General features: G+C 43.3%; 1 protein-coding gene across 1 annotated transcript; it reads left to right on the top strand.

Moving 5' to 3' along the window:
* The first annotated feature begins 27,564 nt into the window (after positions 1-27,564).
* On the top strand, positions 27,565-66,312 carry LOC145399292 (sodium-coupled monocarboxylate transporter 1-like). Its single transcript, XM_080271962.1, has 12 exons — positions 27,565-27,793; positions 28,327-28,460; positions 36,930-37,118; positions 38,451-38,602; positions 39,068-39,208; positions 40,270-40,488; positions 45,813-45,931; positions 46,177-46,331; positions 49,723-49,970; positions 58,088-58,269; positions 65,575-65,648; positions 66,166-66,312. Exons 1-12 carry the CDS (start codon positions 27,565-27,567, stop codon positions 66,310-66,312), a joined length of 1,989 nt encoding a protein of 662 aa, XP_080128088.1.
* Positions 66,313-72,089: the final 5,777 nt, after the last annotated feature.

Below are 72,089 nucleotides of genomic sequence, written 5' to 3'. Positions count from 1 at the left end.
ACCATTAAGATCAAATTTGGAGGTCAAAGGGTTAAATGAGGTAAAATTTTGTGTATTCCCTCTTTTGTCGTGTACTTCCAAATAATGTAAGGTTTGGCAAGAAACACTAAGGAATTAATGAGATACAATGGTTTTAAGTTGCAAAATGATAGGTAATTGTAAAGGAAATTAGGATTTAAAATGCTCATTACTCCATTATGGATTGGATTACACACAAAGTAAAGATCCATTCCTTTAACGTCACTTCTTCCTGAAAATAAATCAGTTTCTTCATCAAGAAGGCACTACGATGGTTGAATATAATTTTCCTGTGTCCCATTACCTTTGGCAATTAATGTAGCTGTTGAAATCCTCAAGATTAACCCAGACCATGTCCACTGTCTGTGATGTTAAGGCATCCGTCTGCATCACAACCTCATGCAGGTATACATGGTTGACCCATCCGATGACAAACGCAAGCTTATGTGCTGTACTTGGTGTTGCATCCAAAAGTAACGAACTCCAAACAGCTGCTTGGAACAGATGGCTTCCATAACCACACCACTTCTAACCGTTTGTCCATTACTTGCCAACCTCCTGTCTCCTGAGGGCTTGGGATAATGACGTCAGGTTTGTTTACCTGCAGCCACACTTTGGCCTGGTGGTTGGCACGTGAAAGATGTAACTCCAGTGTGTCACTCATTGGTGGCAACATTTCAATCACCTTTCTTCCTTTCTGGAACAAGTCATGTCTGGCCTTATCAACACCCGAAGTAGTGCACGGTGCCTTATACAACATACATACGAACTCTTCAACTTTGCCTAACGGACCATCTCTACCAACACCTTGCAACAGCTCTGGATGTTGCAAATACACACTATAACACGATTTCTTCCCATGTCCAGCAAAGGACGAGACAGTATCGCAGCCAGTTATGGCATGAAAGCCAAGCACATTTTCCACTACTACTCGAGGGAGATTTTTGTTGATGACATGCACTGGAAAGCATTCCTGCTCCTTGTAAGTGCTGTTCATCATCCACACTTGGCACGGTTTGTCCCTGGTAAAGTGAATGACAAGAGGTGGACGTATGTCACAACACTTGACGATTATGCTTTCAAATCTAGCATCAATGGTTTCAAGGGCATGGAGGACAATCCATGTGTCCGCCTCCTCGTGGTTTGCCTGTAGTGTTGGGATGACTCCCCGTGTTGTTGAATATCCGTCTGGTTTGCTGCCACCAGCAACTGTCTCCTTGTCTCTGCATTTGTGCGTGGCAAGTCTGCCACTCAGGCGCATGCCAAGGTCTTCCTTGTTTTCATCTAAAGTGATGAAGTTTTTCCATGCTTGGGGACGTGGAAGATCCTCCTGGTTGATCACCTTTCGGGTTGGTATCTTCATTTGCCCAGCTCTTTTGGTCCTCTTAGCTGACTTGATAGATAAAGGCATGTGCTGGTCAAACACAACGTCAGTCTTGGAAACCATGCCATTGAACTGCTTCACCACAGACTTCTCGAAGTTTTTGGCATAGTCACCGAAGGTCTTGCACATTGGTGGCTTCTCTGGGGACTGAATCAGTGCATGGCCATCGATTATGATGCATGTTTTTCCTGTTGTATCCGGTGTTCCTTTGAGTTTCTTTACACCAAGATCAGTGGTTGGCAAGTGAAGCATTGCAGACTTCTGGATACTGTTCATTGTTTTATCTGTGTTTACCAAACTAGGTGGTACAACTGACAGTTCATGCTCCAATACTTCCTGAAAAACCAATGCATTAATGAGAATTTGACATTTATATTCAAAGATTTCCTCACATTTACCTATTATGGAATCTAAAACCCTTGTATCTCATTATTTCCTCAATATTTCATGCCAGATCTAACATTATTCTAAAGTACAAGATGAAAGACGGAAACACAAAATTTGACCTTATTTGAACTTTTGACCTCCAAATTTGACCTTAAAGGTCAAATGCCATTATGGCAACCAGATGATTCTAAAGGCCTGAACCACAGTGATACTTTCTAGCACGGTTGCCAGCTTTGAACAAAAAATGACATCAAAATATTTTTTTAGGCATATTTCCTGGGGTTGGCCTGCCAACTAAAGCATTTGTGAGAGTATTCTGGTGCGGTTAGGAAGGTTACTAACACCTCTTCCTTACCGGTTTATTTTTGATTCTGCTCCGTTAATATATTTTTGTGTGTCGATAGGAAGCTTACTAACATCTCTTCTTTACCGGTTTATTTCTGATTCTGCTCCGTTACTATACTCCTGCTTGTCGCTGGGAAGGTACCTAGCACCTCTTCCTTACCTGTTTTTTCTTATTATGCTCCGTTACTATATTCCTGTGTGTTATTCATGTGATCTATGTGTAAACTGTGGTTAACACACATATCGTGACTAATTCGTCTCTGACAATGGTTAAGAAGGTGTGAATGATGTCTGACCTGCTGTGTTGCCTAGTTACCGCACACCTCTTCCTCAGCGATTTATTTTTATGATATGTCTGGTTACTATCCATTTGTACGTTATTTGTACACAGTATGGCAGTCTTTGAAGGATTTATATAACAGAGCAGAACAGTAAGGTGTAATGAGCAAAATAAATCACGTAGGTGAAGGTGTTAGGGATCTACCTTAACCAATGAGAAATCGGACCGTGGACACCTCTATTTTGTCAGGACGAGAACGATGGTGTAGTTGATGATGATGATGATATTGTAGTTGATGATGATGATGATGATGTAGTTGATGATGATGATGATGATGTTGTAGCTGATGATGATGATGTTGTAGCTGATGATGATGATGATGATGATGATGATGATGATGATGATGATGTTGTAGCTGATAATGATGATGATGATGATGATGATGATGTAGTTGCTGCTGATGATGATGATAATGATTTTTAAAAATAACAGAACAGAGGAACAAAAAACAAATGAATAAAACAAAATAATCCATACACCAGATTACTGGCGTCCCCCATTCATAAAATATCTGTAACAGTCGGACTTGAACAGCTGTGGGTTGAAGTTTGGGGGAAAACAACTTCGGGGAAGCGAGTTCCAGAGTGATGCAGGTCGGGGAATACAAGAATTCTGATAGGTAAAAGTTCTGCAATATGGCTGAGTGACATTCCAGTCATGAGCGCTACTAGATGCCCGTGTAGCACGAGGGAAGGCAGGGAAAGGTGGCATCATGGACGCAACTTCGTCTGAGCATTTGCCATAAAAATATCTGTAAAATAATGCAAAGGAGGCAACATTCCTTCTTACTTACAGGCGAGGTAGTTTATTTGTAATGGCAGGGTTGTTAATAATTCCAACAGCTTTGTTCTGAATTTTGTCTAGTTGTTTTAATGCAACCTCTCCACATCCATTCCACAAGGGTGAGCAATATTCAAGCGGAGAGCGCACATGACTTATAAATTATAGCTAACTGCTCGTCAGTGAAGATAATGATGGTGGTGATATTGATGGTGATGGTGATGATGATGGTGATGACGATGATGATGATGATGGTGATGATGATGACTATGATGATGATGGTGATGATGATGATGGTAATGAAGATGATGATGATGATGTTGATGACAATGATGGTGATGATGATGTTGATGACAATGATGGTGATGATGATAATGATGATGATGATCGCGATGATGATGATGGTGATGATGATGATGGTGATGATGTTGATGATGATGATGATGATGATGAAGAAGGTGATGATGTAGTTTATGATGATGATGATGATGATGACGATGATGATGATGATGATGATGATGATGTTAATGGTCAGGTTCCTAGTTACTGGTAAATCAAACTCAGGCTCGTATTCTCATCTGGTAAGGAGGCTCCCTAACACCTCTTTCTTAGCGATTTATTGAGACGTCTGATTAATGTACTTTCGTAAATTAATGATGAAGTGCATGGTGATAGAGTGATTTAAGTATCGCAGAAGAGCATGGCAAGGTATAATAAGCAAAATAAATCACTTAGGAAGGGATGCTAGGTAGATTCCTTAACAGACGTCATTGTTTTATTTGTTTTTAAAATTTTATATATATCGGCAGAGGAATGAAGTGGCACATTTCCATCTTGATCTGTCTACCTGTCTATTTATCTGTCTGTCTGTCTATCTGTTTGTCTATCTATTTGTCTATCTATCAAGTCATCTGTCCAGCTATCTATCCATTCGTCTGTCTATCTATCTGTCTATCTGTCCATCTGTCTATCAAATAATCCATCCACCTATCCATCCATCCATATATATATCTGTCTGTCTATCTATCTATCTATCTATCTTTCTATTAACCATTATCAAATTATCCATCTACACATCCGTCCATCCATCCACCCATCCATCTATTTATCTGTCTATCTGCCTGTCTGTCCGTCTATCCATCTTAACATCCATCTGTCTATCTATGTGTCTTTCTATCTGTCTATCTATCTATCTATCTATTTATCTATCTATCTACCTGCCTATCATATCATCTATCCATCTATCCATCCACCCAACTATCTATCTGTCTGTCTATCTATCTATCTGTCTACCATATTATCTATCCACATGTCCATCCACCCATCTGTCTGTCTATCTATTTGTCTATCAAATAACCTATCCATCTATCCATCTATCTGTCTATCTATTTGTCTATCTATCTGTTTATCAATCATCCATCCACCTATCCATCCATCCATCCATTAATCTATCTGTCTTTCCATATATCTATCTGTCTATCAAATCCTCCATCCACCTATCCATCCATCCATCCATCTATCTGTCTGTCTATCTGCCTATCTATCTATTTGTATGTCTATCTGCCTATCTATCTGTCTGTCTGTCTATCTCTGTCTATCTCTATCTATCGGTATGTCTGTTTATCTGTGCGTCTATCAGTTTGTTTATCTGCCCAGCTGTCTAACTCTGTCTAATTATCCATCTATTTATAGTTTACTGAGTGTGTGTGTGTGTGTGTGTGTGTGTGTGTGTGTGTGTGTGTGTGTGTGTGTGAAGAAGATTATATAATATACTATAGCAGTAGCCGTGTGTGTGTGTGTGTGTGTGTGTGTGTGTGTGTGAAGAAGATTATATAATATACTATAGCAGTAGCCGTGTGTGTGTGTGTGTGTGTGTGTGTGTGTGTGTGTGTGTGTGTGTGTGTGAAGAAGATTATATAATATACTATAGCAGTAGCCGTGTGTGTGTGTGTGTGTGTGTGTGTGTGTGTGTGTGTGTGTGTGTGAAGAAGATTATATAATATACTATAGCAGTAGCCGTGTGTGTGTGTGTGTGTGTGTGTGTGTGTGTGTGTGTTTTGGGCAGCCGAAACTACACATACAAATCGCACCAAAATTGGCACAAAAATCGCTAAAAATTCGCTGATGTGAAAAAACTTGGTCCCATCACGATTGACAAATTTTAACTATATTTAATGAGCGATCACATTTTGACCCAAAAACGCTGCTCCCGGAGCCCGGCATAGGATCTCCGTAGAATTTTTTGCCCAGAGGTAGAACTAAAATAAACTGTAGCAGTAGCCGTGTGTCTGTGTGTGTACTTCGGACTTGCGTTTGGACAACTTGGGTTCCATTCCCGAAGCTGCAAATAACACGATCAATTGGTTAGCTACAAAAAATCCAAGTGACAACGTTACACTAGAACAGCACATAAACGCGAGAGCCCTCCGCAGGAGCAAGTGCGAGGGACCCGAAGGACCCACGAGCACTTGTTGCCACTATAGATAAAGGTGTGGCGTTTCTCATATTATTATCATTTACCACAAGAAGGAATATGATGATGTCTGAGAACTATATACGCTTTTTATGTTTGTAAGGGTATAGATAGATAGATAGATGAATAGATAGATAGATGCATAGATAGATAGATGCATACATAAATAGATAGATAGATGAATAGATAGATAGATACATACATAAATAGATAGATAGATGAATAGATAGATAGATGAATAGGGGATAGATAGATTGATAGATACGTGGATAGATAGATACAAAATAGATAGATAGATGAAAAGGTGGATAGATAGGTAAATAGATAGATAGATAGATAGGTGGTTAGATAGATGGATAGATAGGCGGATAGATAGATAGGTGGATAGATATATAGATAGATGAATAGGGGCATAGATAAATGGATAGATAGATAGATTGTGGATGGATAGATAGATAGATTGATAGATAGATGAATAAGTAGACAGAGAAATAGATAGATAGATAAAGATAGAGGAATAGCTGGATAGGTAGACAGATAGATAGACAGAAAGACAGATATATAGGTAGATAGATAGTTAGATAGATACATGAATAGGTGAAGAGATAGAGATAGACTGATAGATGAATACGTTGACAGATAGATAAATAGATAGGTAGATAGATAGGTGGATGGGCAGAGATAGAGATAGATAGATAGATGGACATTTATTGATTAGTAAATAAAGACAGACATAGTATAGATATACAGAGACAGAGGCAGACAGAGATAGATAGATAGAGATATAGATAGATAGATTGATAGGTGGATACGTGGATAGATAAATAGATAGATAGACTGATCTATCGATACATACATAAAGACATGGTATACAGTAGATATATAGAGACAGACAGACAGACAGACAGACAGATAGATAGATAAATGGATTGATAGGTAGGTAGGTAGGTAGGTAGGTAGGTAGGTAGGTAGAGAGAGAGAGAGAGAGAGAGAGAGAGACAGAGACAGACAGAGACAGTGACAGACAGACAGACAGACAGACAGATAGATAGATAAATGGATTGATAGGTAGAGAGAGAGAGAGAGAGAGAGAGAGAGAGAGAGAGAGAGAGAGAGAAACAGACAGACAGACAGAGACAGACAGACAGACAGACAGACAGACAAACAAATGGATAGATATATAAATAGATAGTTAAATAGACTGATACATAAAGGGACATAGTAGAGAGAGAGAGAGAGAGAGACAGAGACAGACAGACAGACAGACAGACAGATAGATAGTTGGATGGATAGATAGAAAGATAGATAGATAGCTAGATAGATAGATAAATAGGTAAACAGACTGATACATAAAGGGACATAGTAGAGAGAGAGAGAGAGAGAGAGAGAGAGAGAGAGAGAGAGAGAGAAACAGACAGACAGACAGACAGAGACAGCGTTGGATAGAGATACAGAGACTGATTCGTACATAAAAACATAGATAGATAGATAGATAGATAGAGACAGAGACAGACAAACAGAAAGACAGATAGATAGAGAGAGATATATAGATAGAGACAGATAGATAGATAGATAGATTCATACGTCCATAAAGACAGACATACCAAAGTATATATATAGAGACAGAGAGAGGAAGAAAGACGGATAGACAGCTAGAGAGGTAGAGATAGATATAGAGAAAGATAGATTGATACGTACATAAAGTCAGACATAGTAGATATGTACAGAGACAGACAAACAGACAGATATATATATATATATATATATATATATATATATATATATATATATATATATATATATATAAATATATATATATATATATATAGAGAGAGAGAGAGAGAGAGAGAGAGAGAGAGAGAGAGAGAGAGAGAGAGAGAGAGAGAGAGAGAGAGAGAGAGAGAGAGAGCTCAATGGGTAGACAGATAAATAGGTAGACTGTAGACTGCAGACTGTAGCACCAGTCGAGCAGGGCAGTACTCCAAAGGTGGATGGAAAACTGATGACAGGGAGAGCTGGAACTCCCGTTTCATCAGCCCTCGGGACTAGTTCCTGACCATCCCCCCTTGCTGACCTTTTTCAGTGTCCCAGTAACACAGAGAGTAGGCCAGCATGCTCTCCAGTACAAGTTACTCTGTCAACACCAAACTACATGCACGGTACACACTACACTTCCTTTTCAAAATTAAAAAAAGTAAAATGGCGACAACTACCCATGCCTTGGAGTTCCCAGGGAATGGGGGGACCATAAATGCCCCCATCCGCCCTTCTCCCGGTGACGACTCAACCAGATGCCTGGAACCACTGTCTGACTCATTTCTTCATTTCTGCAACATTCACGGCCTTCCCTCTAACTTTCTCTCTGTTGAACACCACCTCTCCTCCTCTAAACCTCACTTTCTCTTCTTAACCGGGACTCAGCTGTGTGAGGCAACTGACAGCAAACTCTTTTCTGTATCCTCCTACTGTACTTTCTCTATATTCATTTAAAAGCCAAAGGTGGCTGTTGTGTATACGTACACAACGACTTATCTTGCTCTCGTATTCCTGAACTGTATTCTTCTGAATTCTCTACTCTCTGGCTTTGGCTCTCCTGTCATTCTCTGACAAAACATATCTGGACGGTTTACTTATCCCCTAATTCTACTGACTATGAAAAATTCTTCAACTATCTTACTTCTGCGATGGAACACATTCTATCCGTTTCTCCTTTCTCTGAAATCTTCATTCTAGGAGATTTAAAATGTTCATCACCACCTTTGGCTCTCCTCTCCTTTCACTGAGCCACCTGGTGAACATGCCTACATCTTTTCTATTCTAATGACCTAGAGCAGCTTGTACAGCACCCTACCCGTATCCCTGACCACCTTGGGGAGAGCTCCAACATACTTGACCTCTTCCTTACAACTAATCCTTCTGCTTACGCTGTTGATCTTTCCTCTCCGTTGGGCTCCTCCAATCACAACCTTATTACCTTAACCTGTCCTATCGCTCCTGTATGGCCTGTGGACCCTCCAAGGAAACGTCATCCATGGCACTTTGGAGCTGCGGATTGGGAGGCCCTCAGGCAGTACTTCTATTTTCCCTGGAATGATTACTGCTTTCATGGCCGGGAGCCATCTCAGTGTGTCTTGTGCATTACAGAGGTTATTCTCTCGGGCATGGAAGCATACTTTCCTTTCCCATATCCTTTGACTAATGCAGGAAAGCCTTGGTTTAATCATGCTTGTTCTAATGCTGTCCTCAACAAGGATAGGGCCTATAAAATGTACCGGAGCCGACCCACCCCTGAATCACATCTTGTTTATGTTTCTGCCCGGAATCGTGCTAAGTATGTTCTTAGTTCTGCTAAAAATAATTTCATCCGTACTAAATGCTCTCAACTTTCCAACTCGAATTCTTCCCACTCCTTCTGGCACCTTGCCAAAAACCTTTCTAGCAACTTTACCTCATCATCCATCCCTCCTCTTTTCTACTCTGATGGCTCTGTAGCTATTTCTTCTACTGATAAAGCAGATCTCTTTGATCAGACTTTCTCCTCCAATTCCATCTTAGACGATTCTGGTGCTGTTGCTCCATCACTTACCCCCCTCTGACTTCCTCATGGCTGACATTAAAATTTCTTCAGCTGATATATTTTCAGCTATCACTGGCCTCAATACCAACAAGGCAAATGGGCCTCATGGAGTCCCTCCTGTGGTCGTCATGAACTGTGCTTCTGTGCTTACATCCTGCCTAGGTAAACACTTTTGCCTTTGTCTTTCAACTTGTAACTGTCCTTCTTGCTGGAAGTTTGCTCTCATTCAGCCAGTCCCAAAGAAGGGTGTCCATTCCCAACCCTCTAACTATCGTCCCATTGCTTTAACATCCTGTGTCTCAAAAGTTTTAGAGTTAATTCTTAACAGAAAAATTTTAAAGCATCTTTCCTATCACAACCTTCTTTCTGATCGTCAGTATGGGTTCCGTCAGGGACGCTCCACTGGCGATCTTCTCATCTACTTTTCAGACTCCTAGTCATCCTCCTTTCGGGACTTTGGCGATAGCTTTGCCATTGCACTTAACATCTCAAAGACTTTCGATCGAGTCTGGCATAAATCTTTAATTTCCAAACTGCCCTCTTACGGTTTCTATTCTTCCATCTGTGCCTTCATCAATAGCTTCCTTTCTGGTCGTTCTATACCTGCCGTTGTAGACGGCCATCGTTCTTCCCCTAGATCTATCAAAAGTGGTGTTCCTCAGGGCTTTGTCCTCTCACCAACTCTCTTCCATTTATTCATTAATGATCTTCTAAGCTGTATAGTCAGCCAAAAAGTCGTGTCTTTGTTCCGAACCCCGTAAATATTCGAACAGAGAAGTGGAAGCAGCAGGGATAGTTTCACAAGTCTGGTAACTGTGTCAGATCAGACGGTGGTGGGGGTGAGTGGATTGGGGGTGGAGGTAGGGAAGTGGTGTGTGTGTGTGTGTGTGTGTGTGTGTGTGTATGTGTGCTGTAATTATTGTTGGCAGTGTAATCTGTAATTTTTGTTGGCAGTGTAGTCTAGCAATACACCGCATAGTAAAGGCTCTAAATGTGATATTACACCTGATTTAATACCTGTTAATAGTGAAATGTATCGTTAACCTGAAATAATGCCTATAACATGTAGCCAAACAAGCGTTAGCAGAAATGACGAGGTTCTACCCCTCTCCCCACCTTCCTGCCACACCCTCTCCGCTGGGCATCAGCTAGCCACATAACATGTGAATAAAGGACAGACAGCTGTGTTTTTACTGTATGTTTACCTTCTGAACATGACAGGATATATTACATACCATTACCATGTGTGGTGTGGCACAGGGGCATGCAGTGCCTTCACAGTAATAACGAGAAAAGCATTTGTTTCCACAAGTGGTTAATGTTTTGGTAAAGGGGTAAGGGAAACCTGACCACAAGTGTTACGCACGGTAATGACACCCAGATATACACCCACCAGCATATAGTCATAGCTTCACAGTCATTCAGTTATCTATATTGGGCGACAGGAAAATTAGAGGGGAGATTCATGTTGTTGTTTTATATTTTCACAACCATGACATTCCATTAAATTCCAATCACTCGTCATGAAACGTATTCCACAATCATTCCGTCCTCTGAAGTATTCCAAATAACAAAGATGAATTAGACATGACAGCCCATGTATATGAAACTGCAGTATATTTTGATTATATGTAAACTCATGATGATGCATATGTAGACATTTAGCGATATATGAGTGATAAATATTGACTATAACTCTGTTACCCAGTATGTTATTCCCAACAGCTTCCACCCTTCGGTAATGCACGGTATATAAAACATGAGAGCACACACACCCTCCATTACCCCACCTCCACCACCAATCCACTCACCCCCACCACCGTCTGATCTGACACAGTTACCAGACTTGTGAAGCTATCCCTGCTGCTGCCACTTATCTGTTCGAATATTTACGGGGTTCGGAAAGAAGACACGACTTTTTTGGCTGACTATACATTTAACCCTATCTACTCGTATGCTGATGATTCCACCCTTCACCTTTCCATTCGGTTCCCGCAACATCCATCTGTACAGTTACTTCAGCAAAGGATGAGGCTATGGCACACCTGCTGTCTGACTTGGCTCGTATCTCTGACTGGGGTAAAAATACTTTGGTTGTTTTTAGTGCATCAAAGACTCGGTTTTTACACCTATCAACCCGACAAAATCTTCCACGGAAGTACCCACTGATGTTTAATAATACCCAACTCAATCCTGTGTCATCCTTGAATATGCCTGGGGTTTCATTCGCTCGGGATCTATCTTGGAAAGATCATATTGCATCTCTTGTAGAATGTGCTTCCGAGAGATTAGGTGTGCTAAGCCAACTCCGTACCTTCTTTACCCCTGCACGGTTGTTGACTTTATACACGGGTTTATTCGCCCTTGTGTAGAGTACAACTTTCATGTGTGGGGAGGCTTCCCACATACAGCTCTCCTCAATAGCGTGCAGTCAAAGGCTTTTCATTTCATTAACTCTCCTCTTATTGGCTCCGTTCAAACTCTGTCTTTTTGCCTCACTGTTGTCTTTTTATCTCTTTTCTATCGCTGCTTCAATGGTCACTGCTCCTCTGAACTGTCTGCTTGCATCCCTCCACCTTTACGAGCACCCGTCTAGCAATAAACTCTCATCCCTTTTTTGTCCAACTATCTAATACAAAAGTTGACCGTTACTCCTAGTCCTTCATTTATGCAACAGGTCAACTCTGGAACTGTTTCCCTCTGTCTGTATTTCCTACTTCCTATGATCTCCAGTCTTTCAAACGCAGTGTGTCCAGGCATCTCGAAATGAACGGATCTTGAATTTGGCTCTTTTTTGTATTGTTTTTGTTTTTTTCTTGGAAGGAAGTATCTTGTGGGATCCTAGCCTTTGGCTCCTTCCTCACATAAAATAACAAAAAACAAAAAAGCAGGCATGGAGAGAGAGAGAGAGAGAGAGAGAGAGAGAGAGAGAGAGAGAGAGAGAGAGAGAGAGAGAGAGAGAGAGAGAGGCAAATACATAGTTAGACAGATAGGTAGATGGACCGACCGACCGACCGACGGACAGACAGACAGAGAGACATGTAGACAGACCGACAAATGAATAGATAATTGATATATACTCGTACTTGCACAACACCTACACAGCAATATTTGTGGAGGAAATAATAATGAATAAATAAATGCACGAAGAGGTATCAGGCTGTGGGGAGACATTCATAAGACAAGGGACACGTTGATTAGCCACACCCACCCCTGTAGTATTCTTCCAGGAGAAAGAATTAACATGTTACTGGTTAAACACTTAAATGACTTTCTGCAGCACTGTCCCTCCCGATACAACTCAATGACCAGTGGTGTGTGTGTGTGTGTGTGTGTGTGTGTGTGTGTGTGTGTGTGTGTGTGTGTGTGTGTGTGTTTAATGCGAGGAAGAAGGAACCAAAGGCCACGGGCCCGCAATACCTGTTCCTTCCAAGAGAAAAACAATATACAAGAGAGTGCCAAATTCAAGATCCGATCATTTCGAGATGCCTGGACACACTGCGTTTGAAAGACTGGAGATCATAGGAAGCAGGAAATACAGACAGAGAGAGACAGTTCCAGAGTTGACCTGTTGCATAAATGAAGGACTGGAAGTAACGGTTAACTCTTGCATTAGCAAGTTGGACAGAAAAGGGATGTATGTGTGTGAGTGTGACAGACAGACAGACAGACAGAGAAAGAGAGAGAGTACCGGAAGTATATATAGGACTTACTTCTGGTTCCGTTCAAGAATTATGTGTGAGTGTGTGTGTGTGTGTGTGTGTGTGTGTGTGTGTGTGTGTGTGTGTGTGTGTGTGTGTGCGTGCGTGTGTGTGTGCGTGTGTGTGTCTGTGTCTGTGTGTGTATGTGTGTGTGTGTGTGTGTGTGTGTGTGTGTGTGTGTGTGTGTGTGTGTGTGTTTGTGTGTGTTTGTGTGGAAGGGGAGCGTATGTAGAGCTGACTTTAATTTCCTCAATGACTGTGCTGTGTGTGTGTGTGTTTGTGTGTGTGAAGGGGGGAGTGGAAGTACGAATGAAGTGCCAATAAATAGTCGGTTGTCACAAAGGAATTGAGTCAAGTAGTAAGTGTTACTTTATTCTGGCTAACTTCGCCGATTCTCTAAAGACGAGAATTTCATAAACCTTCTCAACAGTACACAGTGAAGACTAATCGCTCACGAATGCTGAACTGTCGATGCTGCTGGCCTCTGAGAAAGTGTCCTAACCCCTGACAATCAATAATAATAATAATAATAATAATCAAGACAGATTTGCTGGTGGTAACCCCTGGCTGGCACAGCGGATTTATTACAATAAAGTACCAAAGATCTGGCATAACTACCAGTCGTGATTAATGTTTGTGCAAACTAGGAGCGGCAGACTAAAGTAAGCACAATGTGGAGAAATCAAACTCACTTCTTACATTTAATTGAGCTCAAAGAAAAGATCTGTAGATTTATTAATTACAAGAAAATAAATTTGCGTTACAAGAATCTCAAAGTAAATTCAAAATATCAAAGCAAAGGAAATACAATCACTTACGCACTCAAACAATTAACTAAATAATCTTAACAAGGTACAATTTAACGGGAGGATTATGGTGATGAGAGAGAGAGAGAGAGAGAGAGAGAGAGAGAGAGAGAGAGAGAGAGAGAGAGAGAGAGAGAGAGAGGCACACTGGAAGCCTTGCGGGCATAGGGGTAAGCACCCCACTCTCAACATCCCCAAGCTCATTAAGGGTACTGTGTATAGGCCTTAGACATGCTCTCTCTCTCTCTCTCTCTCTCTCTCTCTCTCTCTCTCTCTCTCTATGGCAGAAGGTAGATTAAAGTATAAGGCATATGTTAGATAAGTCTGTCCGTCTGTCTGTCTGTGTGTCTGTCTGTCTACTCATGTCTGTGTATTTATATCTATATGTCTGTCTGTCTATGTTTCCCTGCTTTTATCTGTCGCTGTATCTATCTAGCTATCTATCTACCGACCCACATAGTAATCCATATTTTATTTGTCTGTCTTTCCATCTATCTATCAGTCTATCTACCTATCTATATATCTCTCTATCACCTTATCGACCTGTTATAAATCTATCGTTTCTATCTATCTGCCTATAAGTATATGTTGAAATCTATCTTCCTATCTCAATCTATTTATCTATCTATCTGTATCTATTTTTGTCAATGCCTTATCACTAAAGCGTCCCCTACACGATCAATGTTATCGACACAATATATTGACTCAGTATTATCGTGCAATATGCGTCCCCCATACATGGCTCCATATTATTGCTCAGTATCGTCAGTCTAGTGAGCGATCTCAGGGTGACATGACTAACACTGACATTGCTTTAATCAGAAATGCACTAGCCAGCTGCACAAAAAAGAAGGAAAGTCACAGAAGAATCAGAGAGTGGTACAAGAAAAGACATGAGTACAGCAATGAGAATTTGTTGAAGGATATAAGGGTCTGTGAACCAGAGGATTACAGGAAATACATGCGAATGGACAGTGCAGCATTTGACGACTTACCGAAGATGGTAGCTCCAATTATTTCCAAAAAGAACACTGTGATGAGGGAATATATCTCTGCAAGTACGCAGCTATCAGTAACACTACGCTATCTTGCCACCGGCAACACATTTGAAGATGTGAAATCTGGTAGAGCAGTGTCCCCTCAGTCGATCAGCTGTAGCGTGATGGAGTCATGCTAAGCTATTATTCACTGCCTCAAAGGATATATAAAGGTAAGAAAAACAGGCATTACAGTTTCAGTATTTATATATGAAAAATAAATGACTAGCCTAACACAACAAAACATGTAAACTGCACTTAAAGAATGGAACACGTTATTGTGACAATTAGGTTACACTTATGTTAAAAAAAAACAAAAACATATCCTCATGTTATTTGACAATTAAAATATATTTTCATTAACATAATTAACCGTAATAGTATACCACAGGATATAGCCTACTTACTGTAGAAAATGCCTTCCCATCAGTGACATGAATAATTTTGTAATAATAAGAGAAATCCTTTCCGTGTGTAGCTGTAGTATTTACTATAATTCCTTATAGCTCACGTAGACTCCAATTTCAAAGTGAAGGAAGAAACACACTGGCAAAGTGATGTTCCTGTTACAGAATTATCTGTCGCCACATTCGCCAAACCTACAGGTATGTCAATGATACTATACCGGCTACTTGTATGCATTCCAGTAGGGATGGTCATCAGATCATCTTTCGTGCCAGCCATGTCGACCGTATGAAGGCAGGACACACACTGACAGAAGACTGTGCAATGTTACCTTCACACTACTCAATATACTCGTATTGTGCAGTAAAATATCAAACCCTTTTTGATGTTTTCAGTATACTGCGTTAGTCTTCAGTACTATCCCTACACTGTTGTTATTATTGTGCAATACGGAATATTACGCAATAATATTGATCGTGTAGGGGGCGCTTAATTGTAAAGTTAAATTCCTTCATGCTTTGATCTCACTCTTGATGTACGTAATAAATAAAGGCAATTTTACACACACACACACACACACACACACACACACACACACACACACACACACACACACACACACACACACACACACACACACACACACAACCGGCATCGGGAAAGATTGAGAGAGAGAGAGAGAGAGAGAGAGAGAGAGAGAGAGGTGCCATAGCCTGTTGGTGTGGGTTACGCTGTTACGGAGCAGCTATGCAGTGGGAGCTTATCTAGGGGGGTAGGGACTGTCCGTCTGTCTCTCAATAATGATTTTCGGATACAAGGTGCTTCAATTTAGACTTTATCAAAGACTTTAGCGATCCCATAGCATACCGTACTACACCACAGCACATCACACTACAAACCACACCACACCACACCACACCTCACCACACCTCACCACACCTCACCACACCACACCACACCACACCACACCACACCACACATCACATCACAGCACACACCACACCACACATGCCATACCACCGTCTCACATCAAACCGACCAAGATCACCCTCTCACTCCAAGCCACAACACCACACCACACCACACCACCACACCCTCCTACCTCACACCACACCACAAATATTACCACCCTCTCACACCACACCGTCCAAAATCCCCCTCCCACACCCTACCACACCAACAGCATTAACTGGAGGGCCCTGAAGTTTCTGCATTTATCATTTTCGTTCCTGTTATATTGCTACTGACGATTTTATTTAGTGAAAGGTATCAAGGTGTAATGAACTAAGGGAGGAGGATAGTCTTGTCTCCTTCTTCTTCTCCTCTTCCTCTTCTTCCCGCCCTTCTTTTTCTTTTCCTCCTCTTCCTCCTCCTCCTCCTCCTCCTCCTTTTCTTCTTCATCTTATCATCTTTTTCTTCTTTTCTTCTTCTCGTTCTTCTTTTTTTTTCCTCCTCTACTTCCTCCTTCTCTTCTTTTTTTCTTCTTCTTCTTTTTCTTTTCTTCTTCTTCTCCTCCTCCTCCTCCGTCTTTTTCCTCCCTGTTTCTGTGTCTGTCTTTCTCCTCTCTCTGCCTGTGCCTTTCTCCTCTCTGTGTCTGGGTCTGTCTCTCTCCTCTCTGTGTCTGTCTTTCTCTTCTCTGTGTCAGTCTCTCTCCTCTCTGTGTCAGTCTCTCTCCTCTCTGTGTCAGTCTCTCTCCTCTCTGTGTCTGTCTCTCTCCTCTCTGTGTCTGTCTCTCTCTTCTCTGTGCCTGTCTTTCTCCTCTCTTTGTCTGTGTCTCTCCTCTCTGTGTCTGTCTGTCTACATCCTTTCTGTGTCTGTCTGTCTATCTCCTCTCTGTGTCTGTCTGTCTATCTCCTCTCTGTGTCTGTCTGTCTATCTCCTCTCTGTGTCTGTCTGTCTATCTCCTCTCTGTGTCTGTCTATCTCCTCTCTGTGTCTGTCTGTCTATCTCCTCTCTGTGTCTATGTCTGTCTATCTCCTCTCTGTGTCTGTCTGTCTATCTCCTCTCTGTGTCTGTCTGTCTATCTCCTCTCTGTGTCTGTCTGTCTATCTCCTCTCTGTGTCTGTCTGTCTATCTCCTCTCTGTGTCTGTCTGTCTATCTCCTCTCTGTGTCTGTCTGTCTATCTCCTCTCTGTGTCTATGTCTGTCTCTGTAACAGTCTCGGTCTCCATCTCTGTCAAGTCTCGCATATTCTCGCCCACATGAACAAAAGGTTAGGCAGGCACACACACACACACACACACACACACACACACACACACACACACACACACACACACACACACACACACACATAAACACACACACACACACACAGCAAGAGAGAGAGAGAGAGAGAGAGAGAGAGAGAGAGAGAGAGAGAGAGAGAGAGAGAAATGCATACATACATACATACATAAGTAGACATAGATTGACAGATAGATAGATAGAGAGAGAGAGAGAGAGAGAGAGAGAGAGAGAGAGAGAGAGAGAGAGAGAGAGAGAGAGAGAGAGAGAGAGAGAGAGAGAGAGAGAGAGAGAGAGAGAGAGAGAGAGAGAGAGAGAGAGAGAGAGAGAGAGAGAGAGAGAGAGAGAGAGAGAGAGAGAGAGAGAGAGAGAGAGAGAGAGAGAGAGAAACCAAACTTTGTGGAAGGCTTCAGGATAAGACATGGATAAAGGTCAAAGTCAGAGGAGAAGGTCAAAGGTCATTTTAGGTTAAGGCCAATTTAGGGCAAGCTCAATTTTGGTGAAGGTCAATTTAGATCAAGGACAATTTAGGTCAAGGTTAATTTTGGTCATGGTCAATTTAGGACAGGGTCAGTTAAGGTCAAGGTCAATTTGTCATGGTCAATTTTGGTCAAGATCAATTTAGGTCAAGGTCAATTTAGGTCAAGGTCAATTTAGGTCAAGATCAATTTAGGTCAAGGTCAATTTAGGTCAAGGTTAATTATGGTCATGGTCAATTTAGGACAAGGTCAATTAAGGTCAAGGTAAATTTAGGTCAAGGTTAATATTGGTCATGGTCAATTTAGGGCAAGGTCAATTTAGATCAAGGTCAATTTAGGTCAAAGTCAATGTAGGTGTCAATTTAGGCCAAGGTCAATTTAGGTCAAGGTCAATCTAGGTCAAGGTCAATTTAGGGCAATGTTAATTTAGGTCAAAGTTAACTTAGGTCAAGGTCAATTTTGGTCAAGGTCAGTTTAGGTCAAGGGCACTTTAGGGAAATGTCAATTTAGGTCAAGGTCAATTTAGGACAAGGTCAATTTAGGTCAAGGTCAATCTAGGTCAAGGTCAATCTAGGTCAAGGTCAATCTAGGTCAAGGTCAATTTAGGGCAAGGTCAATTAGGACAAGGTTCATTTAAGTCAAGGTCAATTTAGGTCAAAGTCAAATTAGGGAAATATTCATTTAGGTCAAGGTCAATTTAGATCCTGGTCAACTTAGGCAGAGGTCAATTAAGTTCAAAGTCAATTAAGGGCAAGCTCAATACCAGTCAAGGCCATTTTGGGCCAAGGTTAATTAGGTCAAGGCCAATTTAGGGCAAGATCAAAGGGCAAGGTCATTTAGGTTAAGGTCAGTTGAGGTCATGGTCATTTCAGGGCAAGGTCAATTTAAGTCAGGGTCAATGGGCAAGTTCAATTTAGGGTAAGGTCAATTTAGGGGAAGATCAATTTAAGACAAGGTCAGTTTTGTTGAACCCCCACCATGTGACGCAGACTCTCCAATATCTTCCTATTCCGGCACTCTACAAGGCCATTCGAGGCTGGGTGATGTGCCACTATATTGCATTTCCTAATTCCGTATCAAAGACAAATTTCTTCAGCACTGAATTGTTGAACTCTGACCCGTTGTCAGTTAGAATGACTTCTGGGGTTGTGAAAGGGCAAATGACTGAAATAACGAAAGCATGGGCAACTGCATTGGCAGATTTGTCACGCAATGGAGCCAATATCATGAATCTGGGGAAATGCTTGACTATTACTAATAGATAGACAAAGCCAGATTCTGTACTTGGTAGCATCAGAAAATCAAGGGAGACAGTTTGCCAAGGCCTTGATGGTACTGGGTATTGCAATATAGGAGCAGGTTGACCGGTTGTTCCTTTATGACGAACACACGATAAACATGCATCACAGTGTGCTTCTATATTCTTTCACATAGTGGGCCAATGATATGAAAGACGTGCTTGTCGTAAGCTTCTGTCTTTGTCAGGATGTGACGCATGAGGGGTGTCGTGGATTAAGTGAAGAGCAGCTGAACTTAAGTCTGTTTGAATGACTACTTGCTTAACCTCGCGACGAGGCACATTGTTACCTGTGAGTACCGAGTTTTTGTAAAGTAATTCATTGTTGATACACAAAGAAGAAATAGCAGATATGGTTCAGACAAGCATGGTGCACTTGAAGCTTGGGGGCTGGAACAAAGGAACAGGCAGACTGTACTGAGAAATTACGAACTAAGGCAGATTCGCAAGGAGCAACGCTGCTAAGTAAGATTGTCAGGAGGTATGCAGCACAAACTTGAGAGTTAGGTGTAAGAAAAGCACACCTGTTGAGGTCATTGGAGGATGTGAAAGCAATAGAGATATGATCATGTGTGAGAAGGAAGTACTCTGAAGAAACAGAGGCCTGTACTAGGGAAGTACTGTACCAGAAAGGAAAAGGAATTATGTGAAAGGGATCGAATATGATAGAAGAACGAAGAGTGATATGAACAACTATTTCTTTAGTAAGGAAAGTGGCTTCAAGTATTGGGTAGTAGTATTCTAAAAAGCAAAATGAAATCACTGGAGGTAAGTCAAAAGTGGAGTGAGCCCATTCCAATGCAGAGCGGAGGTCAGAGATAGGTACTAAATCTACAGTGACACGACCATGGACAGTGCTTACCAGAATACAAATTAAGATAGAAACTAGGGAGACAAGAGAGTCCAGAGAAACCTGTAGGTTGTCTAGTTGGAGTTTTACATACAAAAGTTCTGATACAATATTAACTTTTGAGATTTCTTTGTTAGAATTCTGGTGAAGTTGTTTAATGTCTGTGTGTGACATCAACTAAATGGATTGTGATATTTTGTAGCATAGCATGTTGAATATTAATTACTCTGTTTTGAGATTCTAGGGCACTGGCTAATTCAGCAAGGTCAGATTTAAATCCAGAAAGGTCACAGGTGGTAGCTACACCAAATAATTCACTTAGAATTTCTCCTCCAAGATCAAAAAGTCCACGTTTCACTCGTGAACGACCTACAGGTGTTTGGTTAGGGAGTCTTGGAGATGAGACAATTGAAGCCTTACATAATCCATCTTCCAGCATATGGCTAGGTAGAGTGGGTACCAAAACGCATCCTTTGGATGTTGTTCCTTGATGGCAGACAGAAGAGCCTGTAATTCCACTAGCTGGTGTGTGAAATCAGGCAGGGCGATGTCCACGGCAGCCGGCAACTCTAGGTCGTAGCACAAGGAGACTACATATTTCACCACCATTACCTCGCCTCCCGCGCCAACCAAGGCCCCAGGCCGTATGACACCATGGTCCTCACCCAATCCAGACCCGACTAGGGTCAGCACTGCCAGCATGTAGACCCACAACGTCTAATATACTATAGCAGTAGGCGTGTGTGTGTGTGTGTGTGTGTGTGTGTGTGTGTGTGTGTGTGTTTTGGGCAGCCGAAACTACACATTCAAATCGCACCAAAACTGGCACAAAAATCGTAAAAAATTCGCTGATGTGAAAAAACTTGGAACTATCACGATTGTAAAACTTTTACTATATTTAATGAGCGATCACATTTTGACCAAAAAACGCTGCTCAAGGCACCCGGCATAGGATCTTTGTAGAATATTTTGCCCACAGTTATAACTAAAATATATTATAGCAGCATGAAAGCCCTCTGCAGGAGCAAGTGCAAGGGGCCCGAAGGGCCCACGAGCACTTGTCTTTCCTATAAAATAAGTTGAAGTTAGAGGTGATACTTATGAAGAGGATTATGACGAGAGTGTGGGATGATAATGTTATGTAAGAGACTTGGCAAGAAGTTGATAGGAGCTGAAGACTGTGACGTAGCCCTCCGTGAGTGGCCATGCTCCCTCTTTCATGACGTCAGGGATGCTTGGTGTTGGGTGGTGATGATGCACCACGCTTGGCAGTGGTTGGGGGCTACTCACTGTATTGGGGGTTGGGGGGGTCGGTTTGGGCTATGATGGCTAAATCTCTAAGCTCGTGCAGGGTGGTAATGTACTAATGGGTTTTACAGAACTGGCAGTTCAGGCAGGTATTGAGGCTAGTGGTGGAGGACTTACTGGGGTTGTGGCGAAGTGGTGGCAGGTGGGGGTTGGTGTGGGTTAGGTATTACCGTAACAGAAGCACAGTTAGGTATTCCACAGCAGAACTACAGTTAGGTATTCCATAGCAGAACCACACCAAAACTGCAAAGAGGCTGGAGGCTGGGGGCAGGAACAGACTATCGTCATGGAAGGTGCAGTACCATGGGCAAGGGGGCAATAACACAGAGATTACCCACAGAAGACGTGAAATGACGTTTATCCCACTCGCTATCCACCAACTGTCGAGGAAGAAATCAGATACAGGGACTGGTAACTTGGGCAAGGAAGAATCATCACCAGACTCAAGAAAGTATATGACCTGAAACCATAGAGGATCAATGCGCTGGAACCCATGGTGTGTGTCATTACTTAATGCTAAATTTACGTCAAAATCAGTGGAAACTGTGCCTATATGCTGCAAGAGGGCATCAGCTACAACATTTGATTTCCTTGGAATGTATTCAAAGGTTGGATTACAGTCATTTAGATCGACTGCCCAACGTGCAAGTCGACCGGTAAGATTACGTCCCCGAAACAGGTCACACAGAGGAAGATGGTCTGTTTGGATGTGAACAGGGTAACCATAGATGATGTTGTGGAAATGTTTCAGGGGGCTTCCCAATGAGTTACACACGGCTGGCCTAGGCAATGGCACGTTTCTTTCCTTCAGAGTCATCTTGCATGAGAACGGCACTGAGTACCACTCTGGAAGCATCAATACATAAAAGAAATGGTTATGAATCATCAGGGAATGCCAAAACCGGAGCTTGTGCAGAAGCAGTTTTCAAGGTGGTAAACGCAGTAGCTTGTTCATCTGACCACATAAAAGGCTCGTCCTTCTTTAACAGTTTCGTTAATTGCACAGCAAGTTGGGCATACCCTTTGATGAAACGACGATAGTAGCCACTAAGGCCGAGAAAACTACGTACTGAATCTGTGTTGGTGGGAGAAGGGAAGTTTGTTACTCCACTGACCTGGTCATCTAATGTATGAATTCCATGAGCATCAACATGTCCTAGGGACTGTAGCTTCTTACGTAAAAAATGGCACTTTGACAGTTTGATTTTCAGTCCAGCTTGTTTGAGCCTAGTGAACACCCTGGCCAATTTTTCTAAGTGTTCTTCTACAGAGTGACTAGCGATTATGACGTCGTCTAGATAAGCAAAGACTGAGTGACCTATCATGCCGGCGAGAACTGTATGAATTAGCTGCATGAACGCTGATGGTGCATTGCTTAAGCCAAATGGGAGTCTATGGAACTGATAATGATCAGATGGGGTGCTAAAAACAGTGATTGGACGAGATGATTCCTCCATTTCTACTTGCCAGTAGCCACTCAGAAGATCTAGGGAGGAGAAAACACAATTGTTTTCTCCTAAGGATTCCAACAAATTAGTGAGTACAGGAATTGGAAACCTGTTTGGAACAGTCAGCGCATTTACGTGTCTGTAATCTATGACTGGTTGCAGCTCACCACCCTTCTTTGGAGAGAGAAATAGTGGACTGTTCCATGGACTATCAGAGTGTTCGATAACGTTGGATTCCAAATTTCCTGAATAAGGCGATCAGCCTGTTGGCGTTGGCTGTGCGGTGAACGGTAGGCAGGCATATAGGCCTACACTGGTTAAGCTTCAGGCTGTAATGCAATATTGTGCTGGAGTAAGCTAGTTTTGCTCATGTTCTCACCGGGTAGGGCTACTACTTCATGATAGCCTCGCAAGAGATCAAGCAACTGACTTCTGTCCTCTGGATAATCACTCTGTTTCACATGAGATTTAAGATTAGATGGGCTGGTAATGTCAGTGGACTGAACAACTGAGCATACATCTGCAACAGAGAGTGGGAAGTCCTGGCAAATTCGCACGGCCACTGGCTGTACCAAGAAATCACCAATCTGTGTCCCCGTACGCAGCTTAAATGGGGCATTAGTAGTGTTGGCTAAGTACAAGTAGCATAAACTATACTCCGGCACAGTACACAATGCCGATTCATAAGCTAAGCCATTCACACAACACATCTCAGGTAGGGTTAGTAGATCCACTCCTATTTTCACACCCAGAACACGAACAGAGACTCTGGTAAACTCATGCGGTAACAATTTAGGTCTAGGTCAGTTTAGGGTAATGTCAATTTAGGTCAGTTTTTCTGATAATAGTAATAATAATGGTAATAATAATAATAATAATAATAATAATAATAATAATTATAATAATAATAATAATAATAATAGTAGTAGTAGTAGTAGTAGTAGTGTCACGAATTTGCATGAGCGTATTTATAAATTCATCACATTCTTCATCAGTGGGAAAACCAAGAATACTAGTGGAATTCCCACTGTTTATCACTCAGTTTAACCGTCCTCGTATTCACCCGATTGGGACAGTTTTTAGAACATTTTTCACTGTTTCATAAGTGATCGTCCTTGCGTGCGACATTGGCGCTTTCACTGAGTGATTTGTTGTGGGCATGTATCACTCACATTCTTTCCACTGATCATTGAACCAAGCACGGCCATCTCTCGCCCCCTTCCATAATTTGCAGTCAGTCAGGATTAGAGTGTCGTGAGAGCAAGTTCGTTGGCACAGCATGGAGCAGCACTGCCGTTGTACACCGAGTTCCTGAATCTCCACCTAGTGTGAATCGACGAGAGGTTTAGCGTGTGCAGAGTCCATCCTACGCACCGACGCCCAGTTTCAGCTTAGCCCCCTCTACTGACCAGTATTTCTTTTCGTTTTTCCTAGGTTTAAGTGTTAGCGTTTGAATGAGCGAGTGAGTGTATTCTCCTTGTTATTTTGAATTCATTTTGAGACTCATGGAACGTAAATTTATTTCATTGTAATTAATAAATTTACAGTTCCTTTTTTTTGAGCTTGATGTAATGTAAACTCGTGTTTTATTTCTCCACATTAAGCTTATTTTACTTGCTGCTCCTAGTTCGCATAAACGCTTTGTATTATTCATAACTGGTACTTAGGTCAGTCCTCTTGTACTAAGCTTAAATCCATTGTGCCAGCCTGGAGTTAATGCACCGGCAAGAACCTGTTTATCATTAATAGCATTAGTTATTGATTGTCAGGCTAACAGTACAAACAAACAGCATGTGTGAACAATTAGTCTCTGCTGTGTACTGTTGAGAAAGTTTATAAATTCTCGTCCTTAGAGAATCGGCGAAGTAAGCCGGCATAAAGTAAACTTACTGCTTGATTTTCACAACTCAATTCTTCTCTATTGACAAATTAACATTTAAAGTATTCTCTAATATTTAAATCTCAAAAACCCCGTGAAAAGTGGTAGTAGTAGTAGTAGTAGTAGTAGTAGTAACAGCAGCAGCAGCAGCAGCAGCAGCAGCAGCAGCAGTAGTAGTAGTAGTAGTAGTAGTGCTAGTAGTAGTAGTAGTAGTAGTAGTAGTAGTAGTAGTAGTAGTAGGAGGAGGAGGAGGAGGAGGAGGAGGAGGAGGAGTAGAAGTAGTAATAATAATAATAATAATAATAATAATAATAATAATAATAATAATAATAATAATAATAATAATAATAATAATAATAATAATAATAATAATAAATAACAATAACAATCGCAGTTTTCAGAACCAAATCAACATATCCTCAAAAATAGTAGCATTCCCAAAGAAATGAGTTTGGATATGAGCAAAAAAAGAAGAGTCGAAAATCCCAGATCTCTCTCAGTTATTAAAAAAAAAAAATCCACTAATTTTAATTACCTCCAAAAATAAGGTGATAAAATAAGCATAGCAATAAAATCAATAAAGAAAAATGAGGAAAAAAAGTGAAAGAAAATATATCATAAAGCGCATCTCATACGGCAATAATTTTTGGTCGGTCGTTTACAAATTCCAAGAGGAGAATGAGTCTGGGTTTAATATCCTATGTGAGAGAGAGAGAGAGAGAGAGAGAGAATATCAGAGCAAACCATGCATCACTCTTCCTGCATACACACCTCCTTCGTATTTAGCCAGTATTTGTAAGGGTTATACCTGGCAGTCACTCTCCCACAGCAAAGAAGTGGACCTAACATGGGTTGATACGGATGGAGTTACAAAATCCATTCGTCTATCTATCTATCTCTGTCTGCCTGTCTCTGTCTGTGTCTGCCTGTCTGTCTGTCTACCTACTTATCTATCTACCTATCTCTCATGCTGCCTCAGTCTATCTATCTTTCTATCTATCTATCTATCTATCATTTTACTTCAGTCTATCTATATATCTATCATTTTGCCTCAGTCTGTCTATCTTATTCTGCTTCAGTCTATCTATCTATCTGCCTCAGTCTATCTATCTATCTGCCTCAGTCTATATATCTATCTGCCTCATTGTATTTACCAATCAGTCAGTCTATCTATCTACTCCAGTCTACCTCAGTCTATCTATCTATCTGCCTCAGTCTATCTATCTATCTGCCTCAGTCTATATATCTATCTGCCTCATTGTATTTACCAATCAGTCAGTCTATCTATCTACTCCAGTCTACCTCAGTCTATCTATCTATCTGCCTCAGTCTATCTATCTATCTGCCTCAGTCTATCTATCTATCTGCCTCAGTCTATATATCTATCTGCCTCATTGTATTTACCAATCAGTCAGTCTATCTATCTACTCCAGTCTACCTCAGTCTGTCTATCGATCTGCCCCAGTCTACCTCAGTCTATCTATCTACCCCAGTCTGCCTCAGTCTACCTCAGTCTATCTATCTATCTGCCTCAGCCTACCTCAGTCTATCTATCTATCTGCCCCAATCTGCCTCAGTTTTTTTATCTGTCCCAGCCTACCTCAGTCTACCTATCTATCTGCCTCAGTCTACCTCAGTCTACCTATCTATCTGCCTCAGTCTACCTCAGTCGATCTATCTATCTGCCTCAGTCTACCTCAGTCTACCTGTCTATCTGCCTCAGCCTACCTCAGTCTATCTATCTATCTGCCTCAGTCTACCTCAGTCTATCTATCTATCTGCCTCAGTCTACCTCAGTCTATCTATCTATCTGTCCCAGCCTACCTCAGTCTATCTACCTATCTGCCCCAATCTATCTATCTATCTGTCCCAGCCTACCTCAGTCAATCTATCTATCTGTCCCAGTCTACCTCAGTCAATATATCTATCTGTCCCTGTCTACCTCAGTCTATCTATCTATCTGCCTCAGTCTACCTCAGTCTATCTATCTATCTGCCCCAGTCTACCTCAGTCTATCTATCTATCTGCCCCAGTCTACCTCAGTCTATCTATCTATCTGCCCCAGTCTGTGAGTCTACCCATCTATCTGCCCCAGTCTATCTATCGATCTCTCTATCTACACGGACAGGTTAACTTAGTGGCGCCTTGGGACACCCTCTCAGCTAACTTAAGAACACTAAGTTACCCACCGACACACTGCACCTCTCTCTCTCTCTCTCTCTCTCTCTCTCTCGTACTTTTGTCTTGTGTAGACTGACAACAAATAAGCATCGGAAGCAAATAGATAGATAGATAAATGGAGAGAGAGAGAGAGAGAGAGAGAGAGAGAGAGAGACAGACAGACAGACAGACAGACGGACAGACAGACAGACGGACAGAGAGAGAGAGAGAGAGAGAGAGACAGACAGACAGACAGACAGACATACCTGATTAAGGCGTCTGAATAGATAGACAGATAGATAGAAATAGACAGATATAGTGATAGATAAAATGTTCCACGTATCGTATTTTTGGAGAAAAATGTATCTTAGAAATTAAATCGCTTAACTGCAGTCGACAGGTAAGAATTTTGTGCCTAATTTTCGATCCTTTATTTATGGAAATCAAACTTAGCGCCAAAAAACTGTGTACAGAACGTGAACTGAACGTAATCAATACCGTCTTTCTTGGTAGTTTGTTAGTCTGTTGGGGTTGGTTTCGTTAGAGTAAAGGAGAAGACAGAAAAAGTAGAGATCAAACTTAGCGCCAAAACACTGTGTACAGAACGTGAACTGAACCTAATCAATACCGTCTTTCTTGGTAGCAGTGTCGGGGTCGTGGAGTGATGGCGTCGGGAGTGGATGAGAGTCACGCTGCTGAGCACTTCACCGCCGTGGATTATGCTCTGTTTAGTCTCATGCTGGCGGTGTCGGTCGGTATCGGGGTGTGGACAGCCTACAGGAGTCGCGGCAAGGAGTCCACGCAGGAGTACTTGATGGGCAGCGGCGCCATGACACCCTTCCCTGTGGCACTCTCTCTCCTTGGTGGCATCATCTCGGCTATATCTGTACTAGGTTAGTCTCTCTCTCTCTCTCTCTCTCTCTCTCTCGTCAGGGTTCACTATTCAACAAGAAGAGTGATGCAGTAAATTCCTATACATTCTTCCATAGACAAATCTTTCAGTAAATTAACATGATATTCAAACAAGTCATAGCAGAATATTAATGGCTAAAACTGAAGGAATCAACATCTCTCCTAGTCAGTTTCTAATTTTCCATCCCCTCCACTCTGTCCCTCCATCTCATCCTTGGTCTCCCCCTCCTCCTCTCCCCCTTCACCTCACTCTCACTCTTCTAGTTAGTCTTTAATTCTCCATCCTCTCCACTCCATCCCTTCATCTCATCCTTGGTCTCCCTCTCCCCTTCCTTCTCACTCACATGCACTCTTCTGTTCAGTCTCTCATTCTACATCCTTTCCACTCCATCCCTCCATCTCATCCTTGGTCTCCCCCTCCACCTCCTCACTCACATAAACTCTTCTAGTCAGTCTCCCATTCTCTCAAAGTATTTCCCTAAACCCATTTCAATCCCATCCCTATTTTCTTCAGGGAATCCCACTGAAGTGTACTTATATGGGACACAAATAGTGGTCATTCTGCTGGGCGTGGTGTTGGGCAGCATCGTCACCCACCAGCTCACCCTTCCACTCTTCTACAACCTGCGTCTTGTGTCCATTAGTCAGGTCAGTGTTTGGCCTCCACTCTTTTCACTCTAACTTGGTATAAAGTTGACATTTCCTTTTCTAACTTGGTCTAAAATGCCGTACTCTTTTCTAACTTGGTCTAAAATTGTCATTCTCTTTTCTAAACTTGTTTAAAATGCCATACTTTTCACTAAGTTGGTCTAAATTGCCATACTCTTTTACAACCTGGATGAGGGTAACTTTGGCCTGAGTGGCCACCGTGGCAGTGCAAACGGTCTGGATCGCTACTGTGTCAGTTGAAGCAGTCTGTTTGAGGTAGCTGGGACCCAGTTGATGATGGCTTTGTCTCCTCTCACGCTGTGGTCTGGGGAGGTCGCCCCTCTTTGTATGATGTGGCTGCTGCTGGGTACCACAACCTGTCTAGGTACTGTGGTGAAGAGTTTATATCCCGGTGAGCTTGGCACTAAACTGGATGGCAGGGTTGAGAGGCAGGCACAAAATGGTGTGGCTCTGTTGACCTGCGTCTTCTCACTTGTCATCCTCCGCAGGCACTGAGGGCACCTCACATGCCATGCATGGTTCCTACTATCATAGCCTGGGCATTTGGTGGCTATTTCGTTGTTATTCTCCTATTTCAGGCAATTCTGTATAACTGTATCATTTACAACTTCGTGAGAGCCCAGTAAACTCCCGGCTTTGTGATGTTGCACCTGCGGCTGTGGTTCAAGTTGAGAATAGTGCACGAATCACAAAGACGTAATCATGGTGCAGGTATTAAGGACCTGCATTATAAAAGCTGAGTGCACGAAAATGTAAACAAGCCTTCAGTTTGGACTTACTGGGGGAACACTTGTTATTACTGTTAAATGTGATCGGCCTAAATCCCACACAACTTCATGAAGTAAAAATAAAAAATAAAAAAAAAGTTCAAGCATGTTACTGTACAGACACACAAGTATCTTCCAAACAGTGACGAAGACATAACGGAAATATCGACCCATCTGAAACACACACTAGTACCGATAGGGTTTTTCACTGCATTTCCCCATTTTATTTTTATTTTTTATTTTTTTAAGAGAGAACTGGGAAGACAGTTGCTTCTTTGACTGTACATGATCTTTAAATGTTTGAGAAATTCCTGTAAATAATAATAATACTAAAAAAAACTCAATTTCAATAATATGGTCATGTATGCTCACTAAACTCACGCCATTGTGTTGGGGGTACTTGGAGATGGGATGCAACCTGGAAACATTGCAAGATTAAACACAGTAAAAGATATATTTGTCTTCATAGTGGTGATTTCCTTCGTATGACGTACTCTCTTAGTTTTCCTTAGAGGCAGATTGCTGAATTTAAATTATTAAGAAGGTGTGCCAATAATGGGATTAACTGGGGTAAATTGCCTCACTTGCGTTTGATATATCTCCCATAATCTGAATATATTGTTGGAGATAGGAAAGATGATGATGATGATGATGATGATGATGATAATAATAACAATAATAATAACAATAATAATAATAATAATAATGATAATAATAATAATAATAATAATAATAATGATAATTAAAATGCTGGGAATAGTGACTGAGGGCAATATGACACCCCCGGGAGGAGCCTACGGAGGGGCAGACAGAGCACAACCTGACCACGGGCGACAGGGACATAAGTCCGCCCAGGCCTCGCACCCCTATGACCCGGAACTCACCCGCCGTCACCATAGCAGGGAAAGGAGACTACCTTGTGGGAGAGCTGACCCTCAACAGGATCGAGGTGGAGCTATTACTCTAGCTCCAGGCAGCACCACAGCGACGGCTGGTAGCCACGCCCTTTTTGAGATGGCCTGCAGCTGCTCACCCCTTCTTCAGGAGACGGCCAGTAGCCACTTCCGCTTTCGTCAGAAGATGGCCGGTAGCCGCTCCGAAGGTGTACTTGAGATGGCCAGTAGCAGCTCACCCCTCCTTCAGGAGATGGCCAATAGCCACTCGTGCCTTCGTCAGGAGATGGCCAGTAGCTACTCATGCCTTCGTCAAGAGATGGCCAGTAGCAACTCCTCCGCATGGGCCTCAGTCAGTAGCCGTGCCTCAGCAACAGTCAGAAGCCACGCCCCTAAAAGGCCACAGCCAGCAGCCAGGCCCTACGGCAGGAGACGGCCAGCAGCCGTTGCTCCGTCAGGTGCTGCCACACCCCCACGACGTGACATCCTCCAGGAGGAGGTTCCCAGTCCTGAGGACCTGTGGAGAGGCCCTGTGCTATCCCCAGGGTTGTACTCCACCCAGCTGGCTCCAGAGTGACCCTACCTGATGGACTCCAATGATGACCGATGCCACAGCTTACTCCTGACGGTGCCCCTGATGGCAGGAGACCTCAGCCACTGGGCCCCCGAGGCCGCCCCCAGGACCCACGGGCAAGGCCTCTTCCCACCCCAATGCAGATGACCCTCGTCCTCTGTCCAGCGCCTATGTGAGTGCTTCAGGAGGCTCTTCGGCCCCAGCTTTGAGGGCCGCACTCCAACTCTCAACCCTGACAGTGCAGGGCCCTACGCTACCCCTAGCCCCAGATGAGAGAGGACGCCCCTATGAGTGATCCCGTGGCTGCTGGACACAGATGCCACAGGCGAAGCTCAGCCCCCATCAGGAGTTGCGCAGTGAGTCCTCCTGCCACCCCCCACTAACCACACGACCAACCCACCAACAGTGAGTGAGAGTAAAGAGTGCAGTGGCAGTGTAGTAGTGACTGGAATATCGGGCAGTGTATCATCCAAGGGCTAGTAATGTGTGACAATTATGATTTGGGTAAACAGTGACATAGTTGAGTGTAAGAAGAGAGATCTAATAAGGGTGCAGTGATTTCAGTGAACATGAGACTCTGCCATCATATTGTAATTCCTCTGCACTGCAAGACCAGTGGTATAATTGCCCAACGTAAATACAGTTTATATTTCCCTCTAAGTGACAGTGATCTATTACCCTGCCCAAAATACTACAAACACTATTTAGTGTGCCATTCACCTGCTATCCTGAACTATTGTCTAAATAGTATCCTGTGCAATACTATGATACTAGTACATGACTTATAATTACCCAGATTCCTGTTGTTGTGACATTTACCTGTTCCATGTATAGAATTAGTCAATACACGTGTAAGGCTGTTGCCTTGAGTTTTTGTGTCCTGCCTCTCTCTTATTTGTCTAAGATCCGGTCTAGAAAGAGAACCAAGCTGCACACTAGACGTTCAAGGGACGGGAAGCTGACCGTTAAGCACCTAGCATAACACTGGTGAACAGCGACGGTTCTTGATCCAGGCATACGAGAGAGGCATTCAGGAAATACCGGCAAAATGGCAACCAAACCTCACATGCGATTGCCTAAATTTGACCCAGGATGGTACGATGTCCACACGTATCTGGCGATTATTAAGAAATTGCTAGATATTGGGTTTGAGGACGACAAACAAAAAATATCAGTAACACTCCCACTACTGGGCAAAACGACGCCAAATATCATGCCAAAAATAATCCTGGGGCTCACATGGCAAAACTTCATGAAGCTCGTGATCAAAGCCATCACACCCTCATTAGGAAGATTAATTGTGCTATCCTAGTTGCATAGCCTGACATAAGATGGCAATTTGGATGATACCTTAATCCAGGCCAGACGCCTGGTTACTGCCGCTTACCCGGAGGCGGATGACGAAACCCGGGAACAGCTCATTTTTAACACACTTATCAGGATCCTCCCCAGTTTCATCAAAAAAGATTTTATAATACTTGACCCTATGGGAGACCTGGATAAAGATATCCAAGTAACAAGGCACCTTCTAGCCATCCACTCCACCCCTCAGCACATCGTTTCCCACGAATATCATCGCGATTGACTCGTGGGAATTTTCTGCTTGCAGCCAGGAATGTCCCATTCACGACATTCACAAGCAGCTAACAGCTGCCCAGCACAGCAGAACGACCCAAGAACCCCTACATGCCTCCCCACCATACGCCAATTGCCCCGAGCCTAAGAGAAACAAAGCCCGAAGACAAAGGCACAGAAGGCGCCCCCCCATCGCCCCTGCACCCCCCTATACTGACGGAGACCACCTCACATCCCCCCCCCCCCAGTCTACGACAGGGGGAAATGGCACGTTTCCTTTTGCTCTCCTCCCTGTATCTCTTCTCTTGTCTTTTACTGTCCTCTCTCTCTAACCTACCCTCATCCACCTCCTTTTTCTCTGTCACCTCCTCTACCCCACCCCCAACCTCACCATCCCCATGGACCCCCAGCTCATCCTGAATAACCTCCCCAGATGCCTCACCACTCGCCACACCCCACACCTTAGCTCCCGCCACACCACCACCGTTGCCTATACAACCACCCCCAACCAAGCCACCACGGTTCCAGCACCGCACACCACCCACCACCACCCCCACACCTGCACCATCCCCTTGCTTCACACCCACCGTCCACCTCACACCGTGAGCACAGGACCCTGTCACCACCCAAGCCACCCTACCACCAAACACCGAGATGGTGCCACAAGACCGCGCTCCCTCCTCACCGCCTGCACCTCACCCCACCAGACACACCACCTCACCACTGCCTAATATTCTTTTCCACAGCCAGCCTCCCACCTCCTGACCTCGAGCCCCTTCGCCCTCCACACTTAACGCCACCTCACCACCGTTACCCACCTCCAGTACCAGAGCACCCTCACACCCCCACGCACCACCCACTTCAAATCCCATTGCCTCGCCCATGCCCTCCATCAGAGTGCCACCCAAAACTACCCCACCCCTTCGCACCACCTCCATCGCCATGCCATATGCAGGCAAAGCACCAAAGGGGCACACACCCACTTCACCACCTACTTCCACCCTAAAACCCGCCATCAACCACTCTGGCCGCCTTTCACACCCACTCACAAGATACACCACCACCTCCCCAACCCCAACACCACGTTCCACACCGCCAACCACCACTGCCAACCCTCCCACTAACTCCTACTACTGCCACATCTCACCCTCACCTTCTCTACCTGCCTCCCCCTCCCCGTCTCCTCCCACCCCACCCCCCGGCACACTGCATCACACTTCACCTGAGGACACACCAACGCCACCCAGCTCAAACCTCTCCCCCACCCCCTCCCCGCCACCCTCTCCATCCCCCATGCCCACCATCATGTGTTCTGCCCACGCATCAACCACTCCTTCACCCATGCAGACTCCACCCCACCCACCACTCACCACCACCCCCAGCCCCGTTGCCATCCCTCCACCCCCACGCACTCCACCTGCCTCCCCATCTCCCACGCCCATCGCCACATGTCCCGCCCACAGACCAACCTCTCCTCCACCCACCCACAGTTCACCCTGTCCACATCCCATCACCACTCCCAGCTCCACCACTGCACCACCGTCCCCATGCACCCCACCCACCTCCCCACCACCCTCAACTCCACCACACTGCCCACACACACCCACCCCATGACCCACACCCACCTTAAAGACCACCATCACACGTTCAAGCTGCCTTTAAAGCCCACCCACCTGATACACCCCCACCCCTACACCACCCACCTCACCACAACACCACACTACCCCTCCTAACACAAGTTCCACCACAGTCCTGCTACACCAAGCCCAAATCCTGGCTACCACCACTCCCCAGAGACATCACGCCACATTGCCCCGTCATAAAACCACAAGCTCCCCGGTGATCTCCAACATTCAACACAGCTCTGTAGTGGGGACAAGACCTACCAACATGAGAATCCGATGAGCCATATGGTCGCCTCCCTACGGACACAAACATCGCGTCCATGGCCCCCTCCTCCTCCAACTCTTCCGCACCACCACCGACACGTCCACCCTCTTCGTCATCTGCGACACCCAGCCATCACAGCATGGAACGCCCTCCTGCAACATCTCCAACCCATGAACCACACCAACAACACCAAAGTCTATCACCTCCAGTCATGGGGATGTGACTTTTTCCCCGACAACGGTGGTAAAATGCCAGGAATAATAACTGAGGGCAACATGACACCCCCGGGAGGAGCCTATGGAGGGGCAGACAAAACACGACCCGTCCCCAGGCGACAGGGACATAAGTCTGCCCGGGCTGCACGCCCCTATGACCCAGAACTTGTCCGCTGCCACCATAGCAGGAAAAAGAGACTACCTTGCGGGCGAGCTGATCCTCGACGGGATCGGGGTGGAGCTATTACTCTAGCTCCAGGCAGCACTCCAGCGATGGCCAGTAGCCGTGCCCTTTTTGAGATGGCCTGCAGCCGATCACCCCTTCTTCAGGAGATGGCTAGTAGCCGCTCCTGCCTTCGTCAGGAGATGGCCGGTAGCTGCTCTGAAGGTGCCTTTGTGATGGCCAGTAGCTGCTCACCACTCCCTCAGGAGATGGTCGGTAACCACTCCCGCCTTCGTCAGGAGACGGCCAGTAGCCACTCCGAAGGTGCCCCTGAGATGGGCGGTAGCCACTCACCCCTCCTTCAGGAGACGGCCGGTAGCCGCTCCCTCACACGGGCCACAGCCAGTAACCGGGCCTCAGCGACGGCCAGAAGCCGCACCCCTAAAACACCACGGCCAGCAGCTGGGCTCTATGGCAGGAGATGGCCAGCAGCTGCTCCTGCGTCAGGTGCTGCCACACCCCCACGACGTGACATCCTCCAGGAGGAGGGTCCCAGTCCCGAGGACCTGTGGAGTGGCCCTGTGCTATCCCCAGGGTTGTACTCCACCCAGCCACCTCCAGAGGGACCCTACCTGACAGACTCTGATGACGACTGATGCTGCAGCTCACTCCTGATGGCACCCCCGACGGCAGAAAATCGCAGCCACCGGGCCCCTGAGGCCGCCCTCATGACCCACAGGCGAGGTCTCTCCCCACCCCGATGCAGACGACCCTCGTCCTCCATCCAGCGCCTAAGTGAGTGCTTCAGGAGGCTGTTTGGCCCCATCCCTGAGGGCCGAACTCCAACTCCAAGCCCTGACAGTGCAGGGCTCTTCACTGCTCACAGGCCTGGACGAGAAAGGATGCCCCTGTGAGTGATCCCGTGGCTGCTGGACACAGAGACCACAGGCGGGACTCAGCCTCCATCAGGAGTTGTGCTGAGTCCTCCCGCTACCCCCCACTAACCACGCCGCCACCCCACCAACATTGAGTGACAGTGAAGAGTGCAGTGACAGTGTAATGGTGACTGGAATATCGGGCAGTGTATCATCTAAGGGAACATAAGTCCAAGGCCTAATAATGTGATAATTATGATTTGGGCAAACAGTGACACAGTGAGAGTAAGAAGAAAGATCTAATAAGAGTGCAGTGATCTCAATGAACATGAGACTCGGGCTTCATAGTGTAATTCCTCTGCACTGCAAGACCAGTGAAATAATTGCCCAGCCTAAATACAGTTTATATTTCCCTCCAAGTGACAGTGATCTATTTCTCTGCCCAAAATACTACAAACACTATTTAGTGTGCCATTCACCTGCTATCCTGAACTATTGTCTAAATAGTATCCTGTGCAATACTACGATACTAGTACATGACTTATAATTACCCAGATTCCTGTTGTTGTGACATCTACCTGTTCCACATATAGAATTAGTCAATACACGTGTAAGGTTGTTGCCTTGAGTTTTTGTGTCCTGCCTCTCTCTTATTTGTCTAAGATCCTGTCTAGAAAGAGAACCAAGCTGCACACTAGACGTTCAAGGGATGGGAAGCTGACCCTTAAACACCTAGCATAATAATAATAATAATAATAATAATAATAATATCATCATCATCCAATCCTACATTGCCCCATGAGGAGCGTAGAAGCCCGGGGCAAGGCAAGTTGGTCCTGGCATTTAAGATGAGAGTGACCAGCCTCACTCATCCCTGAGTATCATTACGTGAGCAATATATCCCAACCTCCCCTTGTATATAAACCTTCACCGGTTCAATCCGATTGGAGCGCCGTAATTACTCACTAAACCACCAGCCACCAAAAATTGGTTATATGATTACCACCCTGGTGTACAGGAAACCATTTGGCTTGTCACTCAGTGTAGAGTCACCCACAGGCAGAAGGAAGAGGAAACAATAAAGGAATGAAAGACAGAAGAAGGAGGGTAAAGTCACCCGTAGGCAGAAGCACGAGGAAAGAATGAAGGAAAGAAAGACAGAAGAGGATGGAAGGAAAGAAGGATGGATGAGAGGAATGGGCAGACATTCGAGAGCAGCACTACATCGAGTGAGGGGATGGTGAGTGCCCCCACGTACCGCAGATAATAATAATAATAATAATAATAATAATAATAATACTATCACCACCTCTACCACCACCACCACCATCACCACCACCAATACTATTACTACTGCTGCTACTACTACTACTACTACTACTACTAATGATAATAATAATAATAATAATAATAATAATAATAATAATAACAATAATAATGCTAATAAAATACCTCAGTCCACTTTATAAAGCTCATGCCTTTTTTCTGTGTCACAGTACCTGGAGTTGCGGTTCAAGTCGAGGGCAGTGCGTCTCCTTGGAACCATGTGTCAGCTCGCTCATATGTTGATGTTTATGGGGGTGTGTCTCTACGCGCCCTCCCTGGCTCTCTCCACCGTCACCAGTCTCTCTGTTCTTGGTTCCATCGTGCTTATGGGGCTCGTGTGCACCTTCTACATCTCTGTGGTGAGTTGCAAGGTGGGAACCAATCAGGCAGTCTCAGTGTTCGGCCACACTGGCTCGAAACATGTGATCGACGAGATGAAACGAAGCACTGGGTTAGGTCTGCTTCAGTGTCCGAGTCTGAGCGTTGGACGGACCCTGAGCCTTAGGTCCTCCCGTCGATCACATGTTTGGTGCAAGTATGGCTGTGCCCATCGATCAGATTAGGGCAATTCAAATATCAGATCCATCTTAATTTTGGTCCACCCCATTCCGTTCACCTAAATTCGGTTCATTTGGGGTCATGCAAATTAAATTCAGACAGGTTTATCAGTGCAGTTGGGCCTGTCTCATCCATTTGGCCTTGTTATGTGAAGTTAGGTTAGGAAGGTCATGCTCAGTTAAATCCATTCGTCTACTTAGTCTCCTTTAGGTCATGCAGATCTCCGTGGGTCTTTCACATTCATTCCCATTTAGATTAAGTCGTGTCAGGTCAGGTTTCCTACTGAAACTACTTCCACTACTTCTGTGAACTGGAGAACCATCAACAAGAATCATTCACCCTTTGAGAGATATTCAAACGCTAGTCCTATATTATTAACACTGGAAAGAATACTGAAGCCTCATCTTATTCTCTTATGTAATCCAGAAATCAAACATTGTATTTTGCCTATAAAAAAAAAAAACTTGAAAAAAATGTATAATAGTCTAATTATATAAGTTTTGTCAGCACAGAGAGCGACTTGGAGAGCACCTTGATCTTCACTAAATGCTCCTTGCTTGAAAATGAGTCGGTAACGTGAAATACACAAGGGAAATAGGATGGATGAAAATGAGTGTAGCTGTTACGCCTTTCAAACCGAGGACTCATTTTTCGTGTCGGTATATCAGTCTTTACGGAATTATACGCAGGTTAGGTGGTTTCTCTCTCTCTCTCTCTCTCTCTCTCTCTCTCTCTCTCTCTCTCTCTCTCTCTCTCAATTGGAGGGGTTAGATGTAGCCTTCATTAATTCCTTCGTTCTATCCAAAGTAAAAAATAATAATAATAATAATAAAATCGTTCGTAGCTATCAAGAATAACTACAAAAGACGTCAGCGTAAGGAAGGGGTTAAGTGAGAGGGAGATGTAGTCTGTACTGTCGTCAGGTAAGGAGTCTCCCTAACACCTCTTCCTTAGTGATTAATTTTTGGATGTGAATGGTTAATATCCTTTTGTACGTTATTTATGCAGAGTATGACTATGTTTGAAGGATTTACATAACGCAAAAGAGGACAGTGAGAAGTACTAATCAAAATAAATCGCTTGGGAAAAGGCGTTAGGGAGCTTCCTTAACTGACGGGGCTGTGTGGTTGCAGGGTGGTGTGAGGGCCGTGGTGTATACTGATGTGATGCAAACGCTGCTCATGTTCGGCGGGGTGCTGGTCGTGGTCATCATCTGCTGCCAGGAAATTGGTCTTGTCAATGTCTGGACCATAGCTGACCAGGGCTCCAGGATAGAGTTCTTCAAGTGAGTCACCGTTACTTCGGCGCAAATTCCAAATAACGGAAAGCGCCAGAATCTGCAATGGGAGTACCGTTTGATTCTTGTGATAGGAGAAATGTTTGTATTTTAACCGTAATGCACAAAACTCTGTGTGTGTGTGTGTGTGTGTGTGTGTGTGTGTGTGTGTGTGTGTGTGTGTGTGTGTGTGTGTGTGTGTGTTGAGAGGAGATAATATGGTATACGTTTAATTTCAATAAAAACAATTTACTGTCATTTTGCACACATATATAATAAAGCCCATTTATTCGAGTCATCTTCATAAAATTCAGCGTGACTGAAATCATAAAAGAAAAAATAACCATAAAGTCATACAGGTAAGAGTTAACGTTAGAGTCGGCTTTATAATATTCAACGACACTGAAATAATGAGAAAAATATAAATGACCATACAGTAACAGGCCACACTACAGCCTCCTGTTTCTGCCATAGCATGAACACAAGTCCTTTCGTGCGCCACACCTTCTGGTCGACCACCGTGCTTGGCTTCTACTTCACCATGGACACCATTGGCATCAACCAGCCCAGCTACCAGAGATTTGCTTCCATCGGCAACCTCGCTATGGCACAAAGGTTAGATGGCCTTGTTTACATCTCTCTATCCATCGGTCCATCTACCTTCCTATTTATATTGAAGGGAGACTAACTGGTTGTAATATTTTTAGAAAGATGCTTAGAAGTGTTATAGATACGAAAGCAGTTAGAGGTGATGGTGGAAGTTCATTGATCATAAGACTGTGGTATAAAAAATAAAGCTGCGAGGAACGTGGTGGATAGAGAGGAAGGGGACAACGGGAATGACAAGTAGCGAAGTTTAAAGCGAAAGCAGTGAGGTGAGTACTGAGGGAAAAGATGAGTTAAAGTCAGTGAATTAGGAACAAATGGATCTGGAAAACGTGTGGAGCTGATGAAGGGAGTGTGTGGTTAGGAATGCAAGGGTAGCAAGGAGTAAGAAAGGTTCAATTTGGTGGGATGCCTATGTTGAATGGGCAGTGGGGGAAAATGGGAGACGAGAGTGGATACAAGACAGTCAAATGAATGAAGGGAATATGCTGAGGGTAAGAAGGGTGTGTGGATATCCGTAGAGAGGACAGGCACAACAAAACTGCGTGACCCCACTACATTCTCATGGAGTTGCATATTGAGGAGTGAGTGTGGACACATTGCATATTTAAGTATTCAGATTAATTTATGTTAAAATTCATAGCAGACTTCATATGCATATAAAAATCCTCAAGGTAAGGGCTGAAAACACAGAATTCACATGAACTGTACAAATACTGGTCCAGCATAACACTGCTTAATCCATGTATCGTCCCAACACTAAACAAGAACTATCATTTGTAGTGCTCAGAAGATCAGTGCTTCAACTCACTACAGGGTACTTCACTGACATACACTCACCAATGTTGAATTTAAATGGACCTCGTAAGCCTCTTGTTTTTACTACAGGTTGGTCATCTCTTGCTGTGGGTGTATGGCTGTTGTGGGGTCTGTTGTACTACTCTGTTAGTACATCAAATAATTTTTATGTTTTTACCACATGTTTGTCATCGCTTTTGCTGTGGGTGTGTGGTTGTTAAAAGTTATCTGCTGGTACCATTTAATCCTTAATTTACGTGTTTTTCCCACAGGTTGGTCATCTCTTTTGCCGTGGGTGTGTGGCTGCTGTGGGGAATGTTCTACTTCTCCGGCCTGGCTGCCTATGCTGCCTTCAGTGACTGCGATCCCTTGGCATCAGGCAGGATACAGAAACCCGACCAGGTGATCCCTTACCTGGTCATGCAGAAGTTGGGTCACCTCACTGGCGTTCCTGGGGTCTTTGTGGCAGCTGTCTATGGCGGCGCCCTTAGGTGGGTGATGTAGTGGTTCTTCCTTTTCTTATCAGCAGCCATTATCATCACCCACATCCTTTATCATCACTCACATCAATCATCACTATCCACTATCATCACTTACATCTTTGATCATCACTGTCCTTTATCATCACTCTCACATCGTTTATCTTCACTCTTACATCCATCAGCGCTATCCTTTATCATCACTCTCACATCCTGTATCATCACTCACACATCCTTTGTCATCACTCACATCCATCATCACCCACACATCTTTTATCATCACTCTCGCATCCTTTATCATCACTCACACATCCTTCATCATCACTCTTACATCCTTTATTATCACTCAGTGTTACCAGTATCTACCCTGCATCGCATATATATTTCATACTCATATTTCATCATCCGCGCCCATACTAGCAGACTGAGGCATTCCCACAACACATAAGATACTGCCACATGAGTTTAGTGAAGCATTATTTGCGTCACTCTGCAATACACACACACAGGTTGGGTCTTTCCCTTATTATTTTTTTTCCTCCATAGTTAATGTGTACAAGGGGAAGGGTGATGCCCTGGAAAAAGGAAATTATGGAGGCATAAAGCTTTTACACCAAATAATGAAGGTAATGGAGAGAGTTCTAGAGGGTATGATTAGAGAAAGAGTGAATATTGATGAGATGCAGTTTGGGTTTGTGCCAGGCAAAGGAACCACTGATGCTACATTCATTGTTTGACAGCTTCAGGAAAATATATAGGAAAGAAAAGGGAACTGTACTTTGTTTTTGTTGATTTAGAAAACGCCTTTGACAGAGTTCCCAGAAAGGTGGTGAAGTGGGCAATGAGAAAGCTTGGGATGGAGGAGTGGCTGGTTGGTTATGGTCATGTATGTGGGTGCTCGCACCCAGGTAAGGGTGAATGGAGATTTGAGTGATGAGTTATCCATGAATTTTGATGTGCATCAGGGGTCAGTCTTGAGCCTCTTGTTGTTTATCATGGTACTTGAAGCCCTCTCACGCGAGTTCAGAAATGGACTCCCGTGCGAGATGTTTTATGCTGATGATTTGGTGATGACTGTAGAGAATGAAAGGGTGGCGGAGGAAAGATTTACGAAGTGGAGAGATGGTATGGGGCACAAGGGCTTAAGAGCAAATGCAGATAAAACAAAAGTCATGACATCTAGGGCTGGGGGCGGTACTGTCAAAGAAAAGTGAGAGCAGTCATTTGCGATTTGCCACAAAGCCGTGGGAAGTAATTCCATCATGTGCAGTGTCTGTGATAAGTGGGTGCATGAGAGATGTAGTGGTATTAGAGGTAGACTGCGAGATAATGCTGATTTCATGTGTGTGGTGTGTCGGGGAGAGCAGGTGGAGATTGTCAGGCATGAAAGGATTGAGCTTGTTGGTGAGTCTCTTGAGTGTGTGGAAGAGTTTTGTTATTTGGGAGACATGTTACGTGCTGGAAGTGGGCCAGGAGCTAGCTATGTGGCTAGAGTGAGGAGTGGTTGGAAGAAGTTCTGGGAGATGTTGCCTCTCCTGACATTGAGAAGGCTCTCCCTCCATGCTAAGGGATCTTTGTATGCAGCATGTGTTTGGAGTGTAATACTGTATGGTAGTGGGACTTGAGCAGTAAGTCCCACGTTTAAACGTATAGAAATGACAATGATTAGGTGGATGTGCAGTGCGTCCTTAAGTGTGAGACCTGGGGGGGTGGGGGGCTAGGTTTACAGTGGAAGAGTTGAGGGATAGGATGGGACTGGAGTGTATTGGTGCTGTGATGAAGAGCAGTAGTTTGAGATGGTTTGGGTATGTGTAGAGGATGGGAGATGATAATTGGTTGCAGAAAGTGAGAAATGTTAATGCTGGGGGTAGGGTTGCGAGAGGTAGACCGAGAAAGACCTGGGACGAGGTCACTGAGTGTGACCTCAGGGATAACGGACTGAATAGGGAAGCTGCCAGAGATTAAGCAGCATGGACAGCCGCCAGTAGATGACCAAGGCCGATTCATTAAAACGTGTTAGATCCTTCAAAAATGAATGAACGATAGAACTATGATAAAACCTCTTCACGTTGGGAGTTGGGTTGTGAGAGGCAGACTGAAAAAGACCTGGGATAAGGTTACAGAGTGTGGCCTCAGGGATAATGGACTAAATAGGGAGCTGCCAGAGATCAAGTAGCGTTGAGAGACACCATTAGGTGACCAAGGCCGGAGCATCCAAGCACGTTGGAGCCTTTATAAACGAAACGAAAGTTACGAACAATTCCGGTACACAAACAATATTCATATCCATGTCCACAGCACTTCATCATCGGGTCAAAAGTCTGAAAATATAATAAAAGAGCAAATGATACCAACTGCCAATTGCTCATCACTTTGGGACTGTGTATGGACAACACCTCAAAATATTCTTGGATTCGAATCTGATCATCACTATCACATCTTTCGTCATGACCCTCACACTTTTCATCATTATTCTCACACTGAAAAATGAAAGAAATAAACGCAATGGGCAAGCAGTAGAACACACACACACACACACACACACACACACACACACACACACACACACACACACAGTGTTAAATACAAGCCAGTTATCAACTGGACAATCACTGTGGGGGTGCCAGGGGAACAGGAATCCCCCTACTGCTGCCTCATTTGCTGAGTGAAGCGACTTCTTAAGACTGATGCAGGCTGCCAGCAGCCCTTACTGAAACTCACAATGGTTAGAATCCAGTCAAGTGTAGACTTCTTGGGTGAAGTTTACCGAGACTTCTGAATCTTAAACTAATGGTCATGGATATCCATCAACAGCATATGAGCAAGACCTTGCCTGGAGCACTGAACACTGTAACACCGTGGTAGTTACTGCAGTCACACTGATCTCCTTTCCCTTCCCAAACAAGGCTAACCAAACACCTTGTCCAGTCAGGAGGAATTATACCAGTACATCGAACAGCTTCAGCTACTGCAAGTAATCCCCATATATGGCTTCTTCCCCAGCTTTGATCAGTTTGGCCTGATGCCACAAAGACCACTCGCCCTACCACTTTTCAGCCTTGTCACTGCCTTCTTGTATTCATATAAGGAAGACATGGCATTGTAGACTGGTGGGGTGGCAGCTAGCGACTGCACATCAGCCGATGGAAGCTCCATGCTGCGTTCTGCTATACACAACTACTTTAAGTATTCAGGCCAATGAGCCCTCTAGTCACTCACTCTAGACATAAGCCATCTATCTACTATCTCAGCAGAGTTAACCTGAGAGGCGGGTCTAGAGCAGCGTTTCTTCAGGGCTTGATAGCAGGTCGAAGGTCATTTACAGTAAAAGTCCTCCAATCCGACCACCAATAATACAAACATCCCAATACTCCGAATATTGCAAGGCGATTTTTTTTTAGTTTTCTAGGCTTTTTCAAATTTTTCTAGGCTTTGTCTAAAGATTTATGTGGCTTGGACTTGCTTTTCGACTTGGATGTACTTGTCTGCAACTATTCATCTACAATTCTTTGCATTTCCGGTGAGTAAAACAATAACCCATATCATTTTAAGTGTTTATTTAATGATCCTGTATATATTCTAATGTTTTCAGAGGTCCCCCCAGTAGTCCGAAAAAAAAAAAAAGTAATCCGAAAGACCCTCGGTCCCCTGGCATTCGGATTACAGGACTTTTACTGTACTTGAAAGCCACCCTCTAACTCCTCAGGAATTTCCCTGACATACCTGTCTTTGTCCGTTCTTGGTAAAACTCTTGACCGACAAGCCAGAAATCTTTGTGGCCCTCAGTCCCTAGCCAGTCTAGAAGCATAATCCGTCAACTGTTGCTAGCGTCCCTGGTGAGACAAATCCTCTACTTGATCTAGGGCACAACAACGCATTCATCAGCTTCACCCACAGTAACACACTTATGAGTACCCAACCACTCAAAAGGGTCATCAACAGCACTGACCACACCAAACTGACTCCTGACTGCCACTGCATACTCATCAGTGCATTCCATACTCAAAACTGAATAGTTATATATGGCATCCCGAGATTTACCCATGTTTCATCTGTAGCCTTAGAGCAGCAACATCAAGTCTGTGAACTGCAGAAAAGGACTCTGTTTTCCTGAAAACCAAGCAGTTCTACAGGATGCTCCAGAGTTCTTACAACAAGGTGGTCAGTCTCCTTAGCAACCTATTCAACAATGGAATAACAAGTCCATTAGTGAAGATAAGGCTTCTGGAATCTTGATGCAGAAATTTTCAACTTATGGGATTTTTCAAAGTATAGGAAGTAAGAACTATTGGGATTCATGGTTCTACAGCCATGGGGACCTACTTATACACAATCCCCAAAGCCTTCCCTGTCAGTGCCAGTAACTGCACGGGAGTTGCTAAAGGCTAAAAGTGTATCTCACAAGGGACACTGTTCCACACCTAAGTTGAGGCTGGTATGGAACAGGTCTTTTTCATTGAGATAACTCCTCTCAGTAAGTGCATACACAGCAATATGAGAGATAATGCCATAACTGAATCATTCATAACTCTGTGCAAGAATCTTCAATACAGTGCAATCATTTGCTAATTCTTTGCTTCACCAGTCTCCACATCTTGATGTCTTGTACACACCTTTGTTTGTCCATCTGTTTGAACTGTTGTACGGTATCTCATTCTTCCATCATCTACTGTACATGTACTTCCCTCACAAAAATATAAGTGTTCCATGTTGTCACACCAGAGGCAGTCTACAGTTCTTGGAGGAAACAACTCCATTGTGCTTCTGTTTTCAACTACATCAGTTCTTATCCTAATGATCCAAGGATATTTTATTCCACATTTCTCAATGGATCACTTTCCTTTTTTTTTTTTTTTTTTTTAATTACTATCACGTCAGTTTCTTCCATCCACATGACAATGCTAAGCCTAGTATATATTCCTTTTTGAAGTTCTCTTGCAGCTTTTTTGTTCAATTTCCTTCTCCATATCACAACTTTCAGAGCACACATTAGCCTTCCACTTCAAGTGACTATGTGCCACATTTCAAACTTTAGCTTTTACTTACATTAGTCATGCAAGAAAAATAATCATAGATTATAAATGTCTTGATAAAGTTATCATCTATGTATTCATCAAACAACACATGGGGTCAGGGTGGCACAGTGGTAGAGTGTCGGACTTGGGACTGGGGGGTCGTGAGTTCGAGCCACGCCTGGTAGCTGCCATGCCGGGAGGGGTAGTGCCCTTCTGTCACCTAGCAGGGCTATATGATCTAGTAAGGTCTAGCTCGGGGGAAAATTTCCCTTTCAAACAACACATTCATAATTATCAAACAATGTCCCACTTTCCACACAGTTCGCTGTCCAGCTACGGTAACTCTATGGCTTGCCTGCTGTGGGAGGACTTTCTGAAGGATATTCCATACTTCAGCAAGATGTCAGATGCCTTAGCCACCAGAGTCCTCAAGCTCATATGTAAGGCTTTCTTCTCATGTTATCAACAATAATTCAGCAGTTTTGAGGGGGCCATAAACTCCTTTAAAAATCATTCCCTGTGTTGTCAATACACACTCAGCACTGCATGTTGTTCATGGCATTTATAATTTTATACAATGGAACCAGATTGTATCATCAGCATAGAGTATTGCAAAACACTTTCCTTACATTCTTGTAGACACTATTTTGAGACACTGTGTATTTATGCTGCATGTTGGTGGCAGCTGTGGTGATGGGCCTGTCAGGCATCTGTGTGGGTGTGCTGGCAGGTAACCTGGGCAACATCTTCAACGTCTTCGCCAGCATTTCAGGAGCTGTCAAGGGACCAATCCTAGGCATCTTCCTGGCTGGCATGTGCACACCCTGGGTCAACACAAAGGTGGGCACGAGTTTACACTCTCCACATAAAAATATTGTTATTTCATTTCATCATCCAATCCTACGTTGCCCCATGAGGGGCATATTATTAATAGTAAAAAAATTATATATGTAACCTACAACTACAGGGATTTACTGTATCTTGCAGGCATTACCTCCCACACAGGGTTTTGAGAAGGGAGAGGGTATCAGCTCTTTCAAAACTAAAGTTTACCCTTCCCTAATGGTCAAACACATCACGCAGAATAAGTAAATGCAAATCATTACCTTCTTGTGAGTGGTGTGTGAGAGGGAAGTTGTATAAAGATGGCTGCAACGTTGGCTGGAAAGTTCTTTGATTTGTGAAACATAATGTACAGTTGCGAGCAGATGACTCGAGGCCACCTAGTCCACCAACATGTTGGTGTTTTGTCTGGCAACAGTGGTAGCTGTGAACTTGACCGAGATTCAGTCAGCTGTTCGGGCAAAACAAACCCAGTGATAATTTGTCAATGTGCAGTTCTAACTGGTCTCCAATCAACACCATGCAAGTAAACGTATTATATTGATAATGATTAACGTGTCATACACATGGTAGATATATTTATAACCACAGTATTACAACACAGGCATCCAAATAGTGGTGCGTTCATTCATGTGAGACACACGGGTATCGACAGTGATTTATTTTGTTGGACTATCGTCGTGAACCAAACAACCTTTACCAGCTTTCAAGAGATATGTCGTAGGGTTATCAGCTTCTCCGCTACCTAGCATTATTATCACAAAAAACACCGTCATGCCAGTCATCCTTCACCGTTAACCTCACTTTCATCGACCTCTGACTCCAAAGGAGGTGGGACAGTTAAAGGTTCACACCACAGTAGGCGAAACAAGGGGAGGGGGGTGGGGGAGTTATATGAAGGATGGTGGGTGAGGAAGGGCGGGACCATGATCTAAGTAGGGGAGGTCAACCAGACAGCGCGCCGCGTGAGCCTTCATGATGTCACATCAGCCCTTTGGCGAGTGGGTTCAGCTTGTCCCATTCCATGCATGAATGAATGAATAGGGACACCATGATCTAGACACCACAGCATCAAACCCGGGGGGAGAGAGAGAGAGAGAGAGAGAGAGAGAGAGACAGACAGACAGACAGAGACAGAGAGAGAATGAATGAATGAATATAATATACTCCAAGAATGATGGTTGTATTTTATCACACTAATAAATGCTGAAAATTACATTGATTTATTCTATTATCCGTCTAAGAGCCATCATAAACGTTGCTCGCGTTATTATATATTGGGAAGAGAGAGAGAGAGAGAGAGAGAGAGAGAGAGAGAGAGATTGATAGATAGTTAGATAGATAGAGAGACAGATAGATAGATAGGTAGGGAGATGAGTTTGAATGTGATCGAATGTGTATTTGTGTGTGAAGGTTTTTGTTATTTTGTTATTTTCTTTTCCTTTATCGTATCGCTACCCCACCGTGGTGGGAAGGTGCGATTAAGTATAAAACAAAAAATATAGATAGATAGATAGGAGAAACATATATTAGGTCCTGCTGTGGAATGTTACAGGCGGATGATAATGTGATTTATTGATATACTGACTATGGTTATGGTAAATGGTTATAAAGACATAAAATACTGTATACTGTAGGAGAGATGAAGCTATGAATGAAGCAGTGTGGTTGAACATCAGATAGCGTGTCCAGGCTGACGCCAGCCAGCCAGCCTTGAGAGCAAGGATTGGGAAGACAGTGGGGCGTGTGCGACGTCATGCAGGCGGGGATTCCCCACTGTCTGGCTGATCTCCCCTACTTAGATCATGGGCGGGACGAGGTGGGACGTGTGATGGGAGGGGGGTGAGGAGGCACGTGGTTGGCTGCGGTATTTAACGTATATGAGATTAGAGGTTGTAATAGGTTTGTTTTGACATAGAAAACCAACGTTTCCTTAATATTTGAATGATAAAGTCGAACGATTACTCTCTATAAATGTTTATCATCATGAACCGGTCAACTAGTTCCACCCCCATACGTGACGTCACGTGGTGCCTACATCACAAACCAAGGTGGTGATGGAGCTGCACACTCGGGATACCCGTGTGTCTCACATGAATGAACGCAGCACTATTTGGATGCCTGTGTTGTAATATCATTGTTATAAATGTATCTACCATGTATATGACACGTTAATCATTATCAGTATTATACGCTTACTTGCATGGTATTGATTGGAGACCAGTTAGAACTGCACATTGACAAATTATCACTGGGTTTGTTTCGCCCGAACATCTGACTGAATCTCGGTCAAGTTCACAGCTACCACCGTTGCCAGACAAAACACCAAAATGTTGGTGGACTAGGTGGCCTCGATTCATCTGCTCGCAACTGTACAGCATGCACAGGGCTAGCCAGACGCCACCAGAACTGTACAATCGTTGTATTACTATGGTAGAAGCAGCACAGATTACTTCATATAAATCGTGACATAAAATAATTATTGCTAATTCTTTCACTCTTACATAGCCTAGTATTTCATAATCACTGTACATCTTGAAACTCAGGTAGGGAAGCAAAGATGTCACAGGTTTTATAACTTACTGTTCCTCTCATTTATCATACATTTCTTCATAATCACATTCATTATCAACGGATGTCAATTATTTCAATACACTGCTGTGTAATTCTTGTGGATTTCTTATTTTTCACCAGCAAAACTTTTGTACTTTACAATAATGCAAAAAGAAAGAATTATTTGTCTCATTATAATTAGCAACAACATAAGTTCAGTCCTCTCTACTGCTCTTATGCTCATATCACCAGTGTCAAGGTTACTCTCTCTCTCTCTCTCTCTCTCTCTCTCTCTCTCTCTCTCTCTCTCATCACCAAATGTGTCTTTTATTATCACATTTTTCTCCCAGATTGGAACTTCACATATATAAACCTCATGCAGACAAATTTATGATCTTTCATTCCTCTGCTATACATCATTCATCAACAGAGCAACTCCTTCCTTACGCTGTCCACTCACGCATATATACCTGACCTATACATTTCACACCTTCTCACTCTTCCACTTCATGCCCGTTCATCCTTGCCTCACGCAGTGCCGACACAACATACCTTGAATTCCTTAACACATTCACCATATTCACACCTCATATCTAAATGCCACACGAACTAGCTTATTACTAGTGCAGGACCTAGATCAGAGGATTGCTGCAAAACTGCCGAGAGTAAGAACAGAGGATATGGGACTGTTATCTCAGTTGATCCTCTTCCTTTTTAATATCAGGTCTGCTGGGAATATGGAGGGCAATATTATAACACATGCAAGTAGTATTTTATATCAACTGATGTCCACATAAAACCACAGTGATTCATATGACCATACCACAATCTTCAGGGTGCAGTGTTAGGATTCCTGGTGGCCTTCTGTTACAACATTTGGGTGGTGGTGGGCAAGTTCCTGCGTGGGGGAGGACACCCCACCCACCTCCCCCTTTCTGTTGACAGCTGTCCTGAGAACCTCATCCATCCTGTCAACGCCTCCATCGTCGCCTTCATCAGTAACATCACCACTGCTACATCCAGCACCAATCTCACCACTGACCTGACTGCAGATTTCACCACTATAGCACCTGATACTAACAGGTTAACAAACAGTGTCACCAAACATGAAACTTTCTCTTTAACTACAAGTAGAGGTGTTTTCAAGACTACTCCCCCAGTTTCCCTGCTTGTCGTATGAAGCGATTAAAAGGGTTGGTGGTGGGTTAGTGCCTCACCCTGTAAAAAGAACTAACTAAACTAGCGAATAAAGCGCCTCGGACCAGAACGGACAATACACTGATGACTAAGGAACCGACAAAAGACATTCTAAGGGTGGGGACATGGAATTTGAGAGGAGTGAATGATGAAGTGAAAGAGAGACTGTTCAGGTGCTTGAGCGTGCAAGAGTGGATGTATGTGGACTGACTGAAACTAAACGGTGAGGTGAAAGGGTGAGAGAATGGGAATACGGTTTAGGAATATGTGCGGGAGTTAATGAGAATGAGAGGGCAAGAGAGGGAGTATGTCTGATGATAAGCAAGAAGTGGAAGGAGAATATAAGAGAGTATAGAACAGTGGGTGCAAGGATTGTATGGGTGAGGATGAAAGTAGATGGACAAGCTTAGGCGATTGTATGTGCGTATGCGCTGACAAAGGACCGAGTGGCAAGAGTGAAAGATGAGTTTTGGGCGAGTGTAGAAGCGTGTATGGACAAGTTTGAGAGGAGCGAGAGAGTGTTTTTGATTGGAGACATGAATGGAAAGTTGGGAATGTACAAGTGGATCGAGTGGTTGGTCAGTGGGGTGTGCCAGCTAAAGTAGATGGGAATGGTAGTGCTTTGGTGGACATCTGTGCTGGTAAGGGGTTGGCAATAGCCAACACCTTCTTTAGGCATATGATCCACATGTATACATGGAGAGTCATGAGGAGGATGGGACGGTGAACTTGTTGAATGAAAGGCAATGATAGATTACGTGTGTGTGGATGAGAGAATGAGAAGACAAGTGTTGGATGCAAGGGTGTGGAGAGGGTGGAGGAATGGAATTTCGGACCATCACTTAGTGATGGCCAAGGTAAGGCTGCAAAGAATATGGATGAAGAAACGAAGGGGAAGACAGGAGGAAACAGCTCCTGAGAAGAGTGGAGAAGTTGCAAGATAGTGAGAAAATGGCAGAGCATAAGAGCACAGAGGAAGAAAGATTGGGAAGGTATGAGTCAGAGCAGGTGGAAAAGGTGCATGATGTATGTAAGATATTCACGGAAGAGATAGACGCAGCATGTGAGATGGTTTATGGAGTTAGGAGGAGATGCAGGTGTGTGCAAGGGACAGCATGGTGGAATGATGAGGTGAAACGAGCTGTGGAACAAAAGAAGGCATATAGTGGCTGGCTAGCGGGTATAGATAGAGGAGAAGATTAGAGAGAAGAGAGAGGTATATGTGAGAAGGAGAAGGGAGGTGAAGAGATTGGTAAAGGAGAGTAAGAAGAAAGTGGATGAAAAGTTTGGGAGGAATCTGAGTGTTAAGTGGAGGGTAAGAAATTGTTTTGGAAGGAGGTAAAGAAAGTAAGACAGTGTGAAAGGGGAAATAATAGGGGAGTGAAAGTTGGTGGAGAAGAGAGAGAAATTGAAGAGATGGAAGGAGCACTTCGAGGATTTGTTAAATGTAAAAATTGAGAGCAATGCAAGTATAAGTGGTTGGGAAATGGCTGGGAGAAGAGATGAGAGGAGGGAGGAAGAGATCAGTAGGGCGGAAGTAGTGGATACAATGGAGAGGATCAAGATGGGAAATGCCTCAGGAATTGATGGAGTGTGTGGTGAAATGCTGAAGTATGGGGGTGAGATTCTTGTGGAGTGGATATGGAAGTTGTGTAGACCGGGTTGGGAAGAGGGAAGGGTTCCAGAGGACTGGAAATCAGGTATAATTGTTCCTTTATACAAAGGAAAAGCGGAGAGTGAAGTATGTGGTAACCATAGGGGTATTTGCCTTCTTAGTGTAACTGGAAAAATATATGGTAGAATACTCATTGATAGAGTTAGGCATATAACAGAGGAGCTAGTTGGAGAAGAACAAGGGGGATTTAGGAAGGGAAAAGGTTGTATAGATCAGATATTTGTTCTAAGATGTTAAGTGGAGAAGTATCTAGAGAAGGGAAAGAAAGTGTATGCTGCCTTCATGGACTTGGAGAAAGCTTATGACAGAATAGATAGACAAGGTATGTGGAAGGTATTAAGAATATATGGAGGTGAGGAAATTGTTGAGTGCTGTGAAGAGTATGTATGAAGGAGCTAGGGCTATGGTGCGAAAGGATGTTGAGCTGAGTTAGTTCTTTGATCTAAATGTGGGAGTGAAACAGGGATGTGTGATGTCTCCATGGCTGTTTAATATATACATGGACGGGGTTGCAAAGGAGGTGCAAGGTAGGGCAGTGGGTGTGTGGGGGTGGCTCTAATGAATGAGGGTGAGATTTGGAAGATTCCGGTGTTGCTGTTTGTTGATGATACAGTATTGATGAGTGAAGATGAATGGGAGTTGCAAGGTTTGGTGAACAAATTTGGGACAGTGTGTAGGCAAAGGAATTTGAAAGTTAATGTAAACAAGAAGTGAAAGAACGTTGTCGGGTGAATGTAGATGTGGTTGAGAAGATTAGGAGAAAAACACTGAGGTGGTTTGGACATGTGGAGAGAATGGAGAATGAAAGACTGAATAAGAGGGTGTATGTAGGTGAGGTGGAGGGGGGGAGAGGGAGGGGAAGACCGAGGATGAGGTGGAGGGATGGAGTTGAAAGGTATATGAGGGAGGGGGGAGTGAGTTGGGGGGAGTGCAGTCAAATGGTGGGTGACAGAGCGACTTGGAGGCGTTTTGTCTGCGGCCACCCTTTGTGGGATCAAGGTGTCGGGCTATAGATAGATAGATAGATATATTCAACATGAAGGGAGAATTACTCCTGAAATTATTTTTTGGTAAAAAGTAAAGCAAGAGAGGATGTTACCCTCTCATGCTTTACCTTTGAGTTTTCTTGAGCTTCATCATTTTCATTATCATCATCTCAACATTTTTTCCCAACCAAGGATGCAGTGAGACAGGGCCAGAGGGCAAAAAAGAAAAAATGGCAGGAGGAGAACTAATCAACAACATGCCTAGTTAAATGAACCACATTCTTATTTACTCACCATTCAAACTCGTGGAATCCTGACTCCACATCCCAAGCATAACGTACCACACTTATGCACTTCACCTTATTGATCAGCTAGAACCACTGATTACTGTCACATCACGTGGTAAAAACAGAGGTGCCAAACTACGTCACACTTTAGTACAAAATTCTTTCAAGCAGTTTGATCCCTTGACAGTTTCGTAGCCTTATCAACCTCCATGCCTCATTTTCTCACACATTCCTTCACCATATCTGTCCACCTTCTTGGTCTTCCATACCTCCTCCAACCTTCATGTTTAAACAGTTATACCCTTTTCGCTATACTACAGTATTTACATCCATCCTCTTCAAATTACCATACCATCTAAAGACACTCTACTGTCCATAGACTTCCTCACTCCACATCCTTCATGACTCACACTACATTTGTGGGAAATATTTTCCCCCAGAGCAGTTGCGCTCTCTATTTTTATCATAGTTATCCCTGGTTAAAGGCAGAAGAAAATTGAGACCATTGTTAATTGTTCAAGCGGTTTTAATAACCCAGAAATTACGTTCTCTTTAATAATTCTTGTTATTGATAAATTAAATGCTACTGCATTTAACCCCCGTGGACAACTATACATTGTAAATACATGTAATTATGTGGTATTTTCCACTGACCTAAACTGCGTCTGCGCGTTAGAATGACGTGGCGAGTAGGGAAAGATTCTCCTGTTTAGCAGATGTGGAATTAAGATATTTACACAGTTAAAGGGAATATTTGGTCTAACTTTAGTTTAAGTAAAACTAAGATTAATTCGTTAGATTCGCCCTGTACATATCATGATGTAATCTAACTGTATTTAGTACTGTAAATAATTAAAAGTTGGCAACCTACCATTCTATGAGGGAGGTAGAACTGCCGCACACCACACTCTGTTCCTAGTCACTCTCAAGCTAACACGGTTGTATATACGCACCATAAGGACGCTTGCTTGCTCAAGCAATTACACTAAGCAGCTTCATCGTCATCGGTTAACGATCGCTCCCTCTTCACTAGCTAAGTAACCTTAACGAATTGGCCAGTTCAAGGGGGGATTAGCTATGAGATAGAAGATAAATAGTTATTGTAGGTGAGTTAAGGTTAAGTTACGTTTCGCCTAACTCTATGAGACTTGTTTGATTTACTTAAGAACAACTTTATAGACGAGTAACGACCTACGAGTTGTTTATTAGTAAATACCAGAAATTTCTTACATAGCGGTGCCCCGGGAGGGATACCGACTTGTATACATTAAATATTTTTCACATTTTGGTGCCCAGAAACAGGGCCCCGATTTGTTTACCAGAACTATTAAACATTTTTCACAATATTTCTCATCCCATCCACATTTCACACTCATATCCCCCAAACTACATATCTACTGTACTTACTCTAAGTTTTTCATTTCACACCAATGTCACACTCAAATGTTACTGTGGGCACTGAAACTCCTGTAGGTAGTCCTCAAGCATAGCCAATATACTTGGACCTGTTTCACATCAGTATCTTCATAGCAACTGCCACTTTATTTTCCTGTGAGACTCTACTTTTCCCTTCCTTTGCACATTTACCACTCTCCACTATACCACCTCTGTACTGAATCTGTCACTAATTCACGTCTCTCATCATACACCATCACATCACACTGGGAGTCACCTTCTCCCTCAGCAACCATCACTTTGCTCTCATTTACATATGCTTTCAGATCACGATGCTCACAAATATTCACAACAGTCTGCACCAATCTTCAAATCTCTTGTTCGGCAGTTAACACAGCATCATCTGCCCACACCATGTTTGAGATAATCCACCCTTCACCACTCGTTACTGTCCTCATCCCTCTCTCAATAGCTTGACTTTTTTTTTTTTAATCTCTAATAAACCCATTCATACACAATATATGATATGTACACTGAAAAGCCATGAGTTTGTTACACATACTCGTACTTATCTCATTCTAACACTGATATTAAATCACACTCTTAAGACTGGCAGTGTTTTAGTGGACAATTGTGCCGGGAAGGGGTTGGTAACGTCTTCAGGTACAAAATGATCCATAGGTATTCATGGCGAGTGTTGAGAAGGGTAGGTGATGAACTGAATAAACGGAAGACAATGACTGAGTATGTGTGTGTGGATGAAAGGATGCGAAGGTGTGTAATGGATGCAAGAGTATATATAGGTTGGGGGAATGGACTTTCTGACCACCACTTGGTGGAGGTGAAAATCATGGTCCAAGTGAAATGGAGAAATAGTAGAAAGGAAGGACAGGAGGAAGTGGTATATGCAAGGAGAGTGGAAAGGTTACAAGAGGATGAGAAAAAGGCAGAATATAGGAGAGAAGTGGAGGAGCGAGATGGGAGACGTGGAAAGTGTGTGCAAGATATTCACGGAAGAAATTTGTGCAACATGTGAGGTGGTGTGTGGGGTGAAGAGAAGACGAAAAGGGATGCCAGGAACAGAATGGTGGAATGGAGAGGTGAGACAGGATGTGGCACAAAAGAAGAAAGGTTATAGTGAGTGGGTGAGAAACAGGGCATGGGAGAAGTTGAGAGACGGAAGAGAGACTATATGTGGAGAGGAAGAGAGGGGTGAAAAGATTAATAAGAGAGAGAGCAAGAAGAGAGTGGATGAGGAATATGGAAGGAATTTGAAAGTAAAGTGGAGGGAATGTAAGAAAATATTCTGGAAAGAGGTAAAGAGAATTAGACAGGGTGGCAGTGAACTTAGTTGGGGAGTGAAAGATAAAAATGGTAGATTACTAGTGCACAAGGGAGAAAATATGAGCGGATGGAGAGAACACTTTAAGGAATTGTTGAGCATAGACAATGAAATTAATGCGAGTATAAGTGGCTGGGGCTGGGAGAAGGAGGGATGTGAGAGGAAAGGAAGAAATCAGTAGAATGGAAGTAGTGGAAGCAATGAAGAAAGTCAAAATGGGGAAAGCCCCAGGAATTGATGGACTGTGTGGTGAAATGCTGAAGCATGTGGGAGAGATAGAAGTAGAATGGATGTGGAAGATGTGCAGATTGGCCTGGGAGGAGAGTAGAGCTTCGGAGGATTGGAAGTCAGGTATAATTATTCCCTTGCACAAAGGAAAAAGGGAAAAAGAAGTGTGTGGTAATCATAGGGGCATCTGTCTTCTTAGTATAATAGGAAAAGTATATGGTAGGATATTCATTGACAGAGTTAGGGAAATAACAGAGGAATTAGTTGGAGAAGAACAGGGAGGTTTTAAGAGGAGGAGAGGTCGAGTAGATCAGATATTAATTCTTAAATATTTAGTGGAAAAGTTTCTAGAGAAGGATGGAAGTTGTATGCGGTCTTCATGGATTTGGAGAAAGCATATGACAGGGTGGATAGACAAGAATTATGGAAAGTATTTAGAATCTATGGAGTAGATGGGAAGTTGTTGATTGCTGTGAAGCGTATGTATGAGGGTGCTAAGGTTGCAGTGCATGTGGATAGTGAACTGAGTGAATTTTTCTACTTGAAAGTGTGATTGAAGCAGGGATGTGTCGTCTCCATGGTTGTTCAATCTGTATATGGATGGGGTTATAAAAGAGATACAAGGGAGAGCAGAGGATATTGGAGTGGCCCTAGTGAGAGTGCGCAGTGTTTGGAAACTACTTGTACTGTTGTTTGCAGATGATACTGTGTTGTTGAGTGAAGACGAAGGAGAGCTCCAAGGCTTGGTGGATGAGTTTGGGAGAGTGTGTAAGAAACGGAATCTAAAGGTGAATGTAGGGAAGAGTAAAGTTATGGTCTTTGAGAGAAGTGAAGTCAGTGAATGCACAGTGAGGCTGGATGAGAAGGAAATGGAAGATGTGATACCATTTACGTACTTGGGTAGTGTGATGAGTAAGGATGGAAGTTTGGAGGGTGAAGTGCTTGAAAGGGTACAACAAGGAAGAAAGGTTGCTGGTTCCTTGAAAGCAGTGATAAGAAACAGGGATGTGCCCATGGAAGTGAAAAAGTTACTACGTGACACTACTGTGATACCAACTCTAACATGTGGAAGTGAAGCTTGGACCTTGGTGGAGGGACAGAAGTGAAGAGTGAGAGCAGTGGAAATGAATTATTTGAGAGAAGCATGTGGAGTCATGTGGAGAGACAGATTGACAAATGAGGATGTGAAGGAGCGTTGTGATGTGGATGTGGATGTGATAGGAAGTGTTAGGAGAAACACACTGAGGTATTTGGCCATGTGGAGAGGATGGAGTGAGAGACTGACGAGGAAAGTGTATGTGGGCGAGATGGAGGGGGGGAGAGGGAGAGGGGAGCCAATGATGAGATGGAGGGCTGGAGTGGAGAAGTGTATGAGAGAGGGGGGTGTGAGCTGGGAGCGGGGCAGTGAAATGACGGGGGACAGGGCGACATGGAGGCGATTTGTTTGTGGCCACCCCTTATGGGATTAAGGCGTCTGGCAATAGATAGATAGATAGACTTAAGACACCCTTACACAAGCCTGACTACCATTATAAAAATTCCTAACAGCATCAATAGTCTTCTGTCCATACTATACATACACAAAACCTTCCATATACCCCTCTGGTTACCTTGGCATATGCTTTTTCCAAATCCTCAGGGAAAATGGACTAAATAGGGAGGCTGCCAGATATCGAGCAGCGTGGAGGGCTGCCATTATGTGACCAAGGCCGATGCTGGCAAGCATGATGGAGCCTATATAATCGAAATCTATGATAAAGATCTACCATTTCTTATCACAAGCAGTTCCCATTGTTCCATTACAGGGATTTGATCCATAAATCTCCAACCACTAGTAAAACCACCCTGTTCATCAATCAGCGAGTGTGTTGATATAATGCCTCACTTATTCCATGATAATTCTTCCATATCAACTTTCCAGCAACAATGAACAGACATATCACAATAATTTTTGCACTCAGTTCAACTACTTCATTTTTTCTTTACATGGACATGACTACAGTGTTTGTTCTTATTCACTGGTAATGATTCAGAGAGTTTATTTCTTTACATATGCAAATGTTTGAGGGTGTGTGGTATGGTGCCAGCAGGAGTGAGGGCAGGACCGTCTATGATGTCTCGTACTGCTACTTCAGTATCACTGGCATCATCATGACCCTCATCATCAGCAACCTCATATCCCTCTGTACTGGTGAGCTGTCTTGCCGTTGTAATGTCCACTCAGCACTGGTTGGCCCGGGTGGGGGTGAGCCCACACCAACAGTCAGCACTGGTAATATTGTGATGGCACACCAACAGTTAGCTCTGGTAGCACTGACAAACTAGATGAAGGTACACTGACTAGCACCAGTAGTGGCAGATGGTGGTACTGTTTATCAGTGGTTGGGACTGGTAGACCAAGCTGTTCCTGGTAGTAGTACACCAACAGTCAGGGCTGGTAACATTGGTAGGAACAAGTGGTGATGCAGCAGCAGATTGGAATGACCGTGTTAGTATGGCTGAGTTCCAATGCACCAGCAGTAATTCCTGTTCTGTCAGCTACTGCTGTCATGAAGTACCGGTATGTTGTGAAAGGCGATTAGAATGGCAACACCATAATTCTAGGCTTAGGTAATGTAGTTCCAGAGAACATTTTAATGTTCTGAACACAACTGTGTCACTGCTTATTTATACAGACCCAACACCACTTTTTCAAAATACGTTTTTTGTTTAAATAACAGAACAGAGGAAGGAAAAAAAATGAATAAAAAAAATAACCCATACACCAGATTACTGGTGTCCTCTGTTCATAAAATATCTGTAACAGTTAGACTTGAACAGCTGTAGGCTTAAGTTTGGAGGGAAACAACTCTGGGGAAGCGAGTTTCAAAGAGATGCTGTTCGGAGAATGAAAGAATTCTGATAGGCAGAAGTTCTGCAATATGGCTGAGTGATATTCCAGTCATGAGCGCTACCAGATGCCCGTGTAGCACGAGGGAAGGCATGGAGAGGTGGCAACATGAACACAACTTCGTCTGAGCATTTGCCATAAAAACATCTGTAAAATAATGCAAGGGAAGCAACATTCCTTGTTACTTGTAGGGGAGGTAGTTTATTTGTAATGGCAGGCTTGTTAATAAATCTAACAGCTTTGTTCTGAATTTTTTCCAGTTCTTTAAATGCAACCTCACCACATCCATTCCAAAAGGGTGAGCAATATTCAAGCTGAGAGCGCACATAGCTCTTATAAATTATAGCTAACTGCTCGTCAGTGAAGAAGTTACGGACTCTGTACAATAATCCAAGTTTCTTTAAGGCTGTTTTAGCAAGTGATCTAGCATAAGAGGTCCACCTGAGGGCAATGTTATGTGAGACGCCGAGAATTTCAATACTTTTGGAGATGGGAATATTAGTAGCATTGAAGGTAATGTACGAATCTGGAATATCTGTCTATTAGTAAATTGTATATATTTAGTTTTACTACTGTAGCATTAAATGAGACAAGGTTGTTTTGTCCCCCTTCACTGATCGTAGATAGATCTTGATTTAAGGAAATGGCTGTACTGAGTTGAAAGGTAGAGATATTAGACTTTGTCAATGGGTGTCTGAGTGTGAACGAACTATGTAGGGTTGAGTCATCAGCATGTGAGTGGATGGGGTTGTGGATGACAGATAAGAGATCATTAATATGAACCAGGAACAGGTTTGGCGCCAGAACTGATCCCTGCTCCACGCCGGCGTTAATTGAGTGGAAATTGGAATATACATCATCTACTTTTACCCTTATTTTCCTGTCACTGAGATATGAGGAAATCAAAGGAACAAAAGACGTTAGTCCATAGCCAGGGAGTCTGGACAGCAGGGAACGGTGCCATACTCTGTTGAAATCTTTAGAAATATCAAGGACTACTGTATAAGTTTCTCCATGTAGGTCAGTTGATTGATGGATAATGTGAGTTAGGAGATTGAGTATGTCAATTGTGGATCTTTCGTGGCGAAAACCATATTGTCTATCACTAATTAAGTTTTTGGATTCAAGATGTTTAAGAATGTGCTTATTAAAGTTTCAATTACCTTACCAAGAGAAGATGTGACAGCTATTGGTCTGTAATCAGAGGGGTCAGAGGAACTTCCTTTCCTCGGAACTGGGTGGATATTCAACTTTAGAATCTGAAAATTAAAATATACCATAGTTTATCAGATGCAAACACTACCAAAGCAGAGGGAGAGTGGCCATGTGCAGTTTGCCACAAGAGTGTGGGAAGTAATTTCATCTTGTGCAGTATTTGTGGTAAGTGGGTGCATAATGCTGATTCCATGTCTGGAGTGAGTCTAGGAGAGCATATAGAGATAGTCAGGTGTGAAAGGATTGATCCTGCTGGTGAGTTTCTTGAGTGTATTAAAGTTTTGTTATTTAGGGGACAAGTTATTTACTGGAGGTGGGGCTAGAGCTAGCTTTGTGGTTAGAGTAAGGAGTGGTTGGAAGAAGTTCAAGGAGCTGTTGCCTCTCCTGACATTGAGAGGGTTCCCCTTCTGTGCTAAGGGATCTTTGTATGTGGCATGTGTTTGGAGTGTAATGCTGTATGGCATTGTGACCTGGACAGTATAGGATGAGGATATTCGTAGGCTCAAATGTACAGTAACGACATTGATAAGGTGGATGTGTATTGCGTCCTTGAATGTAAGGCCTGAGGGGGCTAAGTTTACGACTGTAGAGTTGCGAGGAACGATGGGACTGGAGCATATTGGTGCTGTGATGAGGGGCAGATTGACATGATTTGGGCATGTGAAGAGGATGGAAGATGACAACTGGATGTAGAAAACGAGAAGTGTGAACGTCGGGGGTAGAGATGCAAGATGCTGACCGAAACAGACCTGGGATGAAGTCATGCAGCGTGACCTCAGGGATAAGGGACTGAATAGGGAGGCTGCCAGAGATCGAGCCGCGTGAAGAGCCACCATTAGGTGACAAAGGCAGATGCATGCAAGCATGCTGAAGCCTTTATCAATGATACAACAAAAATATTTCACTCAAATACGATCAACTTTCAATTTTCAATGGTGCATCCACAAAAAGAGGGGCCATACCACGAAATCTCAGCATGGTCTCGAAGTATGCTCATATATTTTGTATATTCTATTAAAGCCCACAAATTTAATCAGTGGTGCCAAGAACAATGAATTAAAAATTAGGATATTCTATTATAACAACTCTTAGTCAGTTCTTGCATACTTCACAAGACTGATTTCAATACTTAAAAGTTGGTGAAGCCTTGGAAGCTTTAACCCATGATGTAACCAGCAGTAGAGGGAGACAGACTGAAAAGGGCAGATCTGGTGGATTCATTGGTTTAATTTTTCAAGGCTCCAACATGCTTGCATGCATTGGCTCGGTCACCTAATGGCGGCTCTCCTTGCTGCTCGATCTCTGGCAACTTCCCTATTTAGTCCTGTATCCCTGAAGTGACACCCAATGACCTCATCCCAGATCTTTTTCAGTCTACCCCTTGCTTCCCTACCCCCAACGTTGACACTTTTCATTTTCTGCACCCAATTATCATTCCCCATCCTCTCTATATACCTAAACAGTCTCATTCTACCCCTTCTCATCACAACACCGATACACACCGGTCCCATTCTATCTCTCAACTCTTCCGTCATAAATCTAGCTCCCCAAGGCCATGCACTCAGGGACGCACTGCACATCCACCTAATCACTATCATTTTTGTACCTTTGGGTCTGCGAATATCCTCTTCCTTTACTGCCCAAGCCTAACTACCATATAACATTACACTACTAACACATGCTGCATACAAAGATCCCTTAGCACCGAGGGACAGCCCTCTCAATGTCAGGAGAGGCAACAGCTCCCTGAACTTCTTCCAGCCACTCCTCATTCTAGCCATTACATGGCTATATTTACATATATCAATTGTTCACACAAGCTCACCCCAAATCAGACTTAGTTCCATACCATAATAATCGTTTTTGGTAACCTGTTGGATAATATGAACAGTCATAAGAAAAACTATCATTACCCTTAAGAGCTATGCACTATGACACAACAACAAAGTGCTGTGGAATGACAGCACAGGAAAGTTTGTACCGCAAACCCGTAGACACATATATTAAAATGTGTCTAGAGATAATAAAAGCTAATTTGATCGTTTGGCCTTCATGCATAAAAACAATACGTTATATTATCCAGCACCGAATTCATTAAATAAAAGTATAACAGAACGGTGTAAAGTCTGCAACACACATGCAGATGGGCAATGAGTACCTGCATCCATGCCAGACGTATGATAGTACTTCAGCCGATACATGCCAAGTTAGTAAATTTCAACGTAATATTAATATATATTGCTTTTCACATATAATGAATGTTGAGTAGAAGAAAAATAATAATACGAGCTCAGTCTCATTGCTTTAATATTTTGTATACCCACCCCCTGCTTCCAAAACAGCCTCTAGACGTCTGAAGAATCCTTCTGAAGCATCTAACCAGCCATCTAAAGCAAACAAATGAACTCGTGCACCCCTGCTAGACTATCATAAAAAAAAGAAAAAGTCGATGCCTATAGATTTAATAACCTTAAAAATAATTTATTTCTTGTGTTCCATAGATAATACGTGTTGATTAGTAGGAAAATAGTAAACGCTCTGAGTTTCGTTTTTAATCCCCGGCGGGGCACTCAGGGTAACGCAAACACGTCCTATATATTTCCTCGCCGTATGGCTGATTCTTGCTTATTATTCCAACTCATGGAATGGGATTGTGATATGGCAACAACAGATAGGGGATGAGCGAACAGCAAGGACCCGCCCACATAACCCACCTAACGTTCTTTTCGCATCGAGCATCCCTAGGGGTAACGATAGTTTTTCTTATGACTGTACAAATATTAAGTTGAAACTACACCAATGTTGGCAAGATTCTGCTTACATTATTGTGAAGTATATTTGTAGATAATTATTGAGTTGTTACTTTCATAGTTTCAGGAATAGAGTGCCAGTAAAAGCTTAACTGGACTCTAAATTGTTGAACTGATGCCTCCAGGTCCTCTGAGCCCAAAGGCTGTGGATAAGCGGTTGTCGTTTCTCAGCTGCGGGAGACTCCATCAATGGCTGTGGAGGACCTGCTGTGGTTCACATAAGGTGGAGTATGTCTCTGAGGCGAACCATGTGACCACCATGACCATGTTGCCCCAAACCAAGAGTCATCACAATGACAGCCATCCCTAGCCTATGCTGCCTTACCACCACCACACACAAATCAATTCAGTGCTCTCCAACATGAACAGTAAAGAAACAACCATCTTCCCAGCTCTTTCAGAAGAATATGTACAACTGGTTAAATACAGTGTAAAACCCTATCTCTACCAGTGCATGTTTCAGATGTTTTGATTTTTCCGCAATGAGTTCATCACACATTGAGAAAATACCACATAAATGAACAGCCTCATGTAATGATCTGTTTTAAAGGCAGGGACATTGCTGTGTTGCCGTTTATATGTAAAAGTGAAGCCCTCAAATATTATAGTGATGATGCTTGATATATAATTTCCTTTAGAATAATTACGGAGTGCACTACCATTACTTTTATATTTATAAGTTCAGTATAGCATGTAATGTATGTTGTGCTGGTTACGATTATTTTTTCCCATAGCCTACTTTAGACAAATCAGTAAATAATTTTACATAATGGCATCTTAATAGCAGGAACAGGAAAAACTGTGCAATCATACAGATGTTCACTAAATGATAGTCCGTCAGGATTCATCCGAAGGAAGGTACAACAAGCGACCCGAAAGTTGGAGTAATGAGTAAACACTGAACTGATACTAAGTATAATTACAGCATTTGCCATGTGAATTAACTTAGTATACTATAAATAAACAATGGTATAGTGGCACAGTATTTGAAAGTTTTAATAATAACCTAGGACGTGTACAGGGACGGCTCAAATGCGATACAATCTTTTCCTCATTGCCTAGTTAGTTCCAAAGTTTGTGGGGCAGGGTCTTGAAATATTAAAAAAAAAAAAAAAAAAAAAAAATGGTCTATGAGAGAGAGAGAGAGAGAGAGAGAGAGAGAGAGAGAGAGAGAGAGAGAGAGAGATGGGTAGTTCTATTGTTACAGGCCCTAATGAATGTTTTATTGTTGGGAATAGCTGGGCAATACGTGTCAGTGTGCACATTAGAGCTTGTAGCACCATAGACCTTATAACACCATCAGCTTGTAGCACCATAGACATCATAGCACCATCAGCTTGTAGCACCATAGACCTCATAGCACCAAACAGCTTGTAGCATCACAGACATAGCACCAACAGCTTGTAGCACCATAGAGCTCATAGTACCATAGAGCTTGTAGCATCACATAAGTTAAATCCACGAAAGATGAATGTGCACAAGTTGGGGAATGACTGTACTGCTTCACTCTCTTTGTTTATGTCCATACCATCCCCATACTGTATATTTCTTTTTAGCCATTCACGTTACTTCACACCTCCCTCCCGTCACCCTCTCCTCCATTCTAAAATGCTCATGAATTTTCTTCATTATTTACACCATCCATTCTACTGTTGCCTGCAGCTGTTCTGAGAATTGTACCGTAGAAATTTCTTTGTCACCCAGTGCCATGTTTCACTCCTGTGTAAACGTTAGCAGTAAAACACTTGTAGCATTTTCTTTTGAATACATTATATGAATCTGAGAGGTCACTTTCTAATGAAATACACTCGTACATATATACAATAACAGTTGACATCATAATTTGGAATTTCCGATATCTTCATATGGATACATTCAATAGCTTCCATCCTCGTGTAGCATTCAAATATAAAGATATCTTAATATTGGTACTTTTTACTTCCTCATCAAATGAAGGACAGGCGGCCCTGGAAAAACGTGATAAAAGATTTATACATGGACTTCTGCTACAGTATGTAACTTACTTATTATATGTCAATATTGTTTGCAGTGAGGTAGGTGTGCTTGGAAAAAAACACAAAACATGGAAAAAAAACACTGTTAAACATGGTAAAAACATATTAAAGCATGGTAAAAAACACTATTAATTCTGAAAGAATATCTGTTCAGGTACACACAACGTATGACTTGTTATACAGTGGTCTAAGGTCACATATCAGCTTGAATATATTATACATACAGTAGACCCTCTCTACAGTACACTGGATCAACTGGGGACAAACCTAATCTGATAAAGCTGATAATCCAGTAAGACTGATGGTCCCCTCCTGAAGTGAGATTTCAGGCACACAATGGAAAATAATTGAGTGAAATAGCATATTTCAGTACTAAAAAGGAAAACTATACCCATTCTACACTTATGTGGCCCATACTTTCACACCCTTGTCATAACACTTCATGACTAGCCTATGCGGATTGAAAATACCACTGCCAGCATTAGTAACTGAATTCTGGGTCACTCCGGACAGGGGAGACATTCTGGCAAGCCTGCATCATGCGCCTCATGTAATGTTCAGCACGCGTTAACGCAAAAAAAAAAAAAAAAATGTCTGGTGGGCGCAGAGTTGTCCGGCAGGTCCACATGGTTTTTCCCATTTACCAGATGGTATCCGGTTGTATGATGACTTGTCCAGGGACCTCAAAGTGCTCATTAAATCCAATATGCAGTTTAGTGGGGTACAGTAAAGCAAGGGTCTACTATACAACTACAGACTGAAAGAATGAGTGTTTTTAACTAGGGTGTTAAACAAGGAAAAAAAATCCTACCATATAATTAAACAGCATTTCTTGCAGCTCCTGACACAGTGTCACATCACATTCAAAACACCAATGCTCCCTGACTTCAGTGAAAGGTAACATGCCTGGGTGTATTCTTTTGAAACAATTTACCATACTAATCACCCTAAGACTTCTTTACTCTTGAAGGAACCAGTAAGTGATGGGTAAGGGTACCTTTGTGTCTAAATAGTTTACCATATATATCACACTTGAACTTCACCTCTGAATGAGTCAGTGAGTGCTGGGTGAGGTTGTCTTTGGTACCAAACAGCTTACCACAGTCATTACACTTGAACTTCTCCTTTGAATGAATAAGTAGGTGCTTAGTGAGGTTACTTTTCAAATTAAATTGTTTACCGTGATAATGGCACTTGAACTCCTTGACTCCTGAATGTATATCCAAATGCCTCGTCAGATGAGATTTCTGGCTAAACAGTTTACCGCACACATTACACATGAACTCCTTCACTACGCAATGAACTACCTCATGTCGGGTAAGTTGGCTTTTACACGTGAACAGTTTGCCACGCTCCAGACATTTGAACAGCTCGACTTCACCTGAAAGGGTGAGTGTGTCTCGGATAGTTTCATTCACCCCAGTTCTATCTTCACATCTGGTTCTACAACTATCTCTTCACTAAACTCCTTCTCACACTTCACATGTGGTTCCACAATTATTTCCTCACACTCTGATTTCATATGTAGTGCTTCCTTAATCACCTCCATTACATCATTCTTCTGAGTTCTCTTAATACCTGCCAAACTCTGCTGGTTCTCCACTCTACTTCACCTAACTGCCCATCTTACAATTTACATGTAAGTTGATAAATAGCCAACATCAATGTCATGTCAGAAAATACCTATTAACCCTAAACACTAGATATCAACACAGATCACTAATACTGGATCATAACTGTCAATATAAAAATCATGATTACTAAACCATAACATATGGATAAAAATGACCACTACATTCTTCAGTCTTCCCCATGTTTGATTTCTATACACATTTGCAGCATTATAGTATACCATAATCTATCAACATAATAATTATTTTATCCACATTGCACCCTTGCAGTACATTAATGGTTCAGAGTTCTTATATGAAATGCATAAGGTGCTTCTAATTGCATGTGCTCAAAAAATTATATCAGGTATTCTTCCAGGCAACACCACAAAGTGTGAACCCACACACGACCACACTTACCATTTATAACTCAAACAGCTGCCTGAAGATCACACTGCTGATGCATCTATTTCAGTGATGTGACTTCAGCTGTGGACCTGGAACATCAGCGGCCATCAGACCAGCATATTGTATCAACGAACCTGATAGCACTGTACATCACTTTATGCACACACAGCCAGGAGGCACAGCATGAAGATATGAATCATGCAACAACCCTTACCTTATAGCTGGGCTCAGCACGGTCCATGCCAGCTACTCTGCTGCATTGCCTGATGAATGACTTGTACTGTACATCAGGCATCCATGATCCAACTGCTCTCTCAACATTCACCTGAAGCATAACACAGCTAATGTACAAACAGTAAGAGAGAAGAAATATCTGGATTACTTTACCTGAGAAACAGATGACCAAAAGTTACAGAAATCTGTAACAGCAACACCACACTCTGCCTTCCAGTTGTCCAAGTGTAGAGTTTGTGGATAACAGAACAGAAATAGTGTCCAAAGATGTTTTAATGTGATTTCTTGGGGATACTTTTGTCTTGTTCTTTTTAAAGGAATACCGTATACAGTTGTTCCAGAAACTAACCCATTTCTTTTGCACATACAGTGACCCCCCTCTGTATAGAGGTTCGAAAACCTAACCTTCTGCTCTGCATGTTCAGAAAGGCATAAATATCCTTCTAAAGTTTGGCTAATACATAGCAGAGAAATCAAAAAATTTGAAACATACTGTACATGAGATGGGATTCTCATTGTATTGTGCCAGTTGATGAAACAAGAATGTGTCATGTCTCCATGGTTCTTCAATCGGTATCTGGATGGAGTTATAAAATAGATACAAAGTAGAGTAGTGGATGTTAACTGAGGACGAAGGGGAAGTGCAAGGCTTGGTAAATGAGTTTAACCCACCCCATGCCAGTGCTGTTTTAAAACGGTCTGATGTAATTGTGCGCTCAGTGCCAGTGCCGTTTTAAAACGGTCTCGATTTCAAAAATTCATTGTGACTGCAATTTTCAAGCTAGGAGTGCAAAATTGGTGTGCTTGTAGGGCAACCCTTCCTCTATCTGCTTTCAGGCAGCCTGACCCATACACCCACGCGCTCCCGCCTCACACTTGCTCTGCCCTCACTCTGCTTGTGTCAGTCATACAGTGCAGTGATGTCTCGCCGCAGTCTCTCTGACGAGGAGATTCAGGACCTCCTGAGGGTTCCCTACACTGGGGAAAGTGATCTGGAGGATGACAACACACAGGATAAGGACTACATCCAGCCTGAGGAGGAAAGTAGTAGCAATGATGAAATTCCCTCACCTAGAATATCCAGGTATGTGGGCTACACTAGGGCAACACGTGGTAGGAGGCCACCTGCACGTCGTCTCCTTTCACATCATGACGATGAGGAGGCAGAGGAGGAGGAAGGTAGTCCTGCAGTTGAGGGGTGGTTGGGGAGGCAAAGAATTTCACCACATGGGGAGGAAAGTGTGAGGAGGAAGCGTGGAAGATTTGGGAAAGTTCCATTGTTGGGGGAGAGTGACTCATCTCGCCCACGCTCTCCCTTGCCTCCCCATGACCCAGCTCAGCCCAGCACCTCAGCACAAAGTCTTCCCACTTTCCCCACACCCAGCTCCTCATGCGAAACTCTTCCCTCATTCCCCACACTTCCCCATGCTTCCCCACAGCCCGAGGAACATGGAGGCGATGATGATGATGAAGAGGAAACGACGTGAGAGTGGGAGGACGGTGTTGACTTTATCCTCCACATTCACTCGTTCACCCATGAAAATGAGGCCGGGTGTAGTGTCCCTGAACTTCACCATATCTCCAATAGGCTTGACTTTTTCAGGAACTACTTTCCTGTGGAGTTTGTTTTGAAGATTGTGGCCCTGACCAACGCCTTTGCTGCATTTGAACGTGGGGGAACAACACAGACACGACACAGCCGACTGTTTGAACCTGACGTGACCCTGGCTGAAATGTATGTGTTCCTAGCACTTGTGATTTTGATTGGGATATTGAAAAAAAATCAGCTTCCCTCGTATTGGACTGTGGATCCAGTAATGGTGACACCATTTTTTGGTAAGGTGATGGGAAGGAATCGTTTTCAGTACATCCTGAGCTGCCTTCGTTTTTTTGACACCTTTGACCCTGCTAAAGCAAAAAACATGGACAGGATGAGGAGGATACGTCTGGTTTTTTTATCACCTTCGAGAGAAATTCCGTACCTCCTTCTCTCCATACCGAGACCTCGTCATAGATGAGAGTCTAGTGCTATGGAAAGGTAATATTGCTTTTTGTCAGTATATCCCCAGCAAAAGACACAGGTTTGGCTTCAAAATCTTCGTGATGTGCGACTGTAAGACTGGGTATGTGCAGGACATGGTCCTGTACACAGGTGTTCAGATGGACATCACAGAAGATAGAAGTTTGGGACTCTCAGGGGCTGTGGTAAAAACGATGATCGAGGAATACCTTCATCGTGGGCACGTCTTATACCTCGATAATTGGTACACAAGCCCCCTTCTCGCCAGATACTTTCACCTGCACGAAACTGGTCTGTGCGGCACTGTAAAGAAGAACCGTCGGCACATGGTGAAGGTGGGGAAGAAGCTTCAGAAAAATGAAGTTGTTGTTTACAAAGCACATAATATCCTCGCAACAGCATGGCACCACAACCGCGAAGTATTCCTCCTCTTGTCTGTTCATCGGCCCCTTGTACACCGCACAGACAGTATAGATTAAAGGGCAGAAGGGTGGCGCCACGTCTGGAAGCCAGAACCTGTCGGCGTACAATGTGAATATGCGATAGGTGGATCCATCAGACGCCATGATTTCCAGCGTTGACTGTGCCAGGCCCACGATGAAGTGGTATAAAAAATTATTCTTCCATCTCCTCGACATCACCATCCTCAACGCTCACTATCTCCACGCACAGACCACTGGCATCCAAGAGACATTCGAGGGCTATATTCGCGAGCTGGTGCGGGAGATAATGATTGAATATGGGGAAGATAGAAGTGCTGCTCGCCACCGCCACACCGCCGCCACACCTCCCCGCCTCACCTCTAGACACTTCCCCAAAATCGTCCCTCCAAGTGCAACACGTCAGAATCCCCAGCGGAGGTGTCACGTGTGTGCAAACAGCACTGTAAGGCCACGTACTCAGAGGAAGGACTCGAGGTATATGTGTGCAGAGTGTGATGTAGGACTGTGCTTATACCGATGCTGCGAGGAGTACCATACTCTCGCTAACTATTGAGAAACAATAGTTTGGTAATGACGAGCGATAAAAAGACGCCATAAAGTGTTGTAAATACGAAAAAAGACGCTCAGGAAGTGTTATTATAAGTACTGCATACAGTGATGACATAAATATTTTCTCGTAAGTGTAAGGACTGAACGTTGTGGAGTAAAGCTTTACGTATGTTCTCGTAAGTGTTAGACGATATATTCACAGTGAGAGGATCAAAAATACTCTGGTAATATCTGTGTATACTGAAGGCATGTTGTATATAAATAATATACTGTAAGTGAAAGGGCTGTACATTGTGAAGTCAAGTTATGCGTATTTTCTCGTAACTCCAAGGCAATGCATTCACAGTGATACGTATAGTGTTGCATTACTGATTTTTTCCCCCAGAAAACACGATTTCTTTATGAAATAATGAGATTTTTTTTTTTTTTGTGAGTGAGAAGTGGACAGAAAAGTGTTAAGACCATTCCTATACCTTCCCTGAGTCACGTTCGCGAGAATAACTGAGTTTACCTTGCATAGAAAACAGGTTTTCTCTCCCCACCGCTGGGGATTCCCCGCCCGCTCACACCTGCGGGCGGCCAGACAGACTACGGAAAACACACTTCAAGCCTCCGGTGAGTTTTTTTTATGGTCATATTCGTTTTTTTTTTTTTTTTTTTCACATCAAAATCTATTATTTTAGCAAAAAAAAAAAAAAAACCAAAAAAATACAAAATTGGCCGACACGGGGGTGACATGGCTGGGAGTGGCCGGCACGTTGCGGGTTAAGAGAGTGCGTAAGAAACAGAATCTAAAGGTGAATATAGGGAGTAGTAAAGTTATTGTCTTCAAGAAAAATGAAGTCACTGAATGTACAGTGGGGTTGGATGATGAGGAAATGGAAAATGTGACTGCATTTAAGTACTTGGGTAGTGTGATGCGTAGTGTGATGAAAGGGTACAACAGGGAAGAAAGGTTGCTGGTTCTTTGAAAGCAATGGTAAGAAATAAGGAAGTGAGCATGGAAGTATAAAAAAAGTCACTGCATGTTAGTATTCTGATACCAACTCTAACTTGAAAGCGAAGCTTGGACCTTGTTGGAAGGGCACAAGTCAAGAGTGAGAGCATTGGAAAAGAATTATTTGAGAGGAGCATGTGGAGTTACGTGGAGTGACAGACTGACAAATGAGGAAGTGAAGGAGCGTCGTGGTGTGGATGTGATGTGATAGAATGAGGTGGTTTAGTCACGTGGAGAGGATGGAGAGTACGAGAATAACGAGAGGATGCATGTGAGTGAGGTGGAGGGGGGGAGAGGGAGGGGGAGACCGAGGATGAGATGGAGGGATAGAGTGGAGAGGTATATGAGAGAGGGAGGGAGAGCTGGGGGAGGTTAATGAAATGGAAGAGGACAGAGCGACATGGAAGTGATCTGTCTGTGGCCACCCCTTCCGGGATTGAGGCACCTGGCTAGATAGATAGATAGAAATTTTCTTGAGACAGAATTGGAAAGATAGCTGTTCTTTGACTGTACACTGACTCTTCTTTATTGACAAGTGCCTTGTGCATAATACCTGTAGCTATAAGTTAGGGTATACCAGGAATGACACGTATGCAGAAAATGTATGACTGTCTACAGCCAGACACCTTAATCCCATAAGGGGTGGCCACAAATAAATCTTCCCCATGTCAAACTGTCCACTGCCTACTGCCCCTTCTCAAACCTACAACCCCGTCTCTGATATAGCTTGTTACTCCATCCCTCCATCTCATCCTCGGTCTCCTCCTCCCTCTCCCCCGCTCCACCTCATTCACATACACTCTCCTAGTTAGCCTCTCACTCTCCATCCTTTCCACATGGCCAAACCACCTCAATATATTTCTCCTAATGCTTTCTGTCACATCCACATCTACACCACAAT

This window comes from Coenobita brevimanus, chromosome 48, assembly GCF_032717465.1.
Source record: "Coenobita brevimanus isolate Jiangsu-jjx chromosome 48, ASM3271746v2, whole genome shotgun sequence".
Classification (NCBI taxonomy): domain Eukaryota; kingdom Metazoa; phylum Arthropoda; class Malacostraca; order Decapoda; family Coenobitidae; genus Coenobita; species Coenobita brevimanus.
The sequence above is the reverse complement of the archived record's forward strand: the minus strand, read 5'-3'. Positions and strand labels throughout refer to the sequence as shown.

Coding starts and splice junctions, on each gene's coding strand:
- LOC145399292 (XM_080271962.1), top strand. CDS start 27,565: ATGGCGTCGGGAGTGGATGAGAGTCACGCTGCTGAGCACTTCACCGCC. Junction 45,932..46,176: donor CAGAGTCCTCAAGCTCATAT/GTAAGGCTTTCT, acceptor TGTTGGTGGCAG/CTGTGGTGATGGGCCTGTCA. Junction 46,332..49,722: donor CACCCTGGGTCAACACAAAG/GTGGGCACGAGT, acceptor CACAATCTTCAG/GGTGCAGTGTTAGGATTCCT.